Source organism: Nicotiana tabacum, chromosome 2, assembly GCF_000715075.1.
Source record: "Nicotiana tabacum cultivar K326 chromosome 2, ASM71507v2, whole genome shotgun sequence".
Taxonomy (NCBI): Eukaryota; Viridiplantae; Streptophyta; class Magnoliopsida; order Solanales; family Solanaceae; genus Nicotiana; species Nicotiana tabacum.
In genome coordinates, this window is record NC_134081.1 from 12,437,674 (window position 1) to 12,509,762 (window position 72,089).

Consider the following 72,089-nt stretch of genomic DNA (forward strand, 5'->3'; position numbering starts at 1 on the left):
AAAATAGAGGGATAGAAGGGTTTGACTCAATAAAACAAATAAAATCTGGATCACACCCTGGAATAACCCAGATAATAGAAAAAATATCAAAACAAGCTACCAAGATTCCTTCCTAGTGATGAGGGAATGACTTTTCAATTGCTAAGCTTGACATTTAGCCACAAATTTGCTCATCAGAATCACCATGGCCTTCTCCAATTTTAGTCGGCAAGTTCCCAAGAGGATTCTCATACTCCATGTCACCACACATCATCGCTACAAAGTGTGCATCATCATGTGCATGTAAAGGATTCTGCGTGATATTCTGGGTGTCATTATCTTGGATCACAATCAGTTTTCCCTGGATCATCCTTTCTATTTCTCTTTTCAAATTCCGACAACTTTCAACATTGTGCCTCTGGGCATTGGAATGGTATTCACACCTTTTAGAATGATCAAAGCTTCTTGCACGTGGGTCCACATGATTTGGAGGAATAGGTGCAATCATGTCATAATGCTTTAATTTCTCAAACATACTTGCATAGGACTCTCCTATTGGTGTAAAATTATCTTTCAACCTTTGTTCCCCTTTATACCCCTGGCTTGGATGTGGGTTATAGGTCACTTAAAAATTTTGTGGAAGCTGGTGGAAATTTTGTGGTGCTGGTGCTCGCCTTCTGGGGTGTCTTGGTGGCTGAACAACATACTGAAGTGGAGCAATAGAGTATTGTGGGTTCTGAGGTGGATAGTAGTGCTCAGGGGAGTCATCGGAAACCTGATGAGGCTGCTCATACCTTCGAGATGTTCTCCTAGGACCTCTTCTCGACCTTATTGTCATCATGGTTTCTTCATCCTTCTCATTCGTGTCACTAAAATTATCAGATTCAATCTGGACAGCCTGAGTTGCAGCTTTGAGAACTGCTTGACTTATAATTTTGCATGTCTTAAGGCCATTCTCAACCATTTCCCCAATTTTGATTGCTTCCGAGAAGGATTTTCCCACTGCAGACATCATGTTTTGAAAATAATCTGGCTCTTGAGCCTGAAGGAAGACAGTGATTAGCTCGTGGTCATCCATGGGTGGCTTAACTCTAGCCGCTTGCTCTCTCCATTTAATGGCATATTCCCTGAAACTTTCAGTTGGTTTCTTTTTCAAGTTTGAAAGGGAATTGCGGTCTGGGGCGATATCGATGTTGTATTGGAACTGTTTGACAAAGGCCTGGGCCATGTCATCCCAGATATGCCAGTGAGAGGTTTCTTGATCCATAAACCATTCAGAGGCTACCCCTGTCAGGCTTTCCCCGAAATAAGTCATTACTAGTTCTTTTTTTCCCTCCACACCTCTTAGCTGATTGCAATACCTTTTCTGGTAAGCTATGGGGTCTCCGTGTCCATCATACTTTTCAAATTTGGGGATCTTGAAACCAAGTGGCAAACAAACATTGGGGAACATACATAGATCCTTGAAGGCAATACTCTTCTGACTTGCCAACCCTTGCATGTTTTTCAACTGTTGTTCTAAGCTTTTCATTCTTTGGGTCATTTCTTCCTATGCCATCTTTAGGGCAGGCTTCTCAATTTTTGCAGGAAGATCAAACAGGTACGAGTGGTACTCAGGAGAATGGTATTGTTCTTGCAGGGTAGCAAATTGTGACTCATGAGTTTTCTTTTGTACCATTATCGGCTGTGGGATGGTGAAGACGGGCATAACAGTAGTGGTTGTCTGATTGGTTGTCAATGGCACACTTTGGGAGCGCGCAACAGAAGTTCCAGGTGTAGTCATACAGTTGGGATAAAGACTCAACCCAGGTGGATAAGATTGATCATGCAATGTGACCGGAATGGTAGTAGTCGAAATGGATGTGAACTCTGGGAAACCATGAATAGAAGAAGGCGATCCTTGGCCATTGGCCCATGCTTGACACATTCCAGTCATTTGCTGCTTGAGTACTCTATTTTCTTCAACCACGGTAGAGTCTTGTTGAACCCTCTGACCCTGAGTCTCTTGAGCACTTGTAACAGCTTCGATGACAGTTGTCAATGGCATTTTTCCCTAGGATCTTGTGTTGCCAGCTTAGCACAAACCGACCACCTCAAACTTTCTTTACAATTCAAAACAAGAGACACGTTAGAATGGACTCAGTCGGTCTTTATTATCATTATCATCATTTTTTTAACACTTTTTTTTGGTCGATCGAACCTGATGTGGGTTGCCTACGTATCATGTGGGAACATGAATCAGATCGTGCGTAGTTCGAGAGGATTATGAATAGGTAAATAAGCTAACACTTTTTTTTACTTTTGAAAACACTCAGACAATGAAAGCATTTAGAAAAAGAATATGTACTTTTTTGCAATTTATTTTTGTTAAATTTTTGAAAGAAATGCTTTTAAAGAGGAAAGAAAATATTTTTGGATTTTTGGTTTTGGTTTTTTGATTTTCTTTTTTGAAATTTTTGAAAAAAAAAGGACTTCTAAAGAAGAAAGAAAATATTTTTTTTGTATTTTTGTTTTTTTTGTTTTTTTTGAATGTTGGGAAAAAGACTTCTAAAAAAAAGGTAGAAAATATTTTTTTGAATTTTGATTTCATTTGTTTTCTTTTTCTAATGAAATACTCCTACAAATAAAATATTTTTTGGTTTAAAATTTTTTTTATTTTTTATTTGTTTGGGATTTTCTAAAAAAAAGATTCCTAAAGAAGGAAATAAAGGAAAATTTTTTGGATTTTTAAAAAATGGGGGCCGGAACCGATGAGGTTTGCCTACGTATCTCACATCCGGTGAAAATCAGACCCGCGTAGTTCTGCCAATTTTGATGTGCAGAAAGATATGATTTGTTTTGAAAAGATTTTCTTTTTTTTTTTTTTTGAAACTTTGGCAGAGTAACGAGACTATTTGAATATCGAGATTATCAAAACCGGGCATTTTTCTATCCTACCTCACTCTTGGTTTTTTTTTCTTTTTCATTTTCTTTTTCCTCTCTTTTTTTTATTTTCTTTCCATATTCTAGCAGCCAGTCAACATGCAAGCCGAAACAAATGAATACACAAGTAGCACGTAAAATGCATCAGGATGGTCTTTTAATTTGGGTACACCTGTCCTGGACAGACCCAACCCATGTGTTGAGTCCCAAAGTAAAATGCACGTGATGCAAAAAAACGTTCCTACTAGGGATCCGGTATGAGGCTATGTTATTCTAAGTTTAAATCCTGGGTGTATTGTTCTAGACCTGGCTTACCCGAGCGGACAACTCGAGCCGGGGGAGGGGGGCAGCGTACCGGGAATACAGAAGCTTCACCGGCTTTGCAACTTGTCCGAATCTCGTTCTAAAATTAGGATATGACTCTAACAGAAAAGAAGCCACGCGAAGCGCATGCTTCCCAGAAGATTTAGAAGACTCAGAGAGAAGAAGGGTTTCGTAGCAGTTTATATACAATTCACACAATATCAAAGTGGTAAAAAAAAGCGGCATTTAGCACATTAGGTTCAAATACGTAAAACTCAGAAAATCATGAAAGCCAATCATAACAGCTATTCTAAGCTCGAATTCTGAACCCTAAACCAGAGATTCTGGATTCGATCCCCAGCAGAGTCGCCAGAGCTGTCACACCTCCTTTTTCCCGATTGGGGGGGATAGGGGAGTTTTTTCAATTAAAGTGACATTAATCGAAATAGGATTATTTATTTATCAGAGTCGCCACTTGGAATAATTTATGGTGTCCCAAGTCACCGGTTTATTTTAAAATTCCAAATCAAGAAAATTTGACTCTATTTATGGTCCGCGAACACAGAAGACCGGGTAAGGAATTCTGTTAACTCGGGAGAAGGTGTGAGGCACTCCCGAGTTCCGTGGTTTTAGCACGGTCGCTCAACTATTAATAATTGGCCTAATTATCTGATTTATTACATGTTTGAAACTATTGTGCATTTTATTCCTTTTAACCATTTTTAATATTTATGGAGATTATTTAAATAAGTCGCGATATCGCGCACTTATTATTTTTGTACACATTGTGAATCGCGTCACGTGAAACGCACCCGCGATTTACAACATGTTAATTTTTATTATTATTTAAAGTTGTAAGGTCGAGTCACGTGAAACGCACACTCGAATTGGGGTTTACGTATCGTGACTATGCCACGGGAACCGTACCCATAGCCTCGATGATCTATTATTGATCGCGCCTAAAGCAAGTTACGATGTTCATGATTTTCCTAAAACTAGTTTGAGATTATTGTAAGGCCATGATTTATACAATTATTGAGGAAAATGGGTCAACTTTTAAATCTCTAGTAATCATTGGGTTGGGTAAGAATGATTTACTCTCCTATTGGGCTTGCGAAATTTCGGATTTGTTAGGGCCCTGAATTATTCAAAAGTCCAAACCAACTCTTATTATGAAAAACTAATTCTGTCCACTAAAGACTCTAAAACAATTCAATGATTTTCCAATTGAATCCATCTAATAATTAAAAGTATTTACTCAAGAACCAAGACTACACATATCACAATCGAAATAAAAATAAATTAAAATAACTTAGATGAAATCTAAGATATGCTATTCAAACAACGGAGAATCACAAATCAACCAACACGCTCAACAAGCTATGTAACAAAATGAAATAAGAATGAAAATTGAGAAATGAACCTTTTATTGATGGACAAAGCTGAAAATTTCAAATCAATCGGACTAAACAGAGCAACAACCATTGGACTGAAACGCTACCGGACTCTCGACTAGAAACCTCGCCTGGAATCTCCTGGACGCCTCTCTTTCGCTTAGATCTAAGCACCCAAGGCCTAAAGCTCAAAGAATTATTTTTGTTCTTTTTGCTCAACTGGCAGGACCTTCCTTTACCAATCAAAAGAATTTTGAAATCAGAACAGAGATGAGCGACGTTGGAGCTCACATAGCTTTTCTAGGTGTTTGTTTATTTTCCTAGCTTATCTTTTCTCATTTTCCCGTTTCTTTTCTTTTGTTTGCGTGCTTCACTTTCCCTTTTTGTGGTGTGTGGTTGAAGATGAGAGCTCTTTTAATTTTGTGGATGCTCGTTCTCTCTTCTGAAAGAGAGTAACAATTGATATCCCTTTTCCGGGGTGTGTGCGGCTGAAGTTCTAAGGTGTTCTCCGTCCAGGAATTAGGAGAATAGTTAGGTTTTATTTGGGGTGGGGAATTAATATTGGCCCTTGGATAAAAGTAGATCAATGGCTTTGATTAGGGAAGAGGAGGGGTTGATGGGTGAGAAAATGATTTGGGCTAAAAGGGGTTGGGAAGAATGTGCCATTGTCTTGCTGGGCCACTAAAATCCAAAAATGAGCTCCCAATTGGCCCAAATTTAATTCTTTCTCATTGAATAAAAATAAAAATACTACCAAAATATACTAATTAAACTTATCTAATAAGAATACATTATTAAAGTGAACTCTATATTAAAATGAAAATATTTTTGGTATTTTTTTAAAATGTTATAAATATTATAAAATACTAATAAGCTAAAAAAAAAGTTATAAAACTATTTTTGTGTTTTCAAATTTATATTTTAAAATTAAAACTAAAAGTTGACTGAAATCCTATTAAAAATAAAAAATAAACAAATATTTTTGAAATACTACTTTTAAAAGTTGCGCGGGTAAAAAAATTACGTGCTTACAGCTGCCCCTCTTTGCTTGAAATCACGAAGAGTTTTCGGAGCAAAGAACAATAAGTAACGTAATTGATTTATGACCCGACGCTTATTCAAAACGAAATCAAGACGGACAAAAGATTGTGACTGAGCCCTGGTATCTGAGCTACCTACATTTCCTTGGCTTAAAAGGAATCAGGTCACGTGTAGTTCAGAGGTGAATGAAGTAATGGAGTGTGTGGAGAGGATGACAGAGTGGAGCGAGATACCGTTCCGTCGAGGTTCCGGTCCGCAGTCCTGTTATTACATCAAAATCAAAAAATGAAAAAGACTAACTAAGCCTATCAACTATGAGTTACAAGATTCCTATCTATAAGTCTTCTGAAGCTTGATCTTGAGGCTTGAATGGTTCTTCATGCAAACTTTTGATTTGAACCTTGCTGCTTGCTAATTGCAGGTGCTGATTCATTCTTCTACAGCTTCTTCGGATCAAGACCGGACATGCAGTGCTCGTGTATTCAGCCATGTCTTGAGCAGTTCATGTCTTTCATCGGCTTATGCATTTTGGATTCACTTCTCTTTTTTCTTTTTCCTTTTTTTTTAATTCTGGATTGAGACTTCTTCCTTTGGTCATCTCGGACTGTCAGCTCGCATTCTTGAGGCGAGCTTCTGCTACTTCTAAATTCTTAAATGACTTCCCTCGTTCTCTAGGTGGGCGCCTGATGACTTAAAACTCGAAATAAATTCCCTCATTCTCCAGGTGGGTGCTTGATGACTTAAAACTTGAAAGAAATTCCCTCATTCTCCAGGTGGGCGCCTGCTGACTTTAAAAACTTGAAATGAATTCCCTCGTTTTCCAGGTGGGTGCCTGATGTTGACTTAAAACTTGAAATAAATTCCCTCATTCTCCAGGTGGGCGCCTGCTGACTTAAAAACTTGAAATAAATTCCCTCGTTCTCCAGGTGGGCGCCTGATGTTGACTTAAAACTTGAAATGAATTCCCTCGTTTTCCAGGTGGGTGTCTGATGTTGACTTAACATTTGAAATGAATTCCCTTATTCTCCAAGTGGGTGCCTGATGCTGACTTAAAATCTGAAATGAATTCCCTCGTTCTCCAGGTGGGCTCCTGATGACTTACACTTGAAATGAATTCCCTCATTCTCCAGGTGGGCGCCTGATGCCGACTTAAAACTTGAAATAAATTCCCTCATTCTCTAGGTGGGTGCCTGCTGACTTAAAAACTTGAAATAAATTCCCTCGTTTTCCAGGTGGGTGCCTGATGTTGACTTACACTTGAAATGAATTCCCTCATTTTCCAGGTGGGTGCCTGCGACTTAAAACTGAAATGAATTCCCTTGTTGTCCAGGTGGGCGCCTGCAACTACAACAAAATGGAAACAACAAAAGAAATTTTTTTCTGCCCCAGTTTACACTAGGAAGATTTGTGAGTTGTTAGCAGAACTATAAATCACCTATGCTGTTGATGAATGATGCAATGATGAGAGTAAAATTGAAGACTCGACTAGGATATGCGTCTCCTAAAGAAATAAAGATCTGAAAAACCCAAACTAGGAAGTGCATCTCCTAAATTTGAGATTGAGCTTGCAGAAAACTATAAACTAAGCTTGACTAAACTAAAAACTGACCCTATTCTCCAGGCGGGACCCCTGATTTCAAGAAAACTAAAGATTGATAACTTAAGAAAACTAAAAATTGACCTTTTTTTTTTTCAGACTTCCTTTTTTTTAAAACTTATTATCCTAGGAGAAAATTCATCAGACTAGGTCTTTTTTTGTATCTTAGGAGAAAGATTCATCAGACTAAGATATCTATCCTAGGAGAAAGTTCATCAGACTAGGTTTTCTATCTTATGAGAAAGATTCATCAGACTAAGATTTTGATCCTAGGAGAAAGTTCATCAGACTAGGTCCTTTTTTATTATCTTAGGAGAAAGATTCATCAAACTAAGATTTCTATCCTAGGAGAAAGTTCATCAGACTAGGTCTTCAATCTTAGGAAAAAGATTCATCAGACTAAGATTTCTATCCTAGGAGAAAGTTCATCAGACTAGGTCTTCATTCTTAGGAGAAAGATTCATCAGACTAAGATTTCTATCCTAGGAGAAAGTTCATCACACTAGGTCTTCATTCTTAGGAGAAAGATTCATCAGACTAAGATTTCGGTCCTAGGAGAAAGTTCATCAGACTAGGTCTTCAATCGTAGGAGAAAGATTCATCAGACTAAGATTTCGATCCTAGGAGAAAATTCATCAAACTAGGTTTCTTTTTTATTATCTTAGGAGAAAGATTCATCAGACTAAGACGTTTATCCTAGGAGAAAGTTCATCAGACTAGGTTTTCAATCTTAGGAGAAAAAATGTGAAGATCAATGACAACATTTTATGCATACTAGCAAGACAAATAAAGGCAAAGATTTGAGAAACTTCCCTTTGTCGACTCTTCTCTTTTTTTTAGAACCATTATCCTTGCACTGCTTTGTTCCTGTTTCAAACAAAGAAAATTTTGTCAGTTTTGAAAGTGGTGGTCGGTCTTGGCCTTGAGTCTTGGGCAGCTTGGCTTTTGCTCTGCATCAACCCTGATTATTTCACACCCAACACCATTTGTATTTGTGGCTCAGTCAGCCTTATCTCAAAAAAGAGATTTCTTTTCTTGGATAACCTTTCTGATATCTTGAATGGCTTTGCTTTTGGAGCAATTTGTCTATCAGAGAGAATCACAACTGGTAAGAGCCTTTTGCACGATGTGCACACTTCATAGTCATTGTTCGATACTTCAGAGAATCTCTGATTAACCTTGAGGTTATCTTTGCTTGCTTTACCCGAATAGGTTGACAATAGTCTTTTGGGGGGGGAGCCTTTGCATGAATTCTCAATGCATGTTGACTGTAACAACTGAGTGTACTGGCCAAATTTATCTTGTGCAACTGAAAAGCTGGTAGCAGATTTTAAAATCTTTTCTTGCTTGTTTTGACAAGGACTGACTCAAAGCAAAGGACATCATGATGCGAAGAAACAATATTAACAAGAAATGCCCCTGTCGGAAGGACAGAAGGAAGAGGTTTTTTTTTTTTCCCGGTAACTAACCTTAATGATCATGACATGCATTTTGGACTTAACTGTCTGATCTATCCAACTGACCAAATCTTCCCTTTTACCATTCTTATGACTTTGAAGTCGGGCTTGTTCGTGCCAATCCTTTGCATCAGTTTCACGACTCACTATCGACTAATGGTGCCCCGAGGGGTTTTCACCAAGAAGTCTCTCTCATTTATTCATCTCTACTTACCGTCGTCTTACAGTGCCCGTGAGGGTTTTCACTAGTAAGACTCTCTCATTTTTTCTTCTTTATTTTTCTTTTTTTTTCTTTGTGTGAGCAACTCGACAGTGTTCTACGTCGTGTGACAACTGCTGCTCTTTGCATGCGTTTCTGGGCATTCTTGAAGGCATATCGGGAGGTCTTTATTTGGAAGGTTTTTGGATAGGATTGGAAAGATGGGTCGGCATGGAGGCTCTAAGTAGACTCAATATGATGGGTTGTACACTTTACAACTCTTGGAATCGACTCTTTCAAAAGTGAAATAAAATCTTTGCCCCAGTTTCAGATATTGGGGATTTTTGGATTTTTTTTTTATTTTTGAATTCTTATTTGGTTGGACCGAACCGTGTAAGGCTGCCTACGTATCCCTTTTAAAGAAATCAGGTCTAACGTAGTTCAAACATCAGACCTAATATTGTTTTTTTTTCATCTTTCTTTCTTTTTCTTTATTTTTTTCTTTTTTTTCATTTTGTCCTTCGTTCTTCTCTTCTTCTTTTTTTCAAAACAAACTGCCCCAGCTTCTATTTTCTTGGGGCACAGATCTTCGAATGTTCTTTTCTTATTCTTTTTTTTTTACTTGAACTTTCTAAGAGTCGCCCAGTTTGTACTCTTGGGACATGTACTTTTCTTTTCATTTTTTTTCATTTTTGTTTTGGACTTTTAACTCTAAACTTGATTCCAAAAGAGGCTGGTCGAAGAAAATAATACAGGCTCAAAAGGGGTAATAACGGGTATAAAGTATTTGGGTAGCAGAAAAAGGGCCTCCCAGCCTCGAGAACGCCAAACGTAGTATCCTTTTGCGGTCACAACATTGATGACCATGTTTGTCTTCTTGGTGTATCGTGGTTGGAAGACACTTTTCACCTATTAATGTCAAACTTTCCAATAAACTTCAATTGATTCTTCCTCAAACCCGACCTTCACAATGATTTGAAGGTAAAGATCATTAACCTCCGCGGGTAATTTTATTCGAGCTTAATTCCAAAGTGTTTCAACTCTTTATTCATCCTCAAAAGTTCCTTTTTCTCATTTATCCAATTCAAGCTTAAATCAGTTTTCTAAGATCTGGCCAAAAATTCCGCATGCATGTCATGTCACTAAAACTAGCGGGAAAAGAACTAAGCATGGAATGACACAAAAGGACAAACTGTATTTCATTGAGTAAACAACAAGACAAACAACCTAAAATCCGAGTTACAACCCTAAAATAACCCGGCTAATGAAAATAGCAACAAAACGGACAGACAAGACTCACACCAACAAAATAGAGGGATAGAAGGGTTTGACTCAATAAAATAAATAAAATCTGGATCACACCCTGGAATAACCCAGATAATAGAAAAAACATCAAAACAAGCTACCAAGATTCCTTCCTAGTGATGAGGGAATGACTTTTCAATTGCTAAGCTTGACATTTAGCCACAAATTTGCTCATCAGAATCACCATGGCCTTCTCCAATTTTAGTCGGCAAGTTCCCAAGAGGATTCTCATACTCCATGTCACCACACATCATCGCTACAAAGTGTGCATCATCATGTGCATGTAAAGGATTCTGCGTGATATTCTGGGTGTCATTATCTTGGATCACAATCAGTTTTCCCTGGATCATCCTTTCTATTTCTCTTTTCAAATTCCGACAACTTTCAACATTGTGCCTCTGGGCATTGGAATGGTATTCACACCTTTTAGAATGATCAAAGCTTCTTGCACGTGGGTCCACATGATTTGGAGGAATAGGTGCAATCATGTCATAATGCTTTAATTTCTCAAACATACTTGCATAGGACTCTCCTATTGGTGTAAAATTATCTTTCAACCTTTGTTCCCCTTTATACCCCTGGCTTGGATGTGGGTTATAGGTCACTTAAAAATTTTGTGGAAGCTGGTGGAAATTTTGTGGTGCTGGTGCTCGCCTTCTGGGGTGTCTTGGTGGCTGAACAACATACTGAAGTGGAGCAATAGAGTATTGTGGGTTCTGAGGTGGATAGTAGTGCTCAGGGAGTCATCGGAAACCTGATGAGGCTGCTCATACCTTCGAGATGTTCTCCTAGGACCTCTTCTCGACCTTATTGTCATCATGGTTTCTTCATCCTTCTCATTCGTGTCACTAAAATTATCAGATTCAATCTGGACAGCCTGAGTTGCAGCTTTGAGAACTGCTTGACTTATAATTTTGCATGTCTTAAGGCCATTCTCAACCATTTCCCCAATTTTGATTGCTTCCGAGAAGGATTTTCCCACTGCGGACATCATGTTTTGAAAATAATCTGGCTTTTGAGCATGAAGGAAGACATTGATTAGCTCGTGGTCATCCATGGGTGGCTTAACTCTAGCCGCTTGCTCTCTCCATTTAATGGCATATTCCCTGAAACTTTCAGTTGGTTTCTTTTTCAGGTTTGAAAGGGAATTGCGGTCTGGGGCGATATCGATGTTGTATTGGAACTGTTTGACAAAGGCCTGGGCCATGTCATCCCAGATATGCCAGCGAGAGGTTTCTTGATCCATAAACCATTCAGAGGCTACCCCTGTCAGGCTTTCCCCGAAATAAGTCATTACTAGTTCTTTTTTTCCCTCCACACCTCTTAGCTGATTGCAATACCTTTTCTGGTAAGCTATGGGGTCTCCGTGTCCATCATACTTTTCAAATTTGGGGATCTTGAAACCAAGTGGCAAACAAACATTGGGGAACATACATAGATCCTTGAAGGCAATACTCTTCTGACTTGCCAACCCTTGCATGTTTTTCAACTGTTGTTCTAAGCTTTTCATTCTTTGGGTCATTTCTTCCTATGCCATCTTTAGGGCAGGCTTCTCAATTTTTGCAGGAAGATCAAACAGGTACGAGTGGTACTCAGGAGAATGGTATTGTTCTTGCAGGGTAGCAAATTGTGACTCATGAGTTTTCTTTTGTACCATTATCGGCTGTGGGATGGTGAAGACGGGCATAACAGTAGTGGTTGTCTGATTGGTTGTCAATGGCACACTTTGGGAGCGCGCAACAGAAGTTCCAGGTGTAGTCATACAGTTGGGATAAAGACTCAACCCAGGTGGATAAGATTGATCATGCAATGTGACCGGAATGGTAGTAGTCGAAATGGATGTGAACTCTGGGAATCCATGAATAGAAGAAGGCGATCCTTGGCCATTGGCCCATGCTTGACACATTCCAGTCATTTGCTGCTTGAGTACTCTATTTTCTTCAACCACGGTAGAGTCTTGTTGAACCCTCTGACCCTGAGTCTCTTGAGCACTTGTAACAGCTTCGATGACAGTTGTCAATGGCATTTTTTCCTAGGATCTTGTGTTGCCAGCTTAGCACAAACCGACCACCTCAAACTTTCTTTACAATTCAAAACAAGAGACACGTTAGAATGGACTCAGTCGGTCTTTATTATCATTATCATCATTTTTTTAACACTTTTTTTTGGTCGATCGAACCTGATGTGGGTTGCCTACGTATCATGTGGGAACATGAATCAGATCGTGCGTAGTTCGAGAGGATTATGAATAGGTAAATAAGCTAACACTTTTTTTTTACTTTTGAAAACATTCAGACAATGAAAGCATTTAGAAAAAGAATATGTACTTTTTTGCAATTTATTTTTGTTAAATTTTTGAAAGAAATGCTTTTAAAGAGGAAAGAAAATATTTTTGGATTTTTGATTTTCTTTTTTGAAATTTTTGAAAAAAAAAGGACTTCTAAAGAAGAAAGAAAATATTTTTTTTGTATTTTTGTTTTTTTGTTTTTTTTGAATGTTGGGAAAAAGACTTCTAAAAAAAAGGTAGAAAATATTTTTTTGAATTTTGATTTCATTTGTTTTCTTTTTCTAATAAAATACTCCTACAAATAAAATATTTTTTGGTTTAAAATTTTTTTTATTTTTTATTTGTTTGGGATTTTCTAAAAAAAAGATTCCTAAAGAAGGAAATAAAGGAAAATTTTTTGGATTTTTAAAAAATGGGGGCCGGAACCGATGAGGTTTGCCTACGTATCTCACATCCGGTGAGAATCAGACCCGCGTAGTTCTGCCAATTTTGATGCGCAGAAAGATATGATTTGTTTTGAAAAGATTTTCTTTTTTTCTTTTTTTTTTGAAACTTTGGCAGAGTAACGAGACTATTTGAATATCGAGATTATCAAAATCGGGCATTTTTCTATCCTACCTCACTCTTGGTTTTTTTTTTTCTTTTTCATTTTCTTTTTCCTCTCTTTTTTTTATTTTCTTTCCATATTCTAGCAGCCAGTCAACATGCAAGCCGAAACAAATGAATACACAAGTAGCACGTAAAATGCATCAGGATGGTCTTTTAATTTGGGTACACCTGTCCTGGACAGACCCAACCCATGTGTTGAGTCCCAAAGTAAAATGCACGTGATGCAAAAAAACGTTCCTACTAGGGATCCGGTATGAGGCTATGTTATTCTAAGTTTAAATCCTGGGTGTATTGTTCTAGACCTGGCTTACCCGAGTGGACAACTCGAGCCGGGGGAGGGGGCAGTGTACCGGGAATACAGAAGCTTCACCGGCTTTGCAACTTGTCCGAACCTCGTTCTAAAATTAGGATATGACTCTAACAGAAAAGAAGCCACGCGAAGCGCATGCTTCCCAGAAGATTTAGAAGACTCAGAGAGAAGAAGGGTTTCGTGGCAGTTTATATACAATTCACACAATATCAAAGTGGTAAAAAAAAAAGCGGCATTTAGCACATTAGGTTCAAACACGTAAAACTCAGAAAATCATGAAAGCCAATCATAACAGCTATTCTAAGCTCGAATTCTGAACCCTAAACCAGAGATTCTGGGTTCGATCCCCAGCAGAGTCGCCAGAGCTGTCACACCTCCTTTTTCCCGATTGGGGGGGATAGGGGAGTTTTTTCAATTAAAGTGACATTAATCGAAATAGGATTATTTATTTATCAGAGTCGCCACTTGGAATAATTTATGGTGTCCCAAGTCACCGGTTTATTTTAAAATTCTAAATCAAGAAAATTTGACTCTATTTATGGTCCGCGAACACAGAAGACCGGGTAAGGAATTCTGTTAACCCGGGAGAAGGTGTGAGGCACTCCCGAGTTCCGTGGTTTTAGCACGGTCGCTCAACTATTAATAATTGGCCTAATTATCTGATTTATTACATGTTTGAAACTATTGTGCATTTTATTCCTTTTAACCATTTTTAATATTTATGGAGATTATTTAAATAAGTCGCGATGTCGCGCACTTATTATTTTTGTACACATTGTGAATCGCGTCACGTGAAACGCACCCGCGATTTACAACATGTTAATTTTTATTATTATTTAAAGTTGTAAGGTCGAGTCACGTGAAACGCACACTCGAATTGGGGTTTACGTATCGTGACTATGCCACGGGAACCGTACCCATAGCCTCGATGATCTATTATTGATCGCGCCTAAAGCAAGTTACGATGTTCATGATTTTCCTAAAACTAGTTTGAGATTATTGTAAGGCCATGATTTATATAATTATTGAGAAAAATGGGTCAACTTTTAAATCTCTAGTAATCATTGGGTTGGGTAAGAATGATTTACTCTCCTATTGGGCTTGCGAAATTTCGGATTTGTTAGGGCCCTGAATTATTCAAAAGTCCAAACCAACTCTTATTATGAAAAACTAATTCTGTCCACTAAAGACTCTAAAACAATTCAATGATTTTCCAATTGAATCCATCTAATAATTAAAAGTATTTACTCAAGAACCAAGACTACACATATCACAATCGAAATAAAAATAAATTAAAATAACTTAGATGAAATCTAAGATATGCTATTCAAACAACGGAGAATCACAAATCAACCAACACGCTCAACAAGCTATGTAACAAAATGAAATAAGAATGAAAATTGAGAAATGAACCTTTTATTGATGGACAAAGCTGAAAATTTCAAATCAATCGGACTAAACAGAGCAACAACCATTGGACTGAAACGCTACCGGACTCTCGACTAGAAACCTCGCCTGGAATCTCCTGGACGCCTCTCTTTCGCTTAGATCTAAGCACCCAAGGCCTAAAGCTCAAAGAATTATTTTTGTTCTTTTTGCTCAACTGGCAGGACCTTCCTTTACCAATCAAAAGAATTTTGAAATCAGAACAGAGATGAGCGACGTTGGAGCTCACATAGCTTTTCTAGGTGTTTGTTTATTTTCCTAGCTTATCTTTTCTCATTTTCCCGTTTCTTTTCTTTTGTTTGCGTGCTTCACTTTCCCTTTTTGTGGTGTGTGGTTGAAGATGAGAGCTCTTTTAATTTTGTGGATGCTCGTTCTCTCTTCTGAAAGAGAGTAACAATTGATATCCCTTTTTCGGGGTGTGTGCGGCTGAAGTTCTAAGGTGTTCTCCGTCCAGGAATTAGGAGAATAGTTAGGTTTTATTTGGGGTGGGGAATTAATATTGGCCCTTGGATAAAAGTAGATCAATGGCTTTGATTAGGGAGGGGGGAGGGGGTTGATGGGTGAGAAAATGATTTGGGCTAAAAGGGGTTGGGAAGAATGGGCCATTGTCTTGCTGAGCCACTAAAATCCGAAAATGAGCTCCCAATTGGCCCAAATTTCATTCTTTCTCATTGAATAAAAATAAAAATACTACCAAAATATACTAATTAAACTTAGCTAATAAGAATACATTATTAAAGTGAACTCTATATTAAAATGAAAATATTTTTGGTATTTTTTTAAAATGTTATAAATATTATAAAATACTAATAAGCTAAAAAAAAGTTATAAAACTATTTTTGTGTTTTCAAATTTATATTTTAAAATTAAAACTAAAAGTTGACTGAAATCCTATTAAAAATGAAAAATAAATAAATATTTTTGAAATACTACTTTTAAAGGTTGCGCGGGTCAAAAAATTACGTGCTTACAGGTTTGACAAAAAGCACATATCACATCGCTTCATCATCTAGGAAGTGATCAAGATGATAAATATGCTTATCCATACGAGTTTCCCAGATTTGCAATTGACAAACAAGTGGCTTGATACTTACAGTAAAATTGAGACGCTCTCCCCTACTATTCATTGTCAGATCGTTTATTGGCATAAACCTCCAACACGCTAGTTTAAACTCAATACTGATGGTTGCATCAAGGGTAATCCAGGCTCGGCTGGTGGTGGTGGTCTTATCAGAGATCACAATGGTGTGTTGATTGGTGCTTTTGTAGAATTCTATGGAGATTGTAATTGCAATATTGCGGAAGTTAAAGCTATGAGGCGAGGCATCAAAATGTGTATTACAAAGGGCCTCACAAATGTTATAGTCGAATCTGACTCATCGATTGTTCTCAACTTGATCAAAAGAATCAGGAAACTACCCTGGAGATTCAATGATATTATTGAGCAGATTCAAACCATGACCAAGGATCATAACTTTGTCTTTTGTCACACCTTGAGAGAAGGAAACAACTCTGCTGACAAGCTTGCTAACTTGGGTGAAGAATCCAAAACTGTTTCTATCTTCAACGAGGCTGTATCATTACCATTGAATGTTAGAGCTTCAATGCAGTTAGAAGGTGATGGGATACCTAACTTCAGATTCAGACAGAAGAAGAACAAGTTTGTTATCAATGACATCACCTAGCAATAAGCTCTTCTCTAGCATCTTTTTGTACATAGCATCCATGTGTGTTAGCTACAAACTCCCGGAGGAAGCACAACCTTCTTCTTACCCATTCTAATTTACTTTGTTCAATCATGTATCATAGGGTGAGTCCAATCACCGACCTCACTGTTCTGGAGGCCAAGGTCTATGTGCTCCTCCGTGTAATTATGATTTTTGATATATATGCAGGTTAGAGTCATGCCTTAATTCCTCCATCATGATGATGGAATTATTAAAAAAAAATCTGATTCTCCAATGTATTTAGAAATTGAATTATACATTGTCTATTATCATGTGGAGAAAATTATGTCTTGAGTTTTTCAACAGAAGAAAAAAGTTGTTAGATTTAATAAGAATATTGTGGGAAAAAGTTGATTTAATGGTAACTCATAGTGAAATTTTTGCACTTCCTGCTATTTTTTGGTCTATCAACTTAGTCCAAACAAATTTCGAATTTCTCAAATGATCATCTAGCTTACGAATTTTCTCAAAGACTTCCTTTATTTCTTAAATAAACTCTGTGTACAATTAATAATATTTACTTGATAAATATTTCTTTCACCAAATAATATTTTTATTCTTTTATAAGGTAAGATATTATCCCATTTACCCGATAAAACCAACTCAATAATATTTACTTGATAAAAATAAATGATGATCAACAACATTGTCCATGTTTCTTTAGCTATTGCTAACCACGTTAATATATTTGTTAGCAAATGCTTAGTTAAGTAATCTGTTTGATTACAAAATCTAATAGGTTAATTATTAACCTGTTGGATTCTCTTAGCTATCATACATAATTCTATTACTACTACTTATCTTAGGCTCCGTAATTTCAAGTTTAGGGGTATTAAAAATCTCATAAAGTTTAAGAAGGAACTAAACAAAAGTTACAACAAGATAACATTATTTCTGCCCTTTTTTATGTTTATTTAAGTATTTGGAGGTTAACATAAAGGTTAGAATGATGGCTAATGTAGTTTCAGCAGGAGCATAGGACTGAATCGACTGACCCCATACGCTACAGAAATACAGAATAACCGGAACAACGTACAAATATATGCAAAAGAGACTTTTGATGCTATTCCTGCAGTCACATAAACGTAGTTTTCTTTTCCAAAGTCTGCACTGCATGTGCATGTCACTGTTGAGTGTAGGAGATCAAATTTCAGCCCTGCCCTGCCATTATTGTTCAATTCAAAGGGAGAAAGTGGAGAAGATATTGAGAGTCTTCTTTAGAAGAGGGTGGACGGAGTTCTCTCTTTTTCATCTGAGGAGCATTCTATGAAACTAATTAAATAAAGGTTGAATATCTAACTCATTACGTTCAAATCGGAGAAAAAATAATTGTACTACTACTGCTGCTGCTACTAGTTAACAGTGTGTCATGTCGAACCACCGCGGTGATCAACGACGAGGTTATGAAGATTCAAGTTCTCAGGACATTAATGGACATTATTCTCGGCCAACTGGGATACTAGGGGAGAGGTGTCTCGTAAGAACAAATCTTCTCAAAGTTGATATTGGACATCGTTTCAACCATATACGGTTTTATAAGGTCAGTATTTAACTTTTTGAAACCAATGTACGTTCTGAAATTACAGAACTATATCCATGTACGTAGTACTCATTTTGTGTTTAATTGAAATCCTAGGTCAAGATTTCTCCTGTGGTCAGTTGTGCTGGAATTCGGCAAGAGATAATGAAGAAGCTGTTTATGGAATATAAGCACTCCGACTTGAACAGTGCGGAGTTAATTTATGACGGACACAATTGTGTTTTCTCTGTCAGGCAGTTGCCCTTTTCTTCCAAGGACTTTATCGTCACACTGGTTGACAGTGATTCAAGGTAATTAAAACGGAATATATGTGTGTGTGTGTGGATATAGTGTTTATTTGTTTTATAGTTTGTTTGGATGAGTGTTATGTATCGTATACTAGATCAATGACGAAGAATATAATAATATAAAATAATTTAATTAATATGCAACCGTGATAAAAAATATAATAACAATATAAAACAATTTAATTAGATAAATTGTAGCAGAAAAAGGTAGCAGGAAAATGTCAAGCAAATTTAAAGTTTAAAAATTAGATCAATGATGAAGAATATAACAATATAAAATAATTTAATTAATATGCAACAATGATCTACACAATTTAAAGACATAATCTTCCACATTTAGCCCATGTACACACTTGTCACCTCGTGTACACAACTCTCAACACATTACAATTATCACATCAATACCAATCTTAGGGAAGATTTTTCCCACACAACGTTAGACAAGTCACTTACCTCAAATCGCGCTCAATCAGTCAAGTAGTATGCCTTTTCCTTGATTTTCCGACTCTGATCGGCTTGAATCTAATCATAATTAATTCGATTCAATCAATACAAATTATAGGAATAAATTCCATAGGAAAATACAAGTTTTCTAACAAAATCCGAAATGTAACCCAAAAATCGCCCGTGTGGCTCATATCTCGGAACCCGACAAAAGTTACAAAATATGAACGCTCATTCAACCACGAGTCCAACTATACAATTTTTACTAAAAGCCGACATCAACTCGACCTCCAAATCTCAATTTCTTATTTTGAAATCCCTAGGCCCAAATCCTCTAGTTTCACCTCAAAAACGTGTAATCTAGTCGAAATACTCCATGATAATCCAATATTATTGACTAACAATGATTGCACGTGACTTACTTCAAGTTTTCCCGTGAATTCTCGCTGAAAAATCGCCCCAAACCATGTTGAAAATGTCCAAAATGACAAAAATATTGGAACACCTGTGTTTTGTAATCTGGTCAATGCTTTCGCACCTGCGGACCAATTGTCGCTTCTGCGGAGTCACATTTGCGACCACATTTCCGCTTCAGCGAAGAAGCGATGGACACTCCCCCCTCCCCCCCCCCCCGCATATGCGGAACATGGTTCGCTTCTGCGCAACCGCATGTGCGACCATGCCTTTCGCTTCTGCGCGTCCTTCGCTTCTGCGGTGGGTAACATCGCAGAAGTGGCTTCGCTTCTACGGAGCTCTTTCCGCTTCTGCGGCTCCAACTGGGCAGCGCTTTGTCCGCTTCTGCAAGCCATAACTCGCTTGTGCGAGTCCGCACCTGCGGTCAGTCTCTCCGCAGGTGCGATGACACTAGAAGCTGCAAATTTCAGAATTTTTCTAAGTCCAAAAATTGATCAGATTTCGATCCGGATCGTACTCGGGGTACTCGGAACCTCGTCCGAATATACCAACAAGTACTAAAACATCATACGAACTTAGTCGAAATTTTAAATCACATCAAACAACGCTAAAACCACGAATCATGCTCCAATTCAAGCTTAATGAAACTTAGAAATTACAACTTCTACATTCGATGCCGAAACCTATCAAATCAAGTCCGATTGACCTCAAATTTTGCACACAATTCATAAATGACATAATGGAGCTATGAAAATTTTCAGAACTGGATTCTGACCCCGATATCAAAAAGTCAACTCCCCGGTCAAACTTCCCAAAAATTCAACTTTCACCATTTCAAGTCTAATTCCACTACGGACTTCCAAATAATTTTTTGGATACGCTCCTAAATCCAAAATCATCATATGGACCTATTAGAATCATCAAAATTCTATTTCGGGGTCGTTTTCACATAAGTCAACATCTGGTGAACCTTTTCAACTTAAGCTTTCAACCTTGAAACTAAGTGTCTCAATTCATTCCGAAATCTCTTTAACCGACTATCCCGGCAAGTCACATAGCAATTATAAAGTACAGAATGAGCAGTAAATAGGGGAATGGAGCTATAACTTTTAAAATGACTGGCCGGGTCGTTACACTAATCTTTAAGTTTTGGTAGCACATTCTTGTCACACAGGACGTCGGAATCTAGCCTCCATTACGGTCTGTGACATACTCGTCAATCTCCCCGTCCCTTTGGATAATTGACCCGACATACTTGAAACTTCCAAGAGATAGCTCGTGGATCAAACATTGAAATTTCTCTACAAGCTTCAAGCTTTCAAGCAATCAAGTTCAAGCTCAAGAACGAAGAACAAATCGAGGTTCAAGGAGTACGAGTTCAAATCAAAGTTCATGTTAGTTGAATTCAAAATTAGCGGAAACAAGCATAAATTAAGGATCAAGCTCACAAACCCTTTAGAAAAGAAGAATGAAAGGAGTCATTGAGATTGTAATGCTCAAATCATTTGAAATAAAATACTACGATTGTTTTTCGACGCGAAATTTATTGTCTAGAGCTTCAGCTCTACATTTGTCAATCGAAAATTACGTAAACAATCTTCATTTCTGTGGTTATGTTTTTCCCATTTTTGCATTTTTGTTTCTTTCTATATTAGTTTAAGATCTTCTTCTACAATCTTCATATAGAAGAGAAGAGTACCATTGCCATAACGTTCATGATAATCCTTAAGTTAGTTAACATTGAAAATTCTACGATATAAGGTACAATCATGGTGTTTTTGATTTTATGGCAATTATTATAATTTTCCAGTGCTATTTTATGTTCATTCTGGGATAACTAGTTTTTCTCACAATTTCTTTTGAATAAGTTTTGAGTATGGAGAGAAGGAAACATCTGTTGTTGAGTACTTCCGGCAACGATATGGCTTGAAAGTCTCGTATCCAATGTTGCCTGCAATTCTAGTGGGTGGCATAGAAAGTCTGCCGATGGAGGTTAGTTGCTATTAGTGCACCTCAGCATCCTGTCGTTTCATTTTTCACCTTTTCATATTCCTGTTATCTCTCGTTATGCGCTATTTCTTTCGTGTTTTGATCTATAACTAGATTTATCACAGTTTTGCCAAATTGTCCGAGGACAAGTTCGCAAAAAGTTAAATTTCGAGCAGCACAATTATTTGGACAGCAAAGCACATGAAAGAGTTAGAGAAGGTCGCATAAAGGAGGCATGCCATCTTACCGAAAACTAGCTCTGATTATAATCAATTTTGCATTACATTTGTTTGAATTAGATGTTCCTTCTGTTCTGCAGATTGTGGTGTCAGACTATACATAGAGAGCCGGATTCAGAATTTAAATTCTATGAGTTTAATTTTAATGTTTTTAACATTGAACCCATTATATTTTTAAAGTTATGGGTTCACATCTACTATTTTTGTAATTTTAATGAAATTTTACATACAGATTTTTACTTCGCGTAGAAAGTTATGAGTTCAGTTGAACCCGTAAGCAGTACACTACATCCTCCTCTGTATGCATATCCGGTGAATGAACATTTTGGAATTAAAGTTGCAACGGAACTCACTACCATCAAAGCACGAATTCTTAACCCTCCAACGGTAATTGCTTGAACTATGCTATCCATGGATTCTTTAAAACTCTAATTTAACACGAGTTTGAACATTTGCGTCTTTCTTGGAATTGTAGCTCAATTATGGCCATTGCTACGAAACACAAGTCTATCCAACATCTGGTGTGTGGAATATGAAGGATAAGGTAATTTCAGTAGTCACTTATTTTTCTCAAGCAATTCTGAATTCATCGAGGGAGTAGTTATATTTGAAACTTGAGTACTTATTCCTGACATCGTTCTAGCAGTTTCTTTTTCTTATTCATGCATATTGCTCATTTTGTTGGTATTTTGATTTTTTTTGTTCTTCATTTATTTATCATTTTATGAAGGCATAATGGTGCTTATTTTTTAAGTTGTAAAGAACTCACAACTGAATGCATGTGCATCTCTTTCCATATGCGTAAACCACTTGAGAGAGAAATAGCTCACATATATGATAAACCAATAATCGTATTTGGTGCTGATGTGACACATCTGGGCGAAGGAAAATTATCCATAGCTGCAGTATGTTGAAGTCTATTAATCACATCTCTAAATTTTAAATTACTTGTGATAGATGATCTTCCACACTATGCATCAAAAATATTTTTTTTACAGGTGGTCGCTTCAATGTATTGGCCCGGGATTACAAAATACAAAGGGCTGATTTCTGCACAGACTTGCTGGAAAGAGATCATTGAGGACCTGTATAATCTTGTTAGGTAAAAATCCTTAATTATGGCCTATGGTTTAATTTTTCTTATCAAAGCTCTTGTCATCTCTAGTTAAATTTTACAGGGATTTATTGAACGAATTTATAGAGTCTACAAATGTCCGGCCTGCTAAAGTTTTATTTTACAGGTTAGTTCTTATTCTTGTTGATTAGCTAGTGATTTTGTGATCCCGTTTCTCACATTAATCTATCGTTTGATTCATTATAAAATGGCAGATATGGAGTAGGGGAAGGAGAATTCGAGAAGGTTTTGTCAACGGAAGTAGAAGCAGTTAAAAAGGTATAAAATACAGTTTTGCTAAATTGTGTTGTTCTTTGTAGTGTAGTGATGTTATCCCGCTCACAAAATAATTTTTTTTCAGGCATGTTGATCACACCCAACTATCCCTTATAAAAAGGATTAAACGGTAGTTGTTTCCGGCTAATAAGTACGGAGTCAAATCCCACAGGGAATTAACCTATCAAACACAACTACTAGACTCGCACAAACTCACGCAATCAATCTTCAGAAATATTTACGTAACAATTTGGATGTTTACTAATTAAATATTACGTAATGAAAGTGCAACAATTAATAACTAACTACTAACGGGTTGTAGACAAGAATTGGAATGATCTAAGGTTGTGATTTCCCCTATTCTCGGAATCTTTTCCGCTACGATTTCTATAAATTCGCCTAAGTCTTCTCTATCGATCATGAGCACTCTGACTATCGTAACTCTCTGCCGAGTAGTTACCACAATTTACTAGACATATTCTCCCAAATTACGCTAGCTGGCATTAAGTACGGCTCACTCGGATCGCACCAAGGTTTCGTTATCCCTAATTCCACCTTTAAATCCTTCGTATTGATCCCTCATATACGTTGGAGTGATGTTGTTCAACAACTACCTAAATATGCACTCTCTCCCGAGTAATACATACTAAATAGGCACAGCCAATTGAGGGCCCTTCAATCAACCACAATAATATTATAGTTGAACAAATAGAGAAAATACTACGGCAAATCTATATTAACGTAACAGGAAAATCATCCTCCAATAGGTTCCATCAAAACCCTAGATTAGGAGTTTAGCTACTCATGCTCATAGTAACAATATCCACAATATTTTGCATAATTAAATTACAAAGTAAGGATAAAGGGATGTAAAAATCGATGAGTCTAGCTTCCAACGGTTGTTTCACAAGCTATCCTTGCCTCCAATTGCCAAAACCTCCTTCAAAAGTGGCGTTTTAGGTCTATTTATATGTGTAGGAAAAGACCTAAACGCGTAGGCCAAGTCCTAGTCAAACCAGGAGACGAAATAAGCCTTCAAAGTTCGAAATGTGCGCGCCTCAGACCTGGCCTTGCGAGGCTTCACGCGAGCTGAAGCTCGCCCCAGACCTAGCGTCGCCAACTTCAATGCCTGGTGGAGCTCGTCCCAGGCCTGGCGTCGCCAGCTTTAACGCGAGGTGGAAGGCTCGCCCTGCCTGCTCTAACGCCTGCTCTAGGCCTGGCTTCGCCATCTTTTCATTTGTCGGCTGCTCACTTCTTTCTTTCTTCTTTACAATTGTTTTCGAGCACGCTTTAGACTTTACTTATTCCTTTTGCTCTACTTTCATCTCCAATTCACCTACACATAAAATAGACTCCATTACGCATAAATAATGTGTAATTTATCATTAAAGCATATAAAATGCAAGGCGAATAATGTGCTGAACTATGGAATTATAGCCACACATCAATACCCACACTTAAACATTGCTTGTCCTCGAGCAATCAAACTACATGGTGGTTTGGTGGGAGGTATTAGAAAAAATATGCAAGCATTAGCTCTATGCATTACTAATACCTTGTTTGGTATATTTTTTCAACCAGCGTATAACTATTACTTGTATTAGTTATACATCATACTTGGTATTATCCTATGTATAAGTAATGCATAGAAAACCATGGCATTAGTAATACCAAGGCTACTAATGCATACATTAGGTTGGTTAAAGATAAAATTATCCTTTAAGTCCCTTAAAGCTTGAGAATATGGAGGGCATTTTTGTAAACAACTATTTTTCTTAAAAATTATGCAATGCATTATAATTTTAGTACACCACACCAAACAGTAGATAAGAAATAATATCTGCATAACTAATGATTGCATTACTAAGTCCATGCATTACTAATACATGTATTACTAATACACCTTATTCCACACTATTCTTATACACCCTACCAAACGACCACTTATAGACATAACCTTTCTAAACAATTCCCTTAACTCATTACACCAAGAATATTTAAAATAGTCTAAGCCCAAATGTGTAACATCCTCGCCTCAAGATATTTTTACTCACAAATACCATGCCTTATTCACAATTCACTCACTTACTCCAACATGGAGGTCAACGACATTACCTTTCCCTTATGAATCACGTGCCCTCACCCAATCAAAGAGCTTAGTTCCACACACCATGAATTTTAAGATTAGGAAAACTTCACTCGCTCTCAGAAATAACATTCATATGCCACACATGATGCACCATAGGCTTGCCCGTAGTGTAATACTCTACTAATCGAGTTCATTCAGTCTAAGATTAAGTAGGACTTTCATTTGTTGTAATGTAGGCTGCGGGTCGGGTAGGATACATTTGGATATGAGTGATTACACCTCCCTTAAACACTTTAATACATATACCTTAATACAACAACCCATACTTATGTCAAACACAACATTCCACCTTCACTTCAAATTATATTACCCCATACTTCTTTAAGCACGAGTATATCACTAGCCACCATCATCAAGAATTATTTTTCATACAATACACTATTATCATTTTTCTCTCTTCTTTCTCTTCAAGTGGCTTTTATTGACATCTTTTTTTTTTTCAAGACAATGCACCTTTCTCCTCATTTCAATTGTTCCACTCAAAAGCCAACCCACCATCCCAAACTTTAACTTTTACATAATTCATCACCATTCAAGTGCTCATGAGAGGTGACAAGGTTCAAATTTATGGTCAATTCAAACAAAGGGGTATGACTTGTAATGTGGTTACCAAAGAAACAGGATTATAGGCTCAAAGAGGTTAGCTATGATACATAACATTTAGGTGGGTAAACTATATATATCTGGCTTAACAAAGAAATGCATATATCACTTTCTACACTGAACAAGACTACTTTTTCGCTTTGCACACATATGTGGTAAGTTCTAGACATCAAATGCAATGCACAGAATACCTACAAAATCTCAAACAGACATGGCACATAACTCACACAGGATTGGTTTCATTGCGACGCTCCAGTCCAAGCAGTTAAGCAAAATTAAGAATCTCTGATTTAAGGTACTTATACTAGAGTCAAAAACCGAGCCTAAGCTTCACAACCATAGTACTAACTATTCTCAAGGCATAACAAAGCTAAGAGATATTTCTGCAATTAAATGCATAGCCCCTTGGTTCCTACTCCTAAAAATTGAAACTAACTACACCAGGTTCAACTAAAAGTCCTTGGAAAAGAACCACGGCCCAAAGAAAAACCAAGGGGGAATTACTACACTACCTACAAGAAAATCTTTTTGGTTTGTTTTTCTTTAGACTTACTTCCCTCAAGAAAATTGTTTAGGAGATCCATCGTCGGGAAGAGTCCAATTTTTTCTATAATATTTTTTTTTACTAACAACGAATAACTAAAAACAAATAACTAAAATAATTAACTAAGCTAATACTTAAAACAATCAACTAAAACAACTACAATACTTAATAAAATAACACAAATAACTAAGCAACACTAATATTTACAAGTCCCCACCCCACACTTAGATCAAGCATTGTCCTCAGTGCATGCACAAAATGACAAAACAAGAAAACTGAGTAGAGTGTAAGGAAAAACTCCCTGGTCATGCTGCATCGTTTCCCTCATCCTCTGAGGTTGCCTACTATTCATCTTGTGCTTCCTCATCCTCCTCCTCATCATCATCATCCTCATCATCTGACTGCTCTGGCTCAGCCTCAGACTATTCAGGTGTGTTGATATCCTCATCATCTGGGAGTCTGTATCCATCACCTAGCCCAACCAGTTGCTGAGCATGAGCATTGAGCGGGAACCGCTCCTCCAATATGTCCATCTCTGCTATAGTAGCTGGCCGCCCCCTATCCTCAGCTGCAAATCCATCATCCCATAGAAATGGGCCATAAAACTATCATCACGAGCATTGTGCTCGGCACCTGTCAATGATGGCATGACAGTCTCTTCCTTCACCCGGATACTAGTGATGTCTGTCTGTCGTATGGGCTGATCAATGATGTGATCAAACTCTGTCTCATCCTCAACCTCCTTGTGTCTTAAGAACTGAGTCAAAAAATTGGCAAATGGCATTCGATCGAATTTACTCGTTCTTACCGAAGACATTTGGTAGCGAATCAGATGACCCACATTCACCCTTTGACCCGTCATGAGGAAATAGATCACACAAGTCCTCTCTCAGTTAATGAGCGTGTCATGATTGCATGGTAGGAGCCGTGCATTAATCAATTTCAACCAAATTTGAGCCTCCGCCCTCATCTTCTTTTTGGGGAACTTCTTGTGCCGATTTGTTTTCTTATCACGGATCCACGTTGCCGTAGAATTGACACCACATAACGTGTGTCTCAGCTCTCTATATGTAGGATGGCGAATGAAGTAGTCCAATGGCTCCACAAGAACATTCGGAGCACCTAAAAAGTTACATATGGCTGTGGCTGAAAAGTTTATCAACCGTCCACGAATCGACACCAGCTGTTCGGTATCTTGCGGATCAAACCCTGCATAGAATTCCCTCACTAGATTGAGATTAATATCCCCTGTGTTCTTAAAGACATAGCTCAACCCCAAATCATGGATGCCCCTCCAAATAGCCTGGTACTTTGCTTGCAGTCGGCGCTCATGGATAGCGGCCTCCGGATGTACATGTTTAGGCCTACAACGCCTGTACCAATCCTTAGTATGCGAGGGTATGCTTCTGATGCCAAACTCCCGTTAGCCTTGGGGTTGTGGATGCATGGCTGCTACAGCTGCCACAGCTTGTGCTCCTTCACCTCGACTGGAGGTTGCTTCTCCTCCTTTTCTCTTCTTTGGGGGAGGTGCGGAGGTCGCCTTTGTTTTAGCCGGAGCAGTGGAAGTAGCCTTTCCTTTGTCGATGTCTTTTCTCGGAGGCATATTTGTGCCTACACAAGTAATCATCAATAAGTTAAAACTGTATTACGATATGACACACATAGTCTTGCCCAAATTTCTGAGGTTACTCAGACTTCACCTCGTATTTTCTTAACATGAGAAACAAACCTTAACACATGGGTGCTTCCTCCGATTTCGAAGCATCGGGCTACCAGTGAGGCACCCCACACTTAAGATTTTAACGTGATATGCAACTAAATAACACTAGTCTATTAATCCCGGAGACTCGGGCTCCAATGGGGATAAGGAATGCCATTGAGGCATTATAGCAAACACTTAGCATGCACTAGTGCCATGGAAGTGCTTGTAGGGGTGAGATATTGCCTCACCCTCCCAAATCGGCTTGGGTATTCCATACCACCACGTGTTCATACAATAGCAACACCATTCCTATGGGGTTCATGGGGGTGGGACACACAAACACATTATTACAATGAAGAACAACCCCAATTTTTTTGTGTGGCTAATTTCATACCTGCATCCAACTCGAAATTGCAAAGTAGAGAGATAAAAATCATACCTTGTATGCTTTAAGAAGAAGGAATTGCCTTTGAATTGCCTAATATTGCTTGTCTTCAATGAGGGTTATGAAGGGAAGGGGTTTGGCAGTGTTAACTGACGTGAGTGTGTGAGAGGGACGAATTTTTCTTCTGAGCAGTGATTTGCCTTAGATGAGTTTTCTTGAGTGTTTGAGGAACTAGGAGAAGTTTGAGTGTTTGCCTTAGGGTTTTATTTTGTTTAGTTTAGGTTGGGCGTGTAAGTGGGGGGTTAGAGTAATATAAGGGAACCAAAAAAAATTAAAAATAAGTCCAAAATTCCTTACCTGGCGGCGCCTGCCTATGTACATCACGTAATCCCTCGCCCCGCCAGCTCTAACTCGAGCCTGGGAGTTTGAGGCGCGCGGCTTAGCGCCTTGTGTAACTGGCCTTACCCCAGGCGAGACGATCTCCTTCGCCAGCTATACCTCACCTCAACCCTCGTGAGGCGAGCTCCCCCGCCTGGTTTCCTTCATGTGACACTGAAAACTCTGCTCGGCTTGCCCAGAATAACCTGCAAACTTGTTAGTACCTAAAAACGAAAAGAAAGATTCTAGCAAAATCAACTATGAATTGGGTTGCCTCCCAATGAGCGCCTTAGTTAACCCCGCGGCATGACGAATACAACATTACAATGGGTTGCCTCCCATGAAGCGCCTAATTTAACGTCGCGACACGACGCAGGTAATCGCACTTAAGGCTCTCTCAACCTAGGTGGATCGAGCAAATGAGTCACCGACACTACTTTCACATCATCCATACCCAAATAATATTTCAACCTATGCCCATTGACTCTAAACGTGCGAGAGTCATTTGCAGCAATCTCTACGACGCCAGTGGGGTGAATCTCTACCACATGAAATGGTCCTGACCATCTTGACTTTAATTTTCCCGAAAATAACCTCAATCTTGAATTGTATAGCAATACCATATCTCCGGGTTTAAAACTCCGCTCAAGAATATTTTTATCATGCATCATCTTCATTCTCTCCTTGTATAGTCTTGTGCTCTCAAAAGCGTGGTAGCGAAACTCATCAAGCTCGTGCAACTCTGTGACTCTACTTGTACCCGCAACTTCTATATCGAGATTCAACTACCTCATTACCCATAAAGCTCTATGCTCCAACTCCACTAGTAAGTGACACGCCTTTCCAAATACCAATTTATATGGCGACATGCCAATCGGAGTTTTGAAAGCGGTACGATAGGCCCAGAGTGCATCATCTAACTTTCTCGCCCAATTCGTTCTTGTAGCATTCATAGTCTTTGTCAAAACGCTCTTTATCTCACGGTTCGAAACTTCCACTTGCCCACTCGTTTGTGGATGATATGGGGTGGCAACCATGTGGTCTACATCATACTTTTCTAACAACTTTGCGAAGGCTCGATTACAGAAATGAGTGCCTCTGTCACTGATTATTGTCCTTGGAGTGCCAAATCGGGTGAATATATTCTTTCTCAAAAAACCAATTACCCCATTTGCATCATTTGTAGGGAGCGCTGCAACATCCAGCCATTTTGACTTGTAGTCCACCGTTACGAGTATGTACTTGTTGCCATATGAGCTGACGAAAGGCCCCATGAAATCAATTCCCTATACATCAAACACTTCTACGTCCTGAATTGGGTTCATAGGCATCTCATGTAGGCGGGAAATATTCCCGGTTCGCTGGCATTCGTCACAACCCTTCACCCATAAGTGTGCATCTTTGAACAATGTCGGCTAGTAGAAGCCCGACTCCAGCACTTTCGCAGCTGTCCTTACTCCCCAGAAATAGCCACTATATGGTGACGCGTGACAAGCCTGCAAAATAGAAGATTGATCTATCTCGGGGATACATCTCAGGATCATGTTATCAACACAAATCCTGAACAGATAAGGCTAATCCCAAAAATACATGCGATAGTCATGAAAGAACTTTTTCTTTTGAACAGAGGAAAGGTCATAAGGAACAATACCGCTTGCCAGGTAGTTTGCAATGTCTGCATACCATAGCGCTAGCTCAAGACTCGTGTCTAGTAGTTGTTTATCCGGGAAAGTCTCCATAATCTCTTCCCCCTCACAAGTGATTAGCCACTTGGTTCTCCGTTCCCTTTCGGTCACGAATTTCCAAATCAAATTCTTGCAGCAGCAGCACCTATCGAATCAGGTGCGGCTTTGACTCCTTATCAACTAGGTACCTGAGAGCAGCATGGTCAGTATAAACAATTACCTTCGAGCCTATCAGGTATGACCTGAATTTGTCAAATAGGAACACCACTGCTAGCATCTCTTTCTCGGTCACTGTGTAATTTAGTTGGGCACCACTTAAAGTTCTACTTGTGTAATATATTGGATGCATGACTTTGTCTTTGCGCTGCCCAAGCACTGCTCCCACAACATAGTCGCCCGCGTCACATATCAGTTCAAATGGTTGCTCCCAGTCATGTGCAACTATGATAGGTGTTGTCACCAGCCTCTTCTTCAATTCCTCAAAAGCTACCATGCAGTCATCAGAAAACACAAAAGGTGATCGTTTTCAAGCAATTTACACAAGGGGTTAGCAATTTTGGAAAAATCTTTTATAAACCGTCTATAGAACCCGGCGTGGCCAAGGAAACTTCTTATTGCTTTGACGGAAGTGGGTGGTGGAAGCTTTTTGATCAAATCAACCTTTGCACGATCTACCTCAATGCCCTTACTCGACACTAGGTGCCCCAAGACTATACCTTCATGTACTATGAAATGGCACTTTTCCAAATTAAGCACCAAATTAGTCTCGACATCTCTTTTCAAATTCCTTAAACAATCATCGAATGAGTCTCCCACCACCAAGAAATTATCCATAAAGACCTCCATGATGTCCTCTACCATATCAGTGAAGATGACCATCATACACCTTTGAAATGTGGCTGGTGCATTGCATAGGCCGAACGGCATCCTCCGGAAGATGTAGACGCCATATGGACAGGTGAATGATGTTTTCTCTCTATCTTCCGGGGCAATGGAGATTTGATTATACTCTGAGTATCCATCCATAAAGCAAAAATGGGATTTCCCAGCAAATTTATCTAGCATTTGATCAATGAACGGCAAGGGAAAATGGTCTTTTCGGGTGGCCTTGTTCAATCTTCTGTAGTCCATACAAATTCGCCATCCCGTGACTGTTCTTGTTGATATCAACTCATTGTTCTCGTTTTGCACTACAGTCATCCTACCTTTCTTAGGCACACATTGGACTGGGTTGATCCAGTTGTTGTCGGAGATGGGTAAAATGATCCCCGCATCTAACTACTTTATCACCTCCTTTTTCACAACTTCCTTCATGTTAGGATTCAACCTTCTTTGATGTTCTCTGGAAGGTTTGTGGCCATCTTCCAGTAGAATCTTATGCTTACAGAAGGCAGGGTTGATACCCTTAATGTCTGCAATAGTCCAACCAATTGCAGTTTTGCACTAACTCAATACCTAGAAAAGTTATTCTTTCTGCACATCTAACAAACTAGATGAGATAATAACAGGTAAAGTCGAGTTAGGTCCCAAGAAAGCATACCTGAGGTGAGGTGGTAGCGGCTTAAGTTCCAACTTTGGTGGCTCTTCTATCGATGGCTTAGCTGGAGGAATGTTTCTTTCTTCTAAGTGCAAAGGCTCAAATTCGAGCTCTCTTTTCCAAAACCCTTGGTATTCAAGAGCCAGCACCCACTCCGCCAAATCCTCTCCATTTATTCAAGAGGGTCTTTAGTGTTCAAGGTCTCATCTTCCTCCTCCGAAATTACATCCACGGCTTCTATTAGAGAGCAGTTAGCAAATTCACTTGGTCGCCGCATAGATTTCTGCACGTTGAATTTATTTCTTCATCATTTAGTCTCATTTTGAGCTCTCCTGTTTCACAGTCAATTAAAGCTCTCCTAGTGGCCAAGAATGGTCTTCCCAAAATTATGGGAATCTCCTCGTCAACCCGGCAATCTAGAATGGCAAAATCTGCTGGGAACACAAACTTCCCAACCTGTACTAATACATCATCAAGGATACCAGAGGGCCTCTTCACTGTCCGGTCGGCTAGCTGTAGTAACATGGACGTGGGTCTAGCTCTTCCAATGCCTAACCTTTTGTAGATAGCCAAGGGCATCAAGTTTATGCTTGCCCTTAAATCACACAATGCTTTAGCAAAAGCATAGTTTCCTATCGTGCATGAGATTGTGAAACTCCCTGGGTCTGACAACTTCTCAGCTATGGGTCTCATCACGACTGCACTACAGGTCTGTGTCAATGTAATAGTGGACAGGTCTTGGAAGTCGAATTTGTGAGACATTACATCTTTTATCATTTAAGCATACCCAGGCATCTCCCGCAACATATCAATCAGTGGAATGTTCACTTGTATTTGTTTCAACATCTCCATGAATTTCTTATATTGCTCGTCCTTCTGATATTTTTCCAATCTCTACGGGAATGATGCTGGAGGTCCCTTATTTCCTGTGATTTGAGTTTTATCTTGCTCAGGCACTACTTCTACTATCGTTTCTTGTGCTACCTCAGTCTCCTTCGCGACCTCTTTTTCTTTGCTTGTGCTCTCTTGTGCATGTTATACCGTCACCTCAGTTAACCCTGTTGAATCATCTATCTCAATGGGTACTGGCACAAGTGTTTCAGTAGGTCGGCTTTCGCGAGCAATCTCTTGTTCCAGATCTAGGTCTCTACCATTTCGTAGACTTACTACCATAAGCTGTTTCGGGCCCTGATCTTTTGGATTGACTTGTGTGTCTGCAGGTAAAGTCCCTTGGGGACGATTGTTTAGAGCAATAGAAATATGTCCTAATTGAATCTCAATACCCTTTATCGCTGATTCATGTGAGTCCACTCTCTCTTGCATTTTTCCAGTGGACCCAATCAGTTGTTGCAGCATTCTGTTATTGCTGTCCAGCATTCCCTTAATTTCAGCGAACCTATTATCTTGTATCACAATATGTTGTTGTTGAGGTTGTTGATAAGTCAACTGCTGATTTTGCTGGTTGTAGCCTTGTTGCCTTTGGTAAGGCACCACTTGACCCTGTGGTCACATAGCTCCAGGATTGTTGCTGTTATTGTACTGCTGCTGTGCTGGTCTATATTGTTGATCCTGTTACCCCCAATTCTGACCACCTTGCTTCTGTCCCCCATAGTTGTCCACATAGTTCATATCTTCCTGATAGTGCTGGTTGTCACCTTCCGCACTCCACGATCATGCATATGGTTGGTTAATGCATGGTGTACATAAGCCCCCATTAGTCGCATCAACTATGTGTACCTGTTGCTTCTGGCCTGATTCATCGATCTTTTTGGTGAGGATACTCATTTATGTCATCAGAGTGGCCATATTTTCGGCTATAGAGTTGTTTGGGTCCAAAGCCATAGATTGAACTACAGGACTGATCGTAGAGTCTCTTGTCATCCATCCTGAGTTTTGAGCTATTTTATCGAGTAGGATCTTGTATTCTCTAAATGATTTCCTCAAAAATGCTCCACCCGCTGAAGCATTAACATTGGCCTTTAAGCTGTTTGCCAATCCCATGTAGATCCTCTGCCCCAACATTTGCTCTGGAATGCCATGATGTGGACAGTTAACCAACATACCCTTGAACCTCTAACACGTTTCTTGTAGTGTTTCTGTTGGTCACTGCCTGAAGCTCAATATCTCATCAATTTGTTTAGCAGTTTTATTGGGTGGGTAGAATTTGTTTACAAATTGCTTGACTAATTCCTCCCAAGTAGTAATGGAGTTTATGGGGAGTGAATTAAGCCAAGTTTGAGCCTCTCCCATCACTGAGAATGGAAACAATAACAGCTTTATTGCTTTCGGTGTCACATTAGGTTGCCTTTGTGTGACACATATCGACAGAAAATTTTTCAGATGCTGCTGAGGATCTTCAATGTACGACCCTGAAAACAGACCCTTGTTCTGCAACAAATGTAGCATGTTGTTTGTGATTTGAAATGATTCCGCTTGTATTTGAGGGACTGCAATTGCGGTTGCCAGATTTTTGGCGGTGGGTTGTGCCCAATCATACAAGGCTGCTTCTGGCACAAGAGGTACCACACCCTGATTGTTTGGTTTATTCGCATTGTTTCTGTTGTTGATTGTATTTTCTATTACGTCATCCATGTCTGGTTTGATTTGGTCTGTCGAGTTTTGTTGTTGTTTGCCTTTCTTGTTTGCACGATTTAGTGCGTTGAAAACTTTCTCAGGATCTGATAATGCTTCAAGCAATTCACCAGTTCTCGAGGAGTTCCTAGGCATGTACCTGTAACACCCAAGACTACAAACGTTAAAATTTCAATGTATTTGGTTTAAAATGAAGAAAATTGACTACACTAAGAATTCTAGCGCTTCTTTAAGCTGCAATTAATACACCGTCAATTCTCCGGCAACGGCACCAAAATTTGATCACGTTCAACTATGCCTTATAAAAAGGACTAAGCGGTCGTTGTAAATATATTCCGGCTAATAAGTCCGGAGTCGAATCCCACAGGGAATTAACCTATCAAATACAACTACTAGACTCGCACGAATTCACGCAATCAATCTTCAGAAATATTTAAGTAACAATTTAGATGTTTACTAACTAAATATTACGTAATGAAAATGCAACAATTAGTAACTAACTACTAACAGGTTGTAGACAAGAATTGGAATGATCTAAGGTTGTGATTTCCCCTATTGTCAGAATCTTTTCCGCTATGGTTTCTATAAATTCGCCTAAGTCTTCTCTATCGATCATGAGCACTCTGACTGTCGTAACTCTCTCCCGAGTAATTACCACAATTTACTAGACATATTCTCCCAAATTACGCTAGCTGGCAATAAGTACGGCTCACTCGGATCGCACCAAGGTTTCGTTATCCCTAATTCCACCTTTAAATCCTTCGTATTGATCCCTCATATACGTTGGAGTGATGTTGTTCAACAACTACCTAAATATGTACTCTCTCCCGAGTAATACATACTAAATAGGCACAGCCAATTGAGGGCCCTTCAATCAACCACAATAATATTATAGTTGAACAAATAGAGAAAATACTACGGCAAATCTATATTAACGTAACAGGAAAATCATCCTCCAATAGGTTCCATCAAAACCCTAGATTAGGAGTTTAGCTACTCATGCTCATAGTAACAATATCCACAATATGTTGCATAATTAAATTACAAAGTAAGGATAAAGGGATGTAGAAATCGATAAGTCTAACTTCCAACGGTTGTTCCACAAGCTATCCTTGCCTCCAATTGCCAAAACCTCCTTCAAAAGTGGCGTTTTAGGTCTATTTATATGTGTAGGAAAAGACCTAAACGCGTAGGCCAAGTCCTAGTAAAATCAGGAGACGAAATAAGCTTTCAAAGTTCGGAATATGCACGCCTCAGACCTAGCCTCGCGAGGCTTCACGTGAGCTAAAGCTCGCCCCAGACCTGGCGTTGCCAACTTCAACGCCTGGTGGAGGTCACCCTAGGCCTGGCGTCGCCAGCCTTAACGCGAGGTGGAAGGCTCGCCCCGCCTGCTCTAACGCCTGCTCTAGGCCTGGCTTCGCCATCTTTTCATTTGTCGGCTGCTCACTTCTTTCTTTCTTCTTTTCAATTATTTTCGAGCACGCTTTAGACTTTACTTATTCCTTTTGCTCTACTTTCATCTCCAATTCATCTACACATAAAATAGACTCCATTACGTGCAAATAGAGTGTAATTTATCATTAAAGCATATAAAATGCAAGGCGAATAATGTGCTAAATTATGAAATTATAGCCACACATCACATGTAATGACATGAACTGTAGAGCAGACATCACATTTGTAGTTGTGGTTAAGAGGAATCAGACACGCTTCTTCTGTGTTGGTGATTCTGCTGCTGAAAGTTCAAGTGTTGGATCAGGTATCAAAACTTAGTTTCAATGTATTGGATAAGCATGAGCGTGTATAACAATATGTGCATATCTAAAATAAATTGAAAATATGATTGTTATTACCTTTTTAGGTCTCGTCGTTGATAAGGACATCTGTCATCCATCTGTCACTGATTTTTACTTGTGCAGTCAGCCGCCTCCGTGTAAGGTACTTTTTTTTTTTTTGGAAATAGGTAATAATTGTATTAAAATGCCGCTAAGGGGTTTGCTTGATGTAGCTTCTTCCTTTTATTTTTCTTAAGCCGAGGTCTACCGGAAATAACCCCTCTGTCTTCATATAGGTAGGATAAGGTCTGCATACACACTACCCTTTCCGAATCCCACTTGTAAAATTTCACAGGGTTTGTTATTGTTGTAAAATGCCACTAAGAAATTGCAACATAAGTATGTACATCATTAGCCAAGAACTATGAGCGTATCCTTTTCCTATTCTTGTAGGGCATCTACAAAATCTAGCACATTTTTCAATTGCATATTCTTCTTTACATAAAAAATAATTCATTTTGATCCGTACTAGTGGAGAGTCTTTCTCGTCTTCAAAACATCTTTGAGTTCCTTCTTTTCAGTGTCCACCAAATCCTAGCAGCAATGGTGTTCCACCACTTTTCTTGTCTTTTGTCTATGCATGTTGGGCATGACCAATAGAACACCTATTATATTAAGAAACAACTGCCACAACAGAGAGCTAACCTGGCAATGTATAAACAAAAGAGTGATGGTTTCTAATCTTTCTCCACACAAGTAACATCTTGTATAGGGGCGGATTTAGAGTTACAACGTCGGATTCATCTGAACCCAATATTTTTGACGTAGAATATAAATTTATGTGTAAAAATACATAAAATTACAACAAATGGTAGGTCTGAACCCATAAGTTTAAAAATATAATGGATTCAATACTAAGAATATTTAAAAGGCTGAATCCATAAAGTTAAAAATTTTGGATCCGCCTCTGATCTTGCACACAGTTGAAAACCTCTTAAGCTCCCTTGTGTTAGGCATGCCTCTTTAGCCACTTACCAAGTAAAGCATGCAACTTTTTAGTGGGGATTTTGTCTTCCATATCTTCCTCCATAGCCAATGTGCGTTCTGTTGAGTAGATAACTTCAGAGTGTTACATGAATTAACAGTGAAGATCCCACTTGAAGAAGGTTTCTACATCAGTCTGTCCTTGGAATATAATCTGATAGCTCTGAACAAGGTTCCAGGATAGCCAAAAATTCAGCCACTCTTCCTAGCTCCCAATCATTTGAATTTCTTCTAAATTGAACAGACCAAACATTGTGCTCTCTGCTAGTTGCAAGTGAAGCATCCTTGTATTGCGCTAAATTATATAAATCAGAAAATTTTTGCTCTAGTGGACAGTGGCAGTGTTGTCAAAGGTGCGCTTAAAGCTCTTAAGCCTTGAAGCGAGATGCAAAACATGTTGAGCGTTTCTCCTCGCTTACCGGACACTTCAGTTTCGTAATCAAAGCCCTAAGACATACTTTTTCTTGCCAATGAGTGTAATCCTGAATAGGCGACACTAAACAATTGATATTTTACTTTTTCATAATTTTTTTTCAATTTCTTTGTCCATATAGTTGTTATTCGTGCTTATAATTAGTAGTTTTTGGACTATTTATATATACTTGTATATTTTCGCCATTTGTGCCTTTCTTCATTAAAGACGACGCTTTATTTGCGCTTTGCTCTTAAAACCTCAATGGACTTCAGAGTTTTTTTTGCGCTTTTTGCCTTTGATAACATTGGACAGTGGCCAAAAATGAAGGTAAATTTGTTAGTTCAATCCTTGTTAGTTTATATGATTTCTTGTGTCTATCTCTGTCTGTCTTGAGCAGGGTACTAGCCATCCCATCAGGTACGTCGTGCTGCTCGACGATAGCAAATTTACGCCTGATGAGATACAAAACTTCACAAACAGGTTATGCTACACGTACGCAACGTGCACATCATCACTTTCCATAGGTTAGTTGCATGCTAGCTTTTTTGATTCAAAATCTTGTATGTTTCCCATAACAATGCTCTCTTCTTTTACACTAGTTATGCCCATTTGCTAGCATCTTGGGCGCGATACTATGTTGAGGAAGATAGAGGGGATGGTAATTAAAGCAATGGAGCTGCCTAAAATTAAGGACATAGTTAAAAAGTCCATGTTTTTCTGTTAAGTATCATGTTAAAACTAACTCTTGCAGATAGTTGACAACAAAAATGTGTTTATTCAGCAACTATTGTACTTTCTGTTATCTAATTCGGGATATGACAGTATAAAGTGCATGAACAGCTATGTTGTTTTCTGCTATTTCTTTTACCAAAATATTGCCAATTTCTATTAAAAACTCCTTTGGTTTTATTGAAATGCAACAGGTGAAGTGTTTCATATAGTCTGCACTAACTTAGGAATGAATCGGAGTACGTAAAAGTTGCAATATATATAATCCTCAGGACAAAACATTCAGGATAGTCAATAGTTGGCACAACCATAAGAATTGTCGTCGTGTGGCTAAGAGGTCACAGGTTCACACCTCAAAAAATAGACTCTTGCGAGTTGGGAAAATGTAGGATAAGACTGTTTACGGAAAACCAAATGTGGTTTGACCCTTTTGCGGACTCACGCATAACGAGAGCTTAATGCATAGTGCTATCCTCTCTCTTTTTTTAAATAAGATTTGGCTTCTCAACGTCCTTACAAGTGTAACTAGGTCTAGGTTCAACTGAAGTTATTCTTTTAGGTTCTTACTATAGACATAAATTGGAAAACTACTAAAAGTAAATATTACTTTGTGAACTCATAATTTTATAATAGTAGTAAGCTTAATGTCAAGAGCCTGAACCCATTAAGTTTAAATTTTAGATTTGCCTCTGCAGTTAAATTGTAAGATATGTGTTACACATTGACTCTCAGAATTGAACATTCACACGACTGAGTTGCATAAAGTCATAAAACATATGGAAAGAAAAGAACAATCATTTAAGAAAACCACTTTCTTAGTTGTAAGTTGAAGGAAATGGCTGACTTTGTGGCATACTTTTGGTCTACTAACATAAGCTATATATAATTACAAAGCAAGGCAATATAGCCCTTGGATTCAAAATATTAACCTCTTTAGTAGCATCAAATTGATTCCTCTTTACTTCAACTAAATCCAAGTCTCCTTTGTTTTCTCCTCTGCAGGTTGCTATCACTCTTGAAACTATAATAGCATTCTTTGAAACTCCATCATCTCCAAATTGCTTAATAACTTTTCTATGTGCACTCCAACTACTAGTAGATAATGATTCAGGCCAATTAGTTTTCTCATTTCCATAATTTTGGCCTATGATTTTGCATACACCACAACTTTTCTTGCTACAAATTCTTGGACACTTATTATCAACACCTAACGAACAAGTAATCGTTGCACCATGGTAGAAAACTCTCTCTGATAGTCTTTTACTAGACGATCTCGTGGATCTTGAATTTACCATCTTTTTACATTCTTCAAAACCTTCACAAACTTTTTCACTATGATTCACTTTCAAGATTTTTTCAATTGTATATCCCACTCCACGCTTCCATCCGGAACGAAAAATAGTTTCCACAATGGTTTTTGAAGGTTGCCCTTCAACAATCTCTTCTAAAAGCTTAAGTGGTTTGTGGACATTCAATTTTGGAGAAGCACAAAGGTTAGTACAAGAATTGAAAACTAATACCTTTCTTGATTTTGATATCCCTTTGTTTTCAAGTGGATTTGAACTAGTTTTTGGAGGAGGAGAAGAAGGATTTTTTTCTTTTTTAGGAGAAGTGGAATTTTCCTTTGGTTTGAAACATCTAATAGTAGAGCTTGGGTGACAAACGAGAATTGCTAGAGAAGTCATTAAAAGACATTTTTCAGCCATTTCTAAGTCTCTTTTGGTAATGAGATGATGGTCAAAGTTTGTCACATATTCTTATTTCAAAAGGGGTAAGAAAATCTCCATATTAATTATCAAAATCCAGAAAAATCTTTAATATTATATTCTTTAGAACTTTATAATATGGAGATTCAGAAATTATGAGAGGTGTAAAGTTCAGATTTGGAAATGATTTTTACCTCGCTAAGATTCTTTTTTGTTTTAAATGCTGATGAGAATATAACCATTCACCTTTTTTAACGTAGTCTACAATGGTATATTGCCTAGGGAAAAAAAGGAAACTTAAGGGCCATTATTTGATTGGCTCAATCAAATCCAGAGATTATAATCCGAAACTTAGGGATTCTAATGAGTTAGATTTATTCTGATATTTGTCATTGAGTAAATAAAACAATTAGGGGCCATTTAGTCGGAGGGATTAAGTGAGTTATCCCGATTTAAAATTTGGGATTCTATCTCTCCTGTATTTGGTTGAGAGTATTAGTTAAAACCGGGATAAATTTTATACCACAATCATGGGATTATTTATTCTCGTTATAATCCCAGGAACCTGATTTTGAACCAACGACACCTTAGTTAAATATAACGAAACCCCAAATTATCTAATCGTCTATAAAAAGTAAAAATTTCTTAGAACATCTAGTTTATTATTATTTTTTCAATTAGTTGTCATGTAAGTTTTAATTTGATATTTAAACGTGCAAGCTCTTACAATATAATATAGAGTAAAATCCACCTTAATCTTAAAGTGTTAGATGTATCTTGTTTTTTTATTTTCCTTAATATAGTCGACATGTATGGCTATTTTGATCAAATTTTACCAATCCATTTACTTGTAAACTATTTCAGTGTATCTTTTATTAGTTATATTTCATTAAGGATTTTTTAGGTAAATCATAACTCATAGATTTCACTTCAGTTATTGACACATACCATTACATTTTGAAAATATTAAAACTTTCCCTATGGTAAGATTTGTCCAGCCAAAAAAAATTGTACTATTATAACTATATAATAAATAAAGCTTTGGTCGTACGAAGAAGGGTAGGACAGTAAATTCACTTGACTTCTTCTTTGTAATTCCACAAGAGCTTTCCTTTTCCATTTTCTAATTTCTCCCACCCTCTCTCTGCCGGTGTTTTAAAAGGCGTGGGGCGTAAGACGGGCGTTTTACATATACCTCAGCGAGGCGTAAGCCCCGAGGAACGGGGCGTAAGCCCCATATGTATTTAATTTTTAATATTTTATAAAATAATATAACGATAGTAAATATTTATATACATGTAAAATTGCATAAAAATTAAAAAAAACTATAAATATGTGATATATATATATATACTTAAGTATAACTAATGTATACAAATCACGTATAACGTCTTTAATTTTCAAATAATTAAAAACTTACAATTTCTTTAAAAAAAAATGATCAAACTCCACATTTTACCTTCCTAAAAGTAAATAATTAATAAAATCTTATTAGTACGATAATTAAAATATTACTCCTTCATGAATAAATACAAATTAGTTTAAGATATCAAATTAATAAAAGTGTATAACAAGGAGGGACAAATGAACTAAGACACGACCAATAACAAGTGAAGATATAAATTCGCAATACTATGTCTCATTATTAGAGTTATGCTCAATCTTCACATTTCTATCGATGAATAGAACTTTTATCATTAATTTGTTAAAGAATTTTGAAGGTTAACAATATTAATTAGGAAATTCGACACGTGATTTGCGTTCGGACTGTTAGGCGAGCCCCGAACGTTGGGCGTTAGGCGTGTTTAGGGCGCACGGTCGGGCGTTTGAGGCGTAAGCCTCACAAAACTAAGCCCCATACATGAGCCCCGGGGCGTTTTGCAAGTGCCCCGCCCAAGGATGAGTCCCAGAAATGCCTTTTAAAACACTGCTCCCTACGTTGTCTTGCTCTTTTACATTTCTATAATAAATTTTCAATTCGTCACTACTGAAGTCTGAAGCATGAAAATGGACTCATTCTTAGTGTGTTCCTCCGTCTATTCAACCATGCATGTATTTCAATCAAGTCTCAAAATATATAATTTTAGTGTTTGATGGTTTGATCTTCTTTTTCTTTTAGGATAATTTCTGTTTGAATTTTCACATGTATGTGGTAACTATATCAGATTTGCACCAAGATGTTTGACAATATACCTAAATGAACTGATATATATGCGCTTTTCTTTACTTTCCTCTACCACTAGAAGTCTCAGTCTTTTACACTCTTTTTCACGCTTCAGTTCCCCTTTCATTTCTCTGTCTCTCATTCACCTTTTCTCTCTTATTTTCAAGTTTCTTTCAATGGATTTTTTTCAACGTTTATTCATCTGTACAATTCTTGCGAAGATTGTTCATTTCCTCTAATTTGTCTCGTCTCAGCTCTCAGTTGTGGTAAGTTTTTTCTCTGGTTAATTTTCCAATAGTTCTTAATTTTCAATTTAAGATTGCAGTTTTAAAAGTTTGTTCACAGAGCCTCTCTCTCTCTCTATATCATTGAGTTCTTCCTAATATGACTAACTACTACGGAATCGAAAAGAAATAGTCAATAAATACATGCATATGCAAAATCCGTTAACTAAATGTGCCAAAGGCTCAAGAAGTGCACAATAGCTATCATAAATTTGGCTATGGGGGTCAGAGAATATCCTTTGAGGCAATTTGGACAGAACCAACAAATTTGACACCAAATATTAAAAAGAGAACATGCATTGCAGAATCAATTAAGAGAAGAGCCAAGGCCCGGACGACCATTTAGCCGACAAATAAACTTGGTTAATCTTTTCCCTTCTCAAGAATCACCATTTCAGTTTGATATTCTTGTTGACGCTGAGGTACGAATCGTGAGCGAGTTTTAAACACCGTGACTCGAATTACACAAAAATAGAAGAAAGGGAATTTTTTAATTTTGGTTGAAAGCAATATATTTTGGTGAGTAGGGAGCTAGTGAATTAAACTTAGATCTAGAACAGTAATTAAAGAATAAATAAAGTGATGATGTCAAATCTATATATATATATAATCGAGGGCCTTGAAGAGGTGACATGGCACATTCTATGACCAGGAAGGTAATTTATCTTTTTTCTCAAAATTTTGCAATTTCCTTTATTCTTCCATGTAGTTTTTATTAAATAAAAAGTTCAATAGTTACAACTTTTCCTATATTTACTTATTACAACTTTCCAATTCACTAGAAAGTCAATGTAACATGCGGTTGGTTGTTACTACTATTTAACATTCTATGTAACTATTTTATTCAGTCTTAATTCAAAATTTGTTCTAGAGAGTCAACAAAGTCCTTTCTCTTCATTCACATTTTAATTTCATTTATGTGAATGCTACAAAAATTTAGAAAGTCATCTTTTAAATTCGATTAGTTACACCATTTTTCTACCGTAACCGTTTTCTAAGAGAAATGCTTACACAAATTTGAAGAGACATTCTATTACATTTTTGAAGGTTTTTTTCTTTTAACTTCTTTTTTTGGGTTGTAATTTCCCCTTAATTCTTCCCATTTTAGCTTTATTTTATTTTTTCACTCTTTGCAGAAGTTAGTTTTTATTTCTTTTATTTACACCTTTTCGATTTTCTAGACCGTTTGACAGAAATTCTTACACAAATTTGAAGACATCGTTCGTTTACATTGTTTTTGATGCTTCCTTCTCTCATTCATTTTCCAATTTAATTACCACTCTTCGTGCTATAAGTATTTAATTATTCCTCCTAGAAGAATATTATTGGATTGGTGTTGCATTCGGTGAGTGAAGAGATAGTAGAATTAACATAGAAGAATATACACATTCGTCTTAGCAACCTAAACATGAGATAAGGAAAAATCGATTACACATATTCTGCGACTGTCTAGAGTTGACCGTTGGGAACGTAAAAATATTGCCTTTTACTTTATTATCTTTTCTTCTTGCAAAGAATTTCATTTTATTTTTTTGCGCAGAAAATTCATATATGAAACTCCATTTAACATATATTGAGGTGTGGTTGTCTGAAAGATCAGTTTATTAAACAATAGGTTGAAATAGTTTGCTATAGTTTTGTTTTTTCTTATATCTGAATTTGTATACTTTTATTTTTGTAAATGTAGATGGCAATTGATATTTGATGTTTTCTCTAATATTATTAAACACCATTGGTAATTCGCTATCTCGCATTCTCACTTTATGATCTTTCTACTACGACTAATTTCTTATTTATTATAATTAATAATTTGTTTGTCATTTTCCATCATTGATCATGTATTTTTTCCTCCTCTTTTATATTTCTTTGATATTTGATTTTGCATATGTTTGTTTAAATTGAAGGTAAATACATTTGATTTTATATTTATTTTACATTTAATTGCATATTAATATGGCATAATTACCTTAAATGGCTAGAAACTAAAATGATTAAGCGTATGGAACAATACCTCTATCATCTTTCAATTAGGAGCGATAACTTCTTTGAACAATATTTATGGTAAGCTAGAATTAAAACGCAAGCAAAATAAAATATGGAATATGATTCCAACAATAGTGGGTTGGTTACACTTTTTTTTCTATTTTTCTACTATTTCTTTTGTATTATTCTCTCTTTTATTACTCAATGTTCACATTTATTAATTTAAATGGATTGTTTAATATTTAGTCTATATGTTTATTACAGTCTTTTATTTTATAAATTTTGCATTAGATGTTACAAAAATCACAAAAACGATAGAATCATGAAAATTTTGTTTTTTTTTTAGTATAGATTGATTTTCTTCTATAAAGATTATGACATTAATATTCTATCATAATTTAATTTTTTTTCATAACTGCGCTTAGCACGGCTAATACACTAGTTAAAGAATAAATAAAGTGATGATGGGATCAGACTTCAGAGGCAAAGCCCACCAAGTTTGAATAAATTACAGATTGAACTTATCTGATTAGTCTTGATTAAAGGTACTCCATATATGTTAATCTGGTAGTACTCTAAAATGTATAGTACACTTGGTAGTACTCAATGCTCCAAGATATCAAGTTTGCAATAGTTTATAAAATGAGATGTGGATTAATATTAGCAGTACAAGAACTGTACTAGTACAATGATGTACCAAAAAATAACTTGGGACTTTGATAAAATGGACAAGATTTTACTACTTGCAGTACAATCAATGTACTTGCTACTATTGTTGTAATAAAATGTACGTTTGTGACATGGTTGAACTAATCTATAAAAGGAGTCAAATTTGTTACACTGGATATACTAAGGGGAAATCGAAGAAGAAGCAGAAGATGACACTTTGTTGGTGACTTTGGTCTCGAAAGAGTATTGGTTAGTATTATTGGTCTCGTATACACCCACTTAGGCCCAAAATATAGATTTTTCACTATGTGTGTGTGTTTTTTTTTTTTTTAATTTTATATTTACATAAACAAAACTGTTTTTTGCAAAAATGTGGTCTGTCTCTTTTCTTTAACTCTTGTATATACAACAACAACCACTTAAAATCTTGTATATAGCAAAAACATTATGCACCGGGTCGTCTTGCTATGTCTTGTTGTTTATTGTGTGATCTATGGCATCAACCACTAATTTTCTCATTACCATAATGGCCACCATTTTTACATATCTTTTTCTATGTACCATAAACCCCAAGTTTTATATTTTTTTCAATATACCTTAAACCAAAATTTAATAAATTATCCTTATGTAAAGTGTGTATAAGATTGTCCCTTTTTCTTTACAACAGCTCCGTTTCCTTATTTGAAAATGTTAAGATCAGTCAACTTCATGATTTCACTTGTTTTCTCCTTTCCGCTAATTACAAGTGCATTCATCCAAGACCGTTTTATTACATTCCCTCGGTGCTAAATTGATCAAATAGGTTATTTTGACGGACAACATAATTATCAATTATGCGCAATGTATTTAGCCTTCTAGATTAGAGTTTAATTATCCAATAGTACTATGTTTTCCAACTATAAAGAATTTAGATGAAATATCACATCAATTTAACATCTAAATCAACTTGAGAACATATTAAGTAAGATGGAGTGCTTAGTTTATATTACTCTTGAAAACGCAGGACAGACAACTGCAAGGGATAACATTATTCTTACTATTAACCAAAGAGGACCTCGAAAGCATGATAAAAATTTAAGAAATTCCGGTTTTACTCTAATTAACCTTGACACCTTATTCATGAAAACCCAAGTTTTTCAAAACGGGTAACTTGCAGATGAAATTATAGGACTTAACTTTTATTTACTCATAGTGCAATCAAATATATATTTCCACCCCATTGCAATTTAACCTAGTGCATAAGGTTGCAGCTTGTGTTATTGTTTAGGTTAGTAGTTCACTTGTTTTATGTAGTTACCTGCAATTACATTTCAAGTGAGCAGATAATGTAAAAAATTTATACTATCAATGTATGTATATAGTTAAGGTCATTGTTGAATAGTACGAAAGAAGAAGCATCGATGTATGGACACAGCATTAGACTTTTGGAACCAAAGTCACCAACAAAGTCTCAAATTTCTCATCTCCAAGTCAGGTGTTTTGGAACAGCCAACAACTTTGTTTCTCAATGATTTCTATTGTTATGTTTTAATTTGTTCCACTTGGAGAATGTAACCATATAGATGCAGAGTTAGCCCCTGCGTTTTGATTATTCTTTGGCGTCTCATGTTATTGTGATATTATTCAACAACCCCTCCCCCTCCCCTTCCATTTTTTTTCCCTTTTGACGCATACTAGGTACTTCTTACAATTCCTTGAGCAACAAAAAGGTTGTCTACACGAAAATCTGCTTCGCCTTGCAAAGGGAATAATGAAGCATCATCTTTCATTTTGGCCAGAGACTGCATAACTAGTTAGTATATACAATTAGAGGTAGATACTTTTCCAATTAGAATTGAATATTAGTTCTTCCTCTCCAATAAGATCTATCCTGCAAATAAATAAATATTTTACTAAAGCTCTTTAAGATACCTTATCAAATTAGAAAAAATACTAAAATTCTTTAAGGTAAAAAAAAAAAGACAATAACACAGAGATTGCTAAATGCAGAATATGGGGCAATAATTACCATCATTAGCATCAAACAATGAGAGCACCATTCTCGTTATATTTTCTTTCGTCATACTATATCTTCCAAAACTCAAATTTAATAAACTACTATATGTTTGTTATATAGGTAGAATATATTTATCCAGATTGATAAAAGAATAAAGTAAAGGGAAACAAAATAACATGGCAAGTTGTTTATTATTATTATTAGCACGAGAATATGATCTAAACATAATCTAATTAGGAATAATCGTGTAAGAGCAATGTTTAATTTAACATGTTGGCCAACAAGAACAATTCATTGTCTATCCTGTAATAATTGATTCTCTAGGATATTATTACAAAAAAATAGAATATGGATAACAACTCAAGAGGATTTGGTAAAATTTTACTAACAGAGCGATCCATACAACTCAATTGACGAAATTTTGTCCAAAAAATTGTACTACACAAGCTTAATTATATACAATACAATATATACTTAATCAAACTACTTAACTAATTAAAGTAGTATGGGTGATTTTAGAAGAAGAAAAAATAATAATAAATGCTTCCCATTCTTTTTGAAAGTGTTACATATTTAACAAAATCAATTTGACAAAACGACTAAAATGTCAATTTTAAAGTAGTAGTACATTAATACTTCACTTCAAAATCCTTAATATTATGTCATTTATAATTAATTAATGATAGGCTAATATTTTACCACTATTGCTTTTGCCATTATTCAAAATTGTATGTATGTACAAACAAAAAAATTGAGACTCATAAGCAGCGGTTTCCTTCGCAAACAATCATTCTTCAACAAGAATTCATTCTAGAATTGTAATTGCACTTAATTTTAAAGTCTTAATATGGTAAGATATCTGGTTTGACAATTTTATCCACATAGAATTATTTATTAAAACAATAATTTAGGGCCATTTTTGTCTATCGATATTGTATTCATGCTTTTATAATAAACTAGTTTTTATGTACATGCGTTGCACATAAAATTTTAATCACTTATTACAAGAAAGAAAAATATATTAAATTTACTAAAACATTATATAAAAACTTGATAATATTTTATACTTTAAAAATTATTATTATTACATTAACATAATACTTGAGTTCAAAATGATCATTCATCATTCTGAACTTGAAAATATGATCGACTTAGTTAAGTTAGTTAGATAGTGTTCTTATTTATAGTGCATGCAGAAAAATGCAATGTGGTCTTATCTTGTCTAATGCTTCATTATAGATGATTTGTTTTGGTGTATGTTCCCCTTCTGTCACTTTAGTTGTTGTCATAAACAATTGTTGATATATATTTTTTTGTAAAAGTGCAACAGGCAAATATAGATGAACACTAAGGATTGTTTATCTCCGTGCTTTATCTATTTGTATGACAAAACTTTTTTTTAATGTTAAACAAACATTGAAAACTACTTAGTCAACTTTATCTCCTCTATATTTTTTAGTCATGATATTATTAACTATCTGTTGCCATATTTTCCCTTTAAAATTGAACTTGTCCGCTTTAGAGTAATCAAATCTCATAATTTCTAAGTTTGATATATATAATATATATATATATATATATATATATATATATATATATATATATCATTCCATTATTGACACCCTCACCCAATTCACCAACTTAGCAGGACAAAAGATAAACTTTGATAAATCAAAAACAAATTCTCAAAAAATTGTTCACCTTCTAATAAAGAGTTTGTCCTTAGTTCTTTCAACATGCCAGACGGCGTGCAGCCCGATCCAAGCACTGCTGCAGCGTGCAGCTCGATCCAATATCATGGTCCGAAGGCTTGTTGCGGCGTACAATCCGATCCAACATTTACTGCGGCGCGCAGCCCGACCCAACACATCTCACACAGCTCTCAACCCGGCACTCAGGCCCTATATCAGTCACTAGCCTTTCCAGCTTCACAATTATCACAACAATAGCCCAAACAAGGACTATAACAAGTACAAATCAAATCATGGGAGAGAACCGGAACAAAAATGCATAAGCAAATAAGGACCGAGTACAAGACAACAATTTAACAGTCAATGCAACAAGCTCACGACCACTATGGGCCCCAACAAGTTTCTATATAACCTAAGCATGGTTTCTAACACGTAAGACATTCAATAATTCGAAAGCAAGAGTGAACAGGTAATAACAAGGTGTATTTGACTTTACAGTCTACCGGGATGGACCAAGTCTCTATCCCGCTCGGTGTCCGCTTACACGTCCATCACCTAACGTGTGTGTCACCTCTAAATATCAGCATCATATGAATTTCTCAGGGTTTCATACCCTCAAGACCAGATTTAAATCTATTACTTACCTCAAACCGAGCAAATCTCTACTCCGCAATGCTTTTGCCTTTCGATGCGGCCTCCAAATGCTCAAAATCTATTCACGATCAGTACAATACCATCAATATACGCTAATGGAATGAATCCCATATGAAATCTATCAATTTAGATCAAAATCTCAAAATTGGCCAAACCCGCCCCTCGGGTCCACATCTCAAAATCCGACAAAATTTACAAAACTAGATAGCCCATTCACTCACGAGTTCGTACATATGAAATTTATCCAAATCCGACATCATTTGGTCCCTCAAATCCTTAAATTAAACTCTTTAAAATCCCAAGCCCTAACCCCTCATTTTCACTAATTACATAATTAAACAACAAAAAATCATCATATATACGAGTATTAGGGCTCAATCAGCTTACCTCACTGATAGCCCTTGAATCACCTTTCAAATATCACTCCAAAAGCTCCAAAAACTAACTTGAAAATGGTGGAAATGAACCAAATTCGCGAAGTGTTCTATTTATGGTTTCTGCCCAGGCTTTTCGTACCTGCGGATCATTTCTCGCTTTTGCGCAACCACACCTGCGGAAAAATTCATTGCAGGTGCGGAACTCACTTATGAGCCCAGGTTCCACATCTACGGCCAACCTGTCGCACTTGTACTTGCTCACCTGCGCGTGACACTCCGCATCTCCGAAGCCAGCCATCTTCCTCCCTTCTGCATCTGCGCCCCAGGTCTCGCACCTGCGGGATCGCAGATGTGATAGACTCTCGCACTTGTGCATCCTGCCTAGCCCAGCACTTCCCGCACCGTCGAACTTCCCATGCGCACCAGCGACCTCGCACCTACGACTCCCCCTTCCGCAGGTGCGAAAATAACAGTAGCAGCAGCTTCAGCTGCATTTTCCAACTTTGACAAATCCGTTAACTACCCGAAATCACCACGAGACCCTCGGGACCTCAACCAAAAATATCAACAAGTCATATATCAACAAAAAAACTTAGTCGAACCTTCGAATCACTCAAAACAACATCGAAACACTAATTTACCCTCGGATTCAAGTCTAAGAACTTCTAAAACTTTCAAATTCGACAACCGATGCCGAAACTAACCAAACCACGTCCGAATAACCTCCAATTTTGCAAACACGTCACAAATGATACTACGAACCTACTCCAACTTCCGGAATTCTATTCTGAACTCGATATCAAATTTTTCAATGCCGACCAAAAATCGCCAAATGTCCAATTTCGCCAATTCAAGCCTAATTCTACCACGGACCTCCAAATCATATTCCGGACGTACTCCTAAGTCCAAAATCACCTAACAAAGCTAATGGAACCATAAAATTCAAACCCGAGATTGTTTACACATAGGTCAACATTCGTTTGACTTTTCCCAACTTAAGCTTCTACTTTAGGGACTAAGTGTCTCAATCCACTCCGAAACCACTCCGGACTCGAACCAACTAACCCGATACATCATAATATAGCTGAAAAGCACAAAAGAAACAGAAATAGGGGTAACGGGGCTATAACTCTCGAAACGATCGGGCGGGTCGTTAGAGGAAACCCCTGATACCACCTAAAATCATGTACTTTCTCCGGCTATGTAGCCATAACAGGTTACCTACAAATGCTTACTTAGCACGCCTTAACATTATAGACAACAATCTTTGTCCACATTGTTCCGCAGTTGCTGAGACTATACAACATCTCTTCTTTGATTGCTCTGCCTCACGAGCACTATGGACACACCTGGGCCTTCTCCATCTTTTCGACACACTCCAACACCTATCCATTCCACTAATTGAGCGAATCAACCTACTGATCAAACAATATCAACATCTTACCCCACATAATATCCCCTCGCCCACACTAATTCCTTTTTGTTTATGGGGTATATGGCTCCACCGTAACCAAAATCTTTTTCATAACCGTTCTGCTCCCTTTCACTATTTACAAATTATTAATAGAGCTGTCGAGTTTCACTTCCTCGTATCGCGACCACACAAAAACACACAACCAACCCCTCTTTATATCAAATGGAATCCACCGCCCCAAAACCACTACAAATTAAATACCGATGGCGCGACTTCTAGGATTCCAGGGTTAAATGGAATAGGAGGGGTTATAAGATCCTCTGATGGGAACTGGATATTAGGGTATTCAAGACATATAGATTTTGGCACTAACATACAAATGGAGATAACAAATTTGCTCTATGGATTACGCTTATCTTTACAACATGGTTACTACCCATTGGAGATTGTTATTCCCGCCAATATTGCTGTATTTGTAAATAATTATTCTGCAAAATATAAGTTATCGTAATGAAACAGTAATTAATTCGAGCCCACTGAATTTACAGTGTTTCCTTAAGGAATTTAATCCCCTCCTACTACCCAAGGTAATGGATTATTTCCTCCCAGGATAGAACGAATCACACACTGGTGTAGTGGTACTTCAAACCCCAATGTTTCAGCGAACACAAAGTTCGGTAGCAAATCACACTTACAGTTGCTTTATTTGAAGTTAAAACAATGCAGAACAAAGGAATAGAAACTCAGAAAATCGTATGAAAATGCTGAGAGGAAGGAATGCAATGTATAGCCAAATCTGTTGAGCGTTTTCAGTTTTGTGTCTTGTGTGTCTTTTTTCAACAGCTGCTGCACATATATATAGCAGCCAGTGTTGAAGAAGAACGACCGTCCACCCTCCGTGGTGGAGCATGCATTAGCATGTTTGTGGAGCAAGCACTTGGCCATGGTGGGAAGAGCATTAGGCGGCTTGTTGTCGCAGTTGGTGGTCAGTACACGGATTGGAACATATCCGTTACAAATACGGATAATCTTACATTAATATTTATTATTAACAAATAAATTTGGTCCAAAAAATTAATCAATCAATCGATCATTTGACCAAATCCAAATCCAAATCCAAATCCGAAGCCGAAGCCGAAGCCGTAGCCGAGCCGAGCGAGCGACGACGACAACGCGATGCTTGCTTTGGTGGTCAATACACGGATTGAAATATATCCGTTATAAATGCGGATAATCTTACGTTAATATTTATTATTAACAAATAAATTTGGTCCAAAAAATTAATCAATTAATCAATCGATCGATCATTTTACCAAATCCGAATTCGAATCTGAATCCGAAGCCGAAGCCGAAGCCGAAGCCGTAGCCGTAGCCGAAGCCGAGCCGAGCGAGTGACGACGACGACGGCGTGAGGCTTGCTTTCTTCTTAACTCTTTATGAGCTAAAAGAAGAGCAATTATATATATATATATCCACCAAAAATCTTTTCCTCTTCCAATATGGGATAATGTCTCATTGTCAAGAGGGGAAAACTTAAAATTTTACTCAAAAATTTTATTTTCCCTCCATTTTCCATTCACCCTCATTTTAAGACCATTTCATCTTAAAAATAAAACCTCAACAATCCCCCACATGAATGGGGAATGGCTATATCACGGAAGTATGCATGAAAAAACTGTGTGATTTACAAGCAAGGATTAATTGCATCTGGATAAGTAGGTTTCCCTTTGAACTTTCCGTAGTAAACTTATGTTGGATATACTCGGTCAATCGGTAGATTTGATATCTTTGAACCGTCGATCTTTGGTGTATACCTAGACAACCATAAGTCACACAATCAACCCTTAACCGTCTTTGGTTCTCATTGTTGTGTTTGTTTCAGCCATGAACACCGCCTGGTTTCATAAGTGCGTAGAGAACTGGCCTTACAAAGTTCTCCTTGAAGCGGCTAACACTTCACACTTACATAGGTGATTCCTAAACGTGTCATCCTGTAGATACACTATTTGATATACCCCGTATCAAATTTAAAAATCATTAAAAAGCCTTATTGCTTTATCCTTGGTACTGAACATTGTCTCATCACGAGAACGGACTAAAATTTTATTTGACAATATTGAACCGTTATTAATGACTTTGTTTGATCTCCTTAAACCTAGATCTTGGGATCTCCAGTCTTCTAGGTAGAGTTACCGCCACAATGACTTGTTCTCGGCCATAGCCCCATTCCCCTTGATGATTTCTCAACTACCTCTCTAGTTAGGCCTTTTGTAAGTGGATCCGACACATTATCACTTGACTTTACATAGTCAATCGTGATAATTCCTCTAGAGAGTAATTGCCTAACGGTTTTATGTCTTCGTCGTATATGACGAGATTTACCGTTATACATAACACTCCCAGCCCTTCCAATTGCCGCTTGACTATCACAATGTATGCATATTGGTGCCAACGGTTTGGGCCAAAATGGAATGTCTTCCAAGAAATTCCGGAGCCATTCAGCTTCTTCACCGGCTTTATCTATCTACATTGGGCACACATAGCCTGCCCTGCATCCGTAACACACTGTCATCCCCACTAGTGACCTCCTTGGTATCGCCAGGCTGAACTGTGTCCTTGAGGACAAGCAAATGGGGGTCGTCATGTTGGCGCTCTCTGATACGATCATAAAGAGAAGACCGAGAAACCACACAAGCCAAAACTCGACTCAGCTCCGAAACATCCAATCTAACAAACTGGTTGGCCAAGGCCTGAACATCATCCAATTCTAATGGCCTCTCCGCTGCTGGTAGATATGCTAAATTGCCCAAGCTCTTTGCCTTATGACTCAAGGCATCGTCCACCACATTAGACTTCCCGGGATCCACCGGGTTTATCTAAGGCTATGAATTCAGCCTCCATTGTAGAGCGGGCAATACATGTTTGTTTGGACGACTTCCAAGATACCGCTCCTCCACCAATAGTGAATACATATCCACTCGTGGACTTAGAATCAGTTGAACCGGTGATCCAATTTGCATCACAGTATCCCTCAATCACCGCAGGGAATTTACTGTAGTGCAAGTCAAAGTTTTGGGTATGTTCTAAATATCCCAAAACTCGTTTCATTGCCATCCAATGAGATTGGCCTGGATTGCTCGTATATCGACTCAGTTTACTTATAACACAAGCTATATCTGGTCGTGTACAATTCATGATATACATTAAGCATCCCAACACACGAGCATAATCCAATTGTGATATGCTTTGGCCTTTATTCTTTGCTAATGCAAGATTCACGTCAATTGGAGTCTTTGCAACTTTAAAGCCCAAGTGCTTGAATTTTTCAAGTACTGTCTTAATATAATGAGATTGTGATAATGCCAGACCTTGAGGAGTCTTATGGATCTTAATTCCCAGAATTAAATCAGCAACTCCCAAGTCTTTCATATCAAACTTGCTATTGAGCATACGCTTAGTAGCATTTATGTTGGCAATGTCATTACTCATTATCAACATATCATCCACATATAGGCAAATAATGACTATGTGATTTGGAACATTTTTAATGTACACACATTTATCACATTCATTTATCTTAAAACTATTTGACAATATTGTTTGGTCAAATTTCGCATGCCATTGTTTGGGTGCTTGTTTTAGTCCGTAAAGAGACTTAACAAGTCTACATACCTTCTTTTCTTTACCTGAAACCACAAACCCTTCAGGTTGTTCCATGTAAATTTCTTCCTCCAACTCTCCATTTAAGAAGGCCGTCTTAACATCCATTTGATGAATTTCAAGACCATACACTGCAGCTAATGCTACTAACATCCGTATGAACGTAATTCTTGTAACTGGAGAGTATGTATCAAAGTAGTCTAGACCTTCTCGTTGTCTATACCCTTTGACTACGAGTCTTGCCTTGAATTTATCAATAGTGCCATCATCTTTGATTTTTCTCTTAAAAATCCATTTAGAACCCAAAGGTTTATTTCCAGGAGGAAGATCAACCAATTCCCATGTATGGTTGTTCAATATGGATTCTATTTCACTATTGACTGCCTCTTTCCAAAACAATGATTCCGAAGAAGTCATAGCTTCTTTAAATGTTTGAGGCTCATTCTCCAATAAGAAAGTCACAAAATCTGGTCCAAATGAAGTAGACGTTTTTTGACGTTTACTACATCTTGGATCCTCCTGATTACATATACTTTCTTTTATTTCTTCCCGAGGTCGTTTAGATCCTTCACCAAACGACTCACATTCTTTTTTATACAGATATATATTTTCAAAGAACTCAGCATTATCTGATTCTATAACCGTATTATTATGAATGTCGGGATTTTCTGATTTATGAACCAGAAATCGATATGCTTTACTATTTGTCGCATATCCTATGAAAACACAATCAACGGTTTTTGGTCCTATCTTTACCCTTTTAGGTTTAGGAACTTGCACTTTTGCCAAACACCCTCACACTTTAAAATAATTCAAGTTGGGCTTCCTTCCTTTCCATTTTTCATATGGAATGGATTGTGTTTTGCTATGGGGCACTCGATTTAATATTCGATTAGCCGTAAGAATGGCTTCCCCCCACAAGTTCTGTGGCAAACCAGAACTTATCAACAACGCATTCATCATCTCCTTTAATGTGTGATTCTTTCTTTCCGCAATCCCATTAGATTGGGGCGTGTAAGGGGCTGTTGTTTGATGAATAATTCCATATTCTAAACATATTTCTTCAAAAGGAGATTCATATTCACCACCCCTATCACTTCTTATCATTTTTACTTTCTTGTTAAGTTGCGTTTCAATTTCATTTTTGTATTGCCTGAATGCGTCTATTGCTTCATCTTTACTATTCAGTAAGTAAACATAGCAATATCGAGTACCATCGTCAATAAAAGTTATGAAATACTTCTTTCCACCGCGAGATGGTATTGACTTCATGTCACAAATATCTGTGTGAATTAAGTCTAAAGGATTTGAATTCCTTTCAACTGACTTATAAGGATGTTTAACATACTTAGATTCCACACATGTTTGACATTTTGATTTTTCGCATTCAAACTTAGGCAGTACTTCCAAGTTAATCATTTTTCGCAAGGTTTTATAATTGACATGACCCAAATGTACATGCCATAAATCATTTGACTCAAGTAAGTAAGAAGAAGTTGAAATATTATTATTGTTTTCCACAACCATTATATTTAGATTGAAAAGGCCCTCGGTGAGGTGACCTTTTCCTACAAATATTTCATTCTTACTTATGACAACCTTGTCGGACACAAAAACGCACTTAAAACCGTCCTTAACAAGAAGTCAAGTAGAGACTAAATTCTTTCTCATTTTGGGAACATGAAGGACATTGTTCAAAGTCATGACCTTGCCAGAAGTCATTTTCAGAAATGTCTTCCCATATCCTTCAACTTTTGCTGTTGAAGCATTTCCCATATAAACTGTCTCTCCGGGTCCAGCAGGAGCATAAGTAGCAAAAGCTTCTCTAACTGCACAAACATGGCGAGTGGCTCCTGAATCAAACCACCACAGTTTAGGATTTCCCACCAAGTTACATTCAGAAAGCATGGCACACAAGTTATCAACATCATCATGGTTTACTACCATGTTTGCTTGACCCCTTTTCTTGTCTTTCTTCGGAGCACGACACTCCGTAGATTTGTGTCCGGTTTTCCCACAGTTGTAGCAGTTTCCACTGAACCGCTTCTTGCTTGGGTTGTATTTCGGACCAGAAGCCTTCTTCCTCTTTTTGTTATCTTCAACAATATTTGCTCTCATTATTGTTGAATTTCCACGGCCTCTCCTTTCAGCAGCTTTATTGTCCTCTTCGATTCTCAACCGAACAATGAGATCTTCAAAGGACTTTTCAAGTGCATTCCACAATTCTTTTGACGTCTCCACGCCACTGTATACATTATACAGATTATCATCCAGTCCGCTAAGAATATAATTCTTGCACAAAAAATCAGAATGCTTCCACGCTTCAATCCAGTCCGTTACAAATGCGGATAATCTTACGTTAATATTTACTATTAACAAATAAATTTGGTCCAAAAAATTAATCAATCAATTGACCGTAGCCGTAGCCGTAGCCGAGCCGAGCGACGACGACAGCGCGAGACTTGCTTTCTTCTTAACTCTTTAAGAGCTACAAGAAGAGCAATTATATATATACCCACCAAAAATCTTTTCCTCTTCCAATATGGGACAATGTCTCATTGTCAAGAGAGGAAAACTTAAAATTTTACTCAAAAATTTTATTTTCCCTCCATTTCCCATTCACCCTCATTTTAAGACTATTTCATCTTAAAAACAAAACCTCAACAGAGATTAATCTTGATGCAAAGGAGGTAATCACATTACTGCATACAAATAATCCTCACTACACTAACTTGATCAATGACTGCAGGTTGCTGCTCCGGCAGCTGGGTGATCCTCTCATTCAGCATACATACAGGGAGGCAAATAAGGTAGTTGATGGTCTAGCAAAGTATGGTACACAATTACCCTGCAACAACAGCCTACAACTTTTTGATACACCACCACCTTTTGTCTATATAAGGCCTTCCAGTCAGACAAAGCAGGCACGGAGAGACGAAGACTTGTTAACTCTTGCGTTTTTGATACACCCCTTAATTCCCCCGATGTAAATTCATGCCCAAACATGATCTTTGTCTCCCACTCATGTAACACTACATGTGGTTTTTGTAATGATCCTTCTATGGATCCTAGCTTTGCCGCAGTAAGTAGTTTCAGTAGTAGCTAATCATGTAGCATCAGCCACCACGGGTGCCCAGTGCATCTTGTCCTCTGTATCTTTTGAAACTTAGTAATGAATCTCAGTAATCTTTTATGACCAAAAAAAAATAAATTAATGATAAGACATGTTTCACATAATTATCAAAGAAGTAGAATGGATTCACCGATACAGTAGTAAACTTGGAACTCATTAGGTGTTCAAATTTTGACTCTTAATCATAAAAATTAAAATATAAAGAATATTTAAATCTAAGACCATGTCCAGTGGAACACAAGTTTCCTGCATTTAATTTGTAGGTCAGAACTCATACAAAATACAATCATTGGTGATATAAAGTATGTTTGTCACAGTTACATTACAATCATCAAGGTATAACAGTGCAGGGCATTCTATCGTTGCTTTCAACGAATAGAATAAAACATTTACTCTCCATAAGATTTTGAACAAAAGAGTAAAAATGAAAATATAATATATAAAATATTTTAAGGACCTACTTATAGACTCCTTTAAAGCATAGACGTCAAAGATTGACATGCAAATCCAAAGCTCCGCAATACTTGAAGTTTCTAAAATAGCTTCAAGCTGATTTACCGCCAAATTGAATTATCAGATACAGTATAACAACAAAACTATTTTACAACATGAAGGGAGAAGAAAAAATAAATTGGCTGAAATAATGTCACCTTAAGCAGCGGTCTCTTCCATTCAGCTGAATGATTTTATCTACCAAATTCAAGGCGATGGTTCAAATCTATAGTGGTGTTTACTGCAAAGCAAAATAACAGCATGCAGCTGATCAGTAAGCATTATAAAGTATATATATGGTATAAAAGGAGAACATAGTTCAACATAAAATTTGCATATATATTATGCTGGATTACGGGAAAAATAGAATTCAAGAAAAAATGAGATCTAATTGATATCCCTTTATCAAAAATGTTAAGCTTTCAAAATCTCTTGCATCAATGATATGTTGAGTTGTTTAAGTAAAGCTGCCGTAATTTAGATGGATTTAAACTATGACCTAGTTGTGTACCAAGCGGAATTTAAGTAAGAACCCAAATTCGAAGGAATTAGTACTACATTCAAAGACCTAAATCCGAAAGAAGGTCTTAAAAGTGTAACTTTTATCCGATAAAAAATTATATTCTAAGGGTATAAAAATCCATCAAGATTTCGAGGATATTTTAGTCCATCAACATTTAACTTCCTTGGATTCGTGCTTTTATAATAATAACTAGTTTTAGTGTACGTGCGTTGCACGTATTTTTCGCGTCGATTAATAAAAACTAAACACAAGAAGAACAAATTAATGATAAATAGCATTTGATACTAAAAATAAAATAAATGTCACATTTGTATTAGATATAGTTGAAAGTTCATTAAGGGATGTCGCACAACACTAACCGAAAGATCGTTCATTCACTAATTAGTTAAATTGCATCTAATTTATAAAATAACAATAATTATGTACCTTAAAAATTAAGAGTAGTTTTAATCTTTGTTAACGTACTCCTTTGTTCTAATATTCTAGCTCTTTCATTTCAGAATTGTAACTTGACCCATATTATTTATTAAACTAGTATCTATGAACGTGCATTGCACGTTAATAATGACACGTGATGATTTAAACATTTATTTATATGAATGAATAATAAAATTTAATTAATGAGAGAAATTTTATGTATAATAATACAACAATCATCTAAATGCCAAAAAATATTATTACATTAGCATAATACATGAATTTAAAATAAAAGGACATCATCAAAACTTACACAAATGATCAATTTTTTCATGTTAGGTAGATAATTATGTATTATAGTTTAAAAGTATTAATGTGATGGTATCTTAACGAGCACTTCTTTGTGGATAATATTTTTGTGTGTATATTTTCTCCTAATACTTTGGTTGCTCTGCTTTAACCAAATCTCTTGTTGTCGATCTTGATATCCCTCTTGAAAGTGCAACATACTGTTGTTCGTGCGAGAAAACATATTGCGGTAAATATAGTCCAATATTTAGGATGTTTGTCCTTGTGCCTTATTTGTTATATATGCAAAACATAAACATACTAAAAATTATTTTCACACAAATTTAAAAGGATATTCCTTAGTTTCGGAACACGAAAGTTGAATTCAGGGATAAGAATATACTTATAAGCACATTGACCAGTATCATAATTTTTGCATGTATGGCGTTATTGTCAAAACTTCTATATACCATCTGTGTGCTATTACATAAGCTATTCGGCGTATCTAAGTTTTTCAGTAGCATGACAAACATATATTTTTTCAAAATTAACCTATATACAATAGAAGATCAATTTTAACTTAGTCTATTATATATACGGCGGCACTAACATACGTAAGAAATAATAAACTTGACAACAAACATATATGGTAGAAGGTCATTTGGTATTAAAGTATTTAAGTATTCTTCTTGGTAGTAATTATTGGTATCATTTTCTGCTGAGTCAAAAACTCAAAAATATTTTATTTTTATTATAAAATTTTGCAATCAACGTTTTATTTAGTGGATCAACATATGCATTTCTGCTAGCTAATTAAGAGATCTTTTTAATTCTACCCTGCGATTTGCAGAAATTACATTTTAATCTAATGATAGAAATATTTCTCTTATTAAATGTACTACTATTACCATTGGGATTGATAACAAAGTGTTCAGGAAAAACCAAATCATATTTTATTGGATGCTCTTCTTCGTTTCCGACAAGAAGTAAGAAGACACTGAATACTGGATCTATTCTTACTTCATATTTCTTGTCAGTTGAATCTTTTTCATTTGAGGCCAGAAGCATAACTTTGGCAAGCTAGCTTTTACAGTCTCTGATTTTGTCGATTTTAGAACTACTGGTAGTACTTGATAGAAATCACCTCCCAAACCATTAATTTTCTACCAAACGGTTCATTAATAAGAACTCTGGTCAATTATTTCGATCGTTTGACACTTTGCCATACGTGCTTCAGATTATATTATCAATTTTGCTTTCCTGATAAATTTAGTATCATTGCTCTACTTTGATATATTAGTGTCACGACCCGAAATTTTCACCTTCGGGACCGTGATGGCGGCTAACATTTTACTTGCTAGGCAAGCCAACGTTAGAATATAATTAGCCATTTTAACATAATTTTAAATTAATTAATAACAAAGAAACAAATGCGGAAATAAAGTGAATAATCCATAATAAATGCGATATCTAAATACCACCCCAGAACTGGAGTCACAAGTGCACGAGCTTCTAGAATAATACAAATAAAGGTCTGAATAAAATTCAAGCTGTTTGAAATATAATACACAACTGAGATAAGATAGAAGGGGACTTCAGAACTACGAACGCTGTGCAGTTATACCTCAAGTCTCCACTGGTAGTTCTATCCGGGCAAATATACAGTACGACGTTGGGACCAACTCCGAAATCTGCACAAGAAGTGTAGAGTGTAGTATCAATACAACTGACCCCATGTAGTGGTAAGTGCCGAGCCTAACTTCGGCGAAGTAGTGACGAGGCTAAGGCATGTCACTTACATTAACCTGTACGCAATAATAATAATAACAACAATAATAAAAATAAATCAGGTAACTCATTTTAACAGTTGAAGGCAACTCGACAGTCATAACCAATTATTATTTCAATCAATTTTCACTGTAGCGTGCAACCCGCCTCAACAATATAATTCCTCAATAAATTTTCGTTGCGTGCAACCCGCTCCAATAATATAAACTTTAAATAAATCAGTTGCGGCGTGCAACCCGATCCCCCAATATATTTATTTTTATTTCTGTTGCGGCGTGCAACCCGATCCCTCCATATATTTTAACAACTCTTAAATGTAATAAAAATACTCCAATAAATACTACGTTCAATGAGAAACTATTAAGCATCAAGGCATACAATAATTATAATTTATTTATGAAACAAACAATGACAAGTAGCAATTAATTGTGAAAATCAGGGAGAAAATAGGCAGTCTAATATTTAATATGCTAAATGTCAAGTAGTAATTAAGACATATAAATCAAATAAGCATGTGACAATTATTGTAGGAATTCAAGAATTAATATTTGACAAGGAATAGGAGATAAATAATTATTATAATAATTAATTCGTGTCTTAAAATAATTTAAGATGTTAAACTAATTAAGCAAACAATTAATTTAACAAAGTATAGGCACTCGTCACCTTGCCTATACATCGTTAGACATGAAATTCACATAGCAAATAATTCAAGGGTTCTATTCCTTCAAGTCAAGGTTAACCACAACACTTACCTCGCTTTGCAACCAAGTTCAAGAATCCAATAAACCTTTGCCTCGCGAATTCGTGTACGAAATTGTCAAATCTAGTCATAAATAATTTAATATACTCAATACAAACCGTAGGAATTAATTCCATATGAATTTACTAATTTTTCGGATTAAAATCTAAAATTCATCTCAAAACTCGATAGTGGGGCCCACATTTCGAATCTCAAAAAAACTTACGAAATACGAACACCCATTCCGATACGAGTCCAACCATACAAAAATTATCAAATTTCGATGTCAAATGGACCTTCAAATCCTAATTTTTCATTTTTTTGGAAAGTTTTACAAAAATTCTAATTTCTTCCATCTAAATCCGGAATAAATGATGAATATAGACATGGATTTATGAAATATAATCACTTTTGGTTATAGAACACGTACCCAATTCAAAGTCGTGAAAAATCGCTTTGAAATCGCCTAAATGCGAGACTCAAAACTAAAAAATGAGTAAAAATGGTTAACTCTCGATTTGTATGTGTTATGTCCAGCATTTCCGCTTCTGCAGAAACTTGACCGCATCTGCGGTCTAAAATCCGCAGGTGCGATTACACCAGAAGGCCAAAATTTTAGATTTTTATTTAAGTCCAAATTTTGATCCGTTAACCATCCGGAATCCACCCGAGGCCCTCGGGAAGAATATTTTCGTTATACCAGAGTCGACTCTTTATAATATAGTCTTGAAAACTTGTTCTTGATTATGATTTAGCTTTGATTGTGCTTCCTCAGTCACTTGTATAGCATTTTGATTCTTAATAATATACTAAAAATTTTACTTTGTGTTCTAACGCTCTTTTTATGGAATAAATTTATGTATCCTAAGATATTATTTTAACTTGAATAAAAAATAATTGAATTGGATTCTCTTGCTAAATAATTAATTAAAGATTTAATTATTTGATTTTAACATAAAAAATAATTTATTCTATGTTGATTCAGATCTTAATATTAATTCATCTCTTGTTTTGAATATTTAATCTTAATTATAATTTTATCCACTATAAATTTTATTTTCAAAGAGTAAAAGATTGATATGACATTTCACTTTTAGATCTTTATGTTTGTAGAATCATTAGTGGTATTGACTCTTACCAACCATTTTCTCTCTTTCTCACACATTTATATTCTTAAATATTTTTTAGTTGTTGTTTAATAATTGAGTATTTTTCAATATTATACGAAAATTGATAAAATAATATTATTTGAGTAGAAAAATAGTTCAAATATAATATAAATTTATATTACCGTGGGGATATTGTTTCTCAATTTCAACTCTTTATGCAGTCCATTTAATATTACTTTTATCCTTTTGGTATTGGACATTATGGAGGGTAATGTATTTCCAATACAGATGATTCTTATGAAATTAATTTTATTAAACCTTCCTACATATTTTTAAAAAGAATTTAACAGATAAAATTTTATTAATTTTAAATCTTAAATATTAAAAATTAGCAAAGAAGGTATTGTAGTCCAAAAAATAGGTTATTGCAGTTATGCCCTTTCCCTATGAGTTCTTCCGCTTAATATTTTAGGGCTATTTTGGTATATTAATGTCACGACCCAAATTAACTTCTGTCGTGATGGCGCCTATCGTGGAACTAGGCAAGCCGACTCATTTCCAAAACAAACTGATATTTTTATTTCAAAGATAATTTCAAGGTTATTTAACATAAAACCTCTATTTAAAGAGTTCAAATCAAAGAAAAACAGAAGTGCAGAAAAAAAAAGCCCGACATCGGGGTGTCACTAGTCATGAGCATCTACTATAATCTATCTAGCAATATCAAGGCTAACTCAGCCTGGAAAATAGCTAAATACAACTAGAGGAAGATAAGAGGGAGAACAGCAGGGGCTGTGATCGCCAAACAGCTACCTTGCTATCTCCAAGAAAATAATCTGCAACCAGAACACTCAATAACCGCTACCGTATCCAGCTACACCTGAATCTGCACACAAGGTGCAGGGAGTAACGTGAGTACGCCAATTCAATAAGTAACAACAATAAATAAAGACTGAGCAGTAGTGACGAGCAATAAAGCATATAACGTTCATATCATGAAATCTCAGTAAAGTACAACATGCTTTAAAAATCAGTGTTTGAATCAAATCATCTCGTTTAAACCCGGTTCCAGTAAAAATCATTTAAAGATATTTTTCCAACAGTTTTTCAAACAAAGGATCAATGCAAAGGTGAGCAAAAATGATTAAATCATAAACAGCCCCTCGGGCAAAACATGACTCATAAACAGCCCCTCGGGCAAACCTCATAGTCACTCGTGCCACTCGGGCATACCTCATAATCACTCTTGCCACTCGGGCATACCTCACAATTACTCATGCCTCCCAGTCACTCAGCACTCGGCACTCGGCACTCGTACTCAGTAGGTACTTGCGCTCACTGGGGGTGTGTACAGACTCCAGAGGGGCTCCTTCAGTCCAAGCGCTATAATCTGCACGGACAACTCACGTGTTGTACGGACAACTCATGTGCCATAAATAAAGTATGCTGCAGGCGGGTATCCCCGATCCACACTCATCCTCACAAATCATGCCCTCGGCCTCACTCAGTCATAAACCTCTCAAGCCACTCTGGCATTTCAGTAAAACAGGGCATTCGGCCCAAAACATTTATATGCATCAAAATAGAGTCATAAAACTGAGTTATGTGGTAAACAAGTATAAACATGACTGAGTATAGATTTTCAATCGAAAAAAATGAGAGGATGGTAAGAAACAACCCCTAAGGGTCCAAACAGCATTGGCGCAAGCCCAAACATGGCATTCAACCTAATTTACAGAAATTCTTTCTAAAACATATAAGTATCATATGGTTTCAACAAAATATGCAACTTTACAGTTATTACGGGACGGACCAAGTCACAAATCCCCAACAGTGCACGCCCACACGCCCGTCACCTAGCATGGGTGTCACTAAAAATAGTAGAATGATACAAAATCCGAGGTTTCATACCCTCATGACTAGATTTATAATAGTTACTTACCTCAAACTGGTCAATTCTCTACCCCGCAATGCTCTTGCCTCTGGACTCAGCCTCCAAATGCTCCGAATCTATTCACAATCAGTACAATACTATCAATACGCGCTAATGGAATGAATTTCATAAGAAAAACTACAAAATTAGACCAAAATCCAAAATTGGCTCAAATCCAGCCCCCGGGCCCACGTCTCCAAATCAGACAAAATTTACAAAACTAGAAAGCTCATTCACTCACGAGTCTAAGCATACTAAATTCATTAAAATCCGACATCGTTTGGTCCTTCAAATTCTTAAATTACTCTCCAAAAATTCCAAGCCCTAACCCCTCATTTTCACTAATTACCATGATTAAACAATGAAAAATCACCATATATACAAGTATTAGGGCTCAAGTAACTTACCTAAACGAAATCCCCTTGATTCCCTCATCAAATCTCTCCCAAAAGCTCCAAAAACCGAATAGAAAAAGTGGAAATGAACCAAATTCGCAAAGGGTTCTATTTATGGTTTCTGCCCGGGTTTTTCGCACATGCGGCCATTTTCTCGCACCCGCGCGACCGCACTTGTAGTCCAAGGAGCCGCACCTACGTGACTCACTTAATCCCCCAGCTTCCACACCTGCGGACACCTTTCTCGCACATGCGGACTCGCATCTGCGGTCTCACGTGCGCATCTGCGAAACCAGCCCAAACTCCTCATCTTCGCATCTGCGCTCTCAAAGCCTCACACCTGCAGGCTCGCAGATGAGGACAATTCTTCTCATCTGTGTTCCCAGCCTTGGCCCAGCGTCGCCAGCACCTGCGCACTCTCCACGCACACCACTGCTCCTGAATCAATTTCACCTTATCTAATGCGTCCTGGACCAAGTCTGTAGCTAAGAGCCTAGCCTCACCCGGCTCAAACTATCCAACTGGAGATCTACACCTCCTCCCATACAAAGCCTCATACAGAGCCATCTGAATACTCGACTGATAACTGTTGTTATATGCAAACTCCGCGAGTGGAAGAAACTGGTCCCATGAACCCCCAAAGTCAATGACACAAGCACGCAACATGTCCTCTAATATCTGAATAGTGCGCTCGGACTGCCCGTCCGTCTGAGGGTGAAAAGATATGTTCAAATCAACCTGAGTAGCCAACTCTCGCTGCACGGCCCTCCAAAACTGCGATGTGAACTGAGTACCCCTATATGAAATGATGGAAACTGGGACACCATGCAGGCAAACGATCTCTCGGATGTAAATCTCAGCCAACCGCTCTGAAGAGTAAGTAGTACCAACTAGAATGAAGTGCGCGGACTTGGTCAGCCGATCCACAATAACCCAAATAGCGTCGAACTTCCTCGAAGTCCGTGGGAGCCCAACTACAAAGTCCATGGTGATACGCTCCTACTTCCACTCTGGGATCTCTAACCTCTGAAGCAAGTCACCCGGTCTGTGATGCTCATACTTAACCTGCTGACAGTTGAGACACCGAGCCACAAACCCAACTATATCCTTTTTCATCAGCCTCCACCAATAGTGCTGCCTCAAATCCTGGTACATCTTCGCGGCACCCGGATGGATGTAATACCTGAGCTGTGGGCCTCCTCAAGAATCAACTCTCGAAGCCCATCTACATTAGGCACACATATCCGGCCCTGCATTCTCAGCACACCGTCATCACCAATAGTTACATACCTAGCATCACCTCTCCGAACCCTGTCCTGAAGAACGAACAAGTGTGGGTCATCATACTGACGCTCCCTGATACGGTCATAAAGAGAAGACTTAGAGACCACACAAGCCAATACCCGACTAGGCTCCGAAATATCCAATCTAACAAGCTGGCCCGATAAGGCCTGAACATCCAATGCCAAAGGTCTCTCTACTGCTGGAAGATATGCTAAACTCCCAAACTCTCTGCCCGGCGACTCAAAGCATCGGCCACCACATTGGCCTTTCCCGGATGGTACAAAATAGTGATATCATAGTCCTTAAGAAGCTCCAACCATCTCCGCTGACGCAAATTAAGATCCTTCTGCTTTAACAGATACTGCAGACTCCGGTGAACAATATAGATCTCACAATGAACCCCATACAAATAATGACGCCAAATCTTCAAGGCGTGAACAATGGCTGCTAACTCAAGATCATGGACATGATAGTTCTTCTCATGGGTCTTTAACTGGCGCGAGGCATAGGCAATCAACCTACCCTCCTGCATCAAAACACAACCAATGCCTATCCTCAAGGCATCACAATACACGGTGTAAGAGCCTGAAGCTGATGGTAGAACTAACACTGGAGCTGTGGTCAAAGTAGTCTTGAGCTTCTGAAAGCTCTCCTCACACTCATTCCGACCACCTGAATGGAGCACCCTTTTCGGTCAATTTGGTCAAGGGCGATGCAATAGATGAAAATCCCTCTACAAAGCGACGGTAGTAACCCGCCAAACCAAGAAAGCTCCTAATCTCCGTGGTTGAGGACGGTCTAGGCCAACTCTGCACCACCTCTATCTTCTTCGGATCCACCTGAATACCCTCGCTGGACACCACATGTCCCAAGAATGCTACTAAACTGAGCCAAAATTCACACTTGGAGAACTTTGCATAAAGCTTCTCCTACCTCAACTGATGTAATACAATCCTCAAATGCTGAGCGTACTCCTCCTGGATACGAGAGTACACCGGGATGTCATCAATGAATACAACGACGAATGAGATCAAATAGGGTTGTAATACACTGTTCATCAAATGCATGAACGCTGCTGGGGCATTGGTCAGCCCAAAAGACATCACCAAGAACTCATAATGTCCATATCGAGTCCTGAAAGCTGTTTTAAGAATATGTAGATCCCGAATCTTCATCTGGTGATAACCGGACCTCAAATCAATCTTCGAGAACACCCTCGCTCCCTGAAGCTGGTCGAATAAATCATCAATGCGAGGCAAAGGACACTTATTCTTGACTGTTACCTTCTTCAATTGCCTGTAATCAATAGACATTCTCATGGAACCATCCTTCTTCTTCACAAATAGAACCAGTGCACCTTAAGGTGACACACTAGGCCGAATAAACCCCTTATCAAGGAGTTCCTGAAGCTGTTCTTTTAATTCCTTCAACTCCGCCAGTTCCATACGATACAGTGGAATAGAAATGGGCTGAGTGCCCGGCACCAAATCAATACCAAAGTCAATATCCCTGTCAGGCAGCATGCCCGACAGGTCTGCAGGAAACACATCCGAAAATCACGTACCACTAGAACAGAATTAATGACAGGAGTCTATGCACTAACATCCCTCGCAAAAGCCAAATAAGATAGGTAACCCTTCTCAACCATGCGCTGAGCCTTCAAATATGAAATCACCCTACTTGGTACATAATCTACAGAACCGCTCCACTCAACCCTCGGAATTCCCGGCATAGCCAACATCACCGTCTTAGTTGACAAACTAGAACAGCATGACATGGAGATAACCAATCCATACCCAATATCACATCAAAGTCAACCATACTGAGCAACAATAGATCCACTTGGGACTCCAGACCCCCAATAGTCACCACATATGATCGATATACGCGGTCCACAATAATAGCATCGCCCACAAGAGTAGATACATGTACAAATGAAACTAAAGACTCACGGGGCATATCTAGAAAATGGGTGAAATACGAGGAAACTTATGAATACGTGGAACCAAGGTCAAATAATACCGAGGCATCTCTGTGAAAAACTGAGACAATACTTGTAATCACAGCATCTGAAGCAATAACATCTGGTCTTGAAGGGAGAGCATATAAACGTGCCTGACCACCCCCTGATCTGCCTCCCCCTCTAGGGCGACCCCTAGCTGACTGACCTCCACCCTAAGCTGACTGGGCGGGTGGTGAGGTAGCTGGTGCTGTAGTCGGAGGCTGACTCCTCTGCTGAGATAGACCTCCATGACGACGAGGACACTGCCTCCACATATTCCCAATATCCCCATACTCAAAACAACTCCCTGGTGCTGACGGCGGAAACTGAAGGGAACCCCTAGCACCGGGATGACTGGAAGAAGAACCTGGCATGGAAGGGCCCTGAACAGGTAGAGCACGGGACGAAATTTGAACTGGAAGGGCACTAAGTGATGAGTGGCCTTGATGAGAATTGTGAGAACCATGGCCAGATGATGCACCCCGATGAAATGGCCGAGATGACTGAGCATGTCTGAAATGACGACCTCTACCGTGCTGGAACTGACCCCCAAGAGGAGCACCACTCAATCCACCCTGACCACGAGACCTCTTGGCCTCCTACTCAACCCTCTCCTGAACGCGTTCCATCTCAATCTGCCGAGTAATGTCTACAACCTCATCAAAGGTAGCACCCGAAACCCGCTCCCTGGTCATGAGCAACTGTAGCAGATAAGTGAGGCCATCAATAAACCTCATGATCCTCTCTCTTTCCGTGGGAACCAACCAGATAGCATGACGGGCCAACTCAGAGAATCGCATCTCATATTGTGTCACAGACATATCGCCTTGGTGAAGCCGCTCAAACTGTCTACGCAACTCCTCTCTACGGGATCGAGGCACGAACTTCTCCAAAATGACCACAGAGAACTTCTGCCAAGTAAGGGGTGCTGCGCCAACATGCCTATGCCTCTCGTAAGTCTCCTACCATCTGAGTGCAGTCCCAAAAAATTGAAAGGTAGTGAATGAGACCCCACAAGTCTCCAAAATACTAGCAGTACAGAGTATCCTCTGACACCTGTCCAAAAAGACCTGAGCATCCTCTCTCTCTGTGCCACTGAAAGGTGGTGGCTGGAGTCACCCAAACCTCTCTAACCTACGCTGATCATCCTCAGGCATAGCAGGAACCACATAATCCTGAGCAATAGCAACCGGCTGGGCTGGTGGTGCATCCGGTGTCTGAAGTCCCTGAATAACCTGCTCGGGTGTGCGAGCGACGGGAGTCTGAGTGCCTCCATTTCCAAAACAAACCTCCATGGAACTAGGCAAGTCGACTCATTTCCAAAACAAACCGATATTTTCATTTCAAAGATAATTTCAAGGTTATTTAACATAAAACCTCCATTTAAAGAGTTCAAATCAAAGAAAAACAGAAGTGCGGAAAAGAAAAGCCCAACATCGGGGTGTCACTAGTCATGAGCATCTTCTACAATCTGTCTAGCGATATCAAGGCTAACTCAGCTTGGAAAATAGCTAAATACAACTAGAGGAAGATAAGAGGGAGAAGAGCAGGGGCTGTGATCGCCAAACAGCTACCTTGTTATCTCCAAGAAAATAATCTGCAACCACAACACTCAATACCGCTACCGTGTCCAGCTACACCTGAATCTGCACACAAGGTGTAGAGAGTAACATGAGTATGCCAACTCAGTAAGTAACAACAATAAATAAAGACTGAGCAGTAGTGACGAGCAATAAAGCATATAATGTTCATATCATGAAATCTCAGTAAAGTACAACATGCTTTAAAAATTAGTGTTTGAATCAAACCATCTTGTTTAAACCCGGTTCTAGTAAAAATCATTTAAAGATATTTTTCCAACAATTTTTCAAACAAAGGCTCAATGCAAAGGTGAGAAAAAAATGATGAAATCATAAATAGCCCCTCGGGCAAAACATCACTCATAAACAACCCCTCGAGCAAACCTCACAGTCACTCATGCCACTTGGGCTTACCTCACAATCACTCTTGCCACTTGGGCATACCTCACAATCACTCATGCCTCCAAGTCACTCAGTACTCGGTACTTGCACTTAGTAGGTACATGCGCTCACTGGGGGTATGTACAGCCTCCGGAGGGGCTCCTTCAGCCCATGCGCTATAATCTGCATGGACAACTCACTTGCCATAATAATAAAGTATGCTGCAGGCGGTCAGCCCCGATCCACACTCATCCTTACAAATCAGGCCCTCGGCCTCACTCAGTCATAAACCTTTCAAGCCACTGGGGCATTTCAGTAAAATAGGGCATTCGGCCCAAAATATTTATATGCATCAAAATAGAGTCATAAAACTGAGTTATGTGATAAACAAGTATAAACATGACTGAGTATAGATTTTCAATCGAAAACAATGAGAGGATGGTAAGAAACAGCCCCTAAGGGTCCAAACAGCATTGGCGCAAGACCCAAACATGGCAATCAACCCAATTTACAGAAATTCTTTCTTAAACATATAAGTATCATATGGTTTCAAAAAAGTATGCAACTTTACAGTTGCTACGTGACGGACCAAGTCACAAATCCCCAATAGTGCACGCCCACACGCCTGTCACCTAGCATGTGGGTTACTAAAAATAGTAGAATGATACAAAATCTGGGGTTTCATACCCTCAGGACTAGATTTACAATCGTTACTTACCTCAAACCGGTCAAATCTCTACCCCGCAATGCTCTTGGCTCTGGACTCAGCCGCCAAATGCTCTGAATCTATTCACAATCAGTACAATACCATCAGTACGCGCTAATGGAATGAGTTCCACAAGAAAAACTACAAAATTAGACCAAAACCTGAAATTGGCTCAAACCCGGCCCCCGGGCCCACGTCTCGAAATCCGACAAAATTTACAAAACTATAAAGCGCAATCACTCACGAGTGTAACCATATTGAATTCATCAAAATACGACATCGTTTGGTCCTTCAAATTCTT

At 37.7% G+C, this 72,089-nt stretch overlaps 2 protein-coding genes, 1 long non-coding RNA gene and 1 other non-coding gene across 7 annotated transcripts; all 4 read left to right on the forward strand.

Annotated features, from left to right (window-relative positions):
* Positions 1–15,874: 15,874 nt before the first annotated feature.
* LOC142166221 (uncharacterized) lies at positions 15,875–16,534 on the forward strand. Its single transcript, XM_075224802.1, has 2 exons — positions 15,875–15,944; positions 16,056–16,534. The coding sequence occupies exons 1-2, from the start codon at positions 15,875–15,877 to the stop codon at positions 16,532–16,534; spliced, it is 549 nt and encodes a 182-aa protein (XP_075080903.1).
* Positions 16,535–17,572: 1,038 nt separating this feature from the next.
* LOC142169457 (protein argonaute 1D-like) lies at positions 17,573–40,253 on the forward strand. Of its 4 annotated transcripts, none has more exons than XM_075230906.1 (12): positions 17,576–18,116; positions 18,213–18,406; positions 21,130–21,253; positions 21,376–21,876; positions 21,965–22,033; positions 22,488–22,591; positions 22,668–22,730; positions 22,819–22,882; positions 22,965–36,213; positions 36,316–36,392; positions 38,086–38,212; positions 39,420–40,253. In XM_075230906.1, the coding sequence occupies exons 4-9, from the start codon at positions 21,745–21,747 to the stop codon at positions 22,971–22,973; spliced, it is 441 nt and encodes a 146-aa protein (XP_075087007.1). In that variant the 5' UTR covers positions 17,576–18,116; positions 18,213–18,406; positions 21,130–21,253; positions 21,376–21,744; the 3' UTR covers positions 22,974–36,213; positions 36,316–36,392; positions 38,086–38,212; positions 39,420–40,253. The 4 variants fall into 4 exon arrangements, with proteins under 4 accessions (XP_075087002.1, XP_075087007.1, XP_075087003.1 ...); XM_075230902.1 differs by having other exon boundaries at positions 34,163–36,213; positions 39,420–40,243; XM_075230903.1 differs by lacking the exon at positions 39,420–40,253 and adding an exon at positions 38,288–38,519 and having other exon boundaries at positions 34,163–36,213.
* LOC142173911 (small nucleolar RNA R71) lies at positions 33,895–34,001 on the forward strand. The gene has a single exon (XR_012703269.1). It is a non-coding gene; the product is annotated as a small nucleolar RNA R71 (small nucleolar RNA).
* A 4,630-nt stretch (positions 40,254–44,883) lies between the features above and the next one.
* On the forward strand, positions 44,884–46,814 carry LOC107767449 (uncharacterized). The gene is made up of 2 exons (XR_001643902.2): positions 44,884–45,472; positions 46,585–46,814. It is a non-coding gene; the product is annotated as an uncharacterized LOC107767449 (long non-coding RNA).
* Positions 46,815–72,089: the final 25,275 nt, after the last annotated feature.

Excerpts from the sequence above, each read along its gene's own strand:
- LOC142166221 (XM_075224802.1), top strand. The coding sequence starts at position 15,875 with ATGATAAATATGCTTATCCATACGAGTTTCCCAGATTTGCAATTGACA. Across the intron at positions 15,945-16,055 it reads CAAGTGGCTTGATACTTACA|GCTCGGCTGGTGGTGGTGGT; the intron begins GTAAAATTGAGA and ends AGGGTAATCCAG.
- LOC142169457 (XM_075230901.1), top strand. The coding sequence starts at position 17,946 with ATGTCGAACCACCGCGGTGATCAACGACGAGGTTATGAAGATTCAAGT. Across the intron at positions 18,407-21,129 it reads CTGGTTGACAGTGATTCAAG|TTTTGAGTATGGAGAGAAGG; the intron begins GTAATTAAAACG and ends CTTTTGAATAAG. Across the intron at positions 21,254-21,375 it reads TAGAAAGTCTGCCGATGGAG|TTTTGCCAAATTGTCCGAGG; the intron begins GTTAGTTGCTAT and ends GATTTATCACAG.